Source organism: Cebidichthys violaceus, unplaced genomic scaffold, assembly GCF_023349555.1.
Source record: "Cebidichthys violaceus isolate CVI_PGR_0920_01 unplaced genomic scaffold, fCebVio1.0.p SCAF_1, whole genome shotgun sequence".
NCBI classification, from domain to species: domain Eukaryota; kingdom Metazoa; phylum Chordata; class Actinopteri; order Perciformes; family Stichaeidae; genus Cebidichthys; species Cebidichthys violaceus.
This window is the reverse complement of record NW_027176262.1, coordinates 15,646,859-15,718,947: the sequence shown is the minus strand read 5'-3', so window position 1 is coordinate 15,718,947 and position 72,089 is coordinate 15,646,859. Positions and strand designations below refer to the sequence as shown.

Here is a 72,089-nt window from a genome sequence, read left to right as displayed (position 1 = left end):
GCATTGGCAAGGTGTCAATGATGAACCCAGCGGTGACATCCGCAACTTTCCACGCTGTTCTTTAATGATGAATAGATGCAGATTATATTTCTTTTTGTGTTATTTATTCTCCGCTGTCACCCTCACCTAACCCTCCCACCACCACCACCCCCTATCAAGGTAAAAGAAGGAGCATGTTGAAATCCCTAACAGCTCAGAGCGGTGCCTAATCTTGAGTTAGTGGTTGTGTGGATGCAGAGACAGACGTCTCTCTCTCTCTCTCTCTCTCTCTCTCTGTCTCTCTCTCTCTCTCTCTCTCTCTCTCTCTCTCTCTCTCTCTCTATGTGTGTGTAGCTTTTGGCAGACTCCCCTCTTAGTCTCCGGGTTTAGCAGCAGGAAACGGCGAGATGCTTCAGCATACGTACCACTATAACAATCAGGGGGGTGGTGGGTGTGGGGGTAACGTTGCAGGAGGTTTTGCGGCTGAAAATACAGCATCCGCTGCCTTTGTTGGGCGATAAGGGAAAGGTGGAGGGTGGAGGTGCGGGGGGAGATACATGCACACAAGGAGCGATCTTGGGAGCTGAACAAATTTGAGAACGGCATTATGGGTTGGTAAACACGAATGCCATAAGAGGCTGCAGGATTTGCCGTTTTCCCATTTTCTTTTTTCCAGAGGGCTAGAGTGCGAGGCACAATGACAAGATGGAGGTGGTGTGAATGGAGAGATGGAATGAGACAGACAAAATAAAAGGCAGGAAAATAAAGAAAGGGAGAAAGGAGACAAGAAAGTGAAGGGGGTGGAATAGGACAGTGAAAGTAAAGTGTGAGGCAAAAGGCATGAGAGAGGAGTATACGAAGAAAGAGCAGAGAGGTTTCCAAGCTCATAATGAAAGTAGAATTCAGCGCTCCTCATTACCCTTTTGCTCACCTCCAGACCCACATGTCACTCCTCTGTGGATTTGAGTCGTCCTGCTCAAAGGTTTGGCTTCTGGTTGCAGCTAGTTGTCTCAAAGCTGTTTTAATAATCCTAAATTCACATCAAAAGGACGATGCCTACATACATGTTTACATTGATAAAATACACACATGCAGGATGTATCTAGGAGTGACTCTGAATAGTCGGCTATCGGACAATTCCTTCTAAATATCCTGATTCGATTGACAATCTCACAGTTGAATCATCTCAGTGTCGGGGAACTGACTGACGTGTCTGTATTGAGCTCACCCAACATGCTGTACACAAACCAAATTCTACAGACCTTCATTACTCTCTGGATGTACAGAGGTACTGAATGCCAGATTTTATGTAGAACCTCTACGGGTTTTTTGGTTATAAATAATGATATATAGTCTAGTTTGGTATAAATGTCAGCCTGTTATTAATACTGTTAATGAAAATTTGAAAACATTTAACTTGCTTTCAATCGATTTCCTCAGTGTGCATGAATAAATCACCTTGTTGACTAAGTTGGACGATCCAAATTTGAGTGAACATTGGATCTTTGCCACAGCCTCAGAAGGGCTAAATAACAACAACTTAAGGCTAATGTTTCAAAATCAAATAACACATTTATTAATCAGAGCACTCACATAAGAACATAGCACTATCAGAGCACGAGATCTTTTTGAATGTATGAAAGATTCTCTACAATCAGAGGTAGGCGTGTAGAAACAGCTGTTTGTGGCTTTCCTGTGTCCCATCGGTCTGTGAATTGCTACAATGGATGGACGGATGTCTCGAGAGCAATGGAGGAAATCACACACTTTGAAATATTGCTTTCAATGTTTTTTTCACTTCGACTCGGCACTGATCGACTGTGAACATGATTCCCTTCTCCTCCAGTTTATCACAAATAACTTTATGAATGCATATTCTGTATGTTCTCTTTGGCCCAGACCAAACAAAGGACTTCTGGGAAGTCCGTCCTCTCCCACTCTAGTTAATTTGTCTTTTACCTGTGTCCATCTTCACAAATGCCCGCACCGGCAGACTGTTTTGGTTAATACAATTGGGTTGGATTCTGTTCTCACTGCCATTGTAACGCAGTGGGGTCCTCTTGTCAGCGATCTCTGACTCGTTGTGTTGGTCTGCAACACAGTACTATTACTGCATTCACAATTTCCTAAATGAAACTCACTAGCGGTTTAACAAAGCCATAGTTTGATTATAATGGACTAAATGTTAGCTCGTGCCCTCAGACCTGGGCTAAGACAGACTCTTCTTTTCAGACGCACCATCAAGAGTTGTGCAGCCTGCATTCCTCCATCATGCAGCAGTAAAGGCCACATCATGTCTTTTTTACCTGTGGCACAGTGTTATTAGTCCAGGTGCAGTGTACACTGTTCAATGACTGAATGTTTACAACTGTTGGCTCATGTGTAATAGGTCAGAATGTATACAGGGTATATATAGTTTTAAATGTGATTTCATGAATCTTAGCAGTTGAATCCTCTGAATGCAACCTTTTATACTAAATACTCTTATTATTAGCTTGATGTTTAAAGGTACACAGGATGGATTTAAAGATAGAGGTAAATCTCTGTGCACCCAGAAGTCTTTAATCTGCAGCGCTTGTGTCTGTTGTTCCGGTCTCCGTCATGACTTGGCTCTCTTTTAAAGCTTGTCTTAGAATTGACTTGATATTCTTCTTGACAGATATACGTGCACAACAACTGACTGAGTTTAAAGCATTAATTTGGACTAGTAAGAAGAAGCACATAACAGCTGCATCCCTGCCAGTATTCTATGTTTTGGCTTGAGGGAAAGGAGAACTCTCACCCTGCCGTCGGCTGCACGGTGGAGATAAAAGATTTCGAGTGTTTTTACCTGTGTTTGTCTCTGCCGCTCTGTATCTGGGAATTACACCAGGGAGCTGGTCGATAACGCCACTACAATCAGGCTCGCCACAGTGAGTAGCATGTTCTCCTTTCAGGGCTGTCACAGAGGAAAGACAATGCAGCACACCTGTAGGTTCCGCTGAGAGCTTCCTGTGTTTTATTGTCAGCTCAGCGCACTGGGACTTACATTGCACAGAAAAGACTGTAGACAGTCCCTCTGTAAAACATGTGCTGCATGCTTGCTAGTGAGTTCGATGCAATCATGCAAGATGGAAATCCTACTGCTACATACAACTATGATACTCAGCTATGTAATAATGTTCAGTGTTACAGATCATTCTTCACCTGCTGGTCTTCCTCTGCAGATGGGTCAAGCAGATGGATCAGATAGATGAACTAAGTATGCAACTTTGTTCTCATGATAGCAAGTGAATCTGCTGAGAAAGACTGCATTAGTTCTATTTGCTTAATGAAGTGACAACTGAGTGCACACCCATTGAACATTGTTAATATAGCAGCAGACAACTATTAGCCATGTAAAGAATTGACAGAGTTGGCATAGCCAGGATGGCCACATATGTTTGTATTGCATGTTCGTGCAAGTGCATGTGAGCGTGCCCCACTGGTTAGCTCATAGCCACTGAACTGCTTTCATACGGCGGTCTCAGCTGATAACGGCGTCCCGACCGACAGCGTGGTCAGGAAAGCGAGCCACCACCCTCTGGTTCCCCCTCATGTAAACACTGTTAACTATTTTAGTTAAACCAACAAGATGTCGCTGCTGTCAAAACGTCAAATCTGTTCTCCTTTCTGTTGTTGTCAGTCATCTTTTAATTATGTTTTCAACCTTCCTCCACTTTCACTTTCAGTCACCATTCAGTGTCAATAAAACATTTTTTGTGTCGCCCAATATCACAAATTTGCCTCAGAGGGCTCTACAACCTGTAGAGCATACAAGATCCTCAGTCCTTGGATCCTCGCACTGGAAAAGAAAATACTCAGCCCCAAAAAAAACATTAACAGGGTAAAAAAAGGAAGAGACCTCAGGAAGAGCAACAGAGGAGGGATCCCTCCCCCAGGATGTACAAAAGTGCAATAGACAATATTTCTCTGGTTGAATAAAGAGTTAAAAATACCAAAAGAAGAAAAAATCTAGAAACTATAGTTTGAAATAGAAACTTTTCTGTTTAGTGACAGTAATGAACATAGTTCTAAACGGGGATGCAAACATGTTCACAATTTTATCACACCCCCACCTGCCCCCACTTTTGCTGTTTGATTTACTGTTGAAGTTTGATTTGCTGACTAAATTCTTTCTTAATATCAAAACTGTAATGAGAGGGGATAAGAGTTGATAAATATGTAGATCTGCTCAGTTGGGTCGCCTTCAGTTGGTACTTGGTGTTCACTGCAATAATATGTGCAGCAGCCAGTGCTTTGTGGACTTTGTTGTTCAGTTTCTCCTTTTATGCTTCAAACAACTGACTTGTAGACTCTACTCAGGGCCAAAAACCAAACACTACTTCCACCACATGCAACTTCTTGTTCCCCTAAAATAACATATTGGGCACCTGCTGTTCTTGTGTCACATCATTTGGCTTCGGTATTATTTATTTTACAAGTTAGTCTTTGTATTTGCTCTGATGGGATTCGTAAAGTTGTGTGGTGTCTCAGAGTATCATCCAAGTGAATAAATTATACCTCGCTGAAATTCTCCTTATCCCTTAAGAGCTGGTGAGAGAAAAAGAAAACTTTATTGTACTCAACAGATATACAGAGTCCAGAACATGGACAGTGAGAAACAGTATGGGATGTATTGTATTTTGTAATTGATGTATGATGTAACACATTATTTTCCAGAGGCAAGAGTAATGCAACTTCTGACTTTGCCATGACTTCACACCACGTTGTGTATAATAGCACGGCATACCAGCAAACAAAATGAAAAATAATTTTTCACTTCATTGTTGTTTCCAAACTTGTTGGTGATTGCAAGAAAAAGATAAAAGTTCTCTGCCTAAATGAGTTCCCGTTCATTTTGTCTCTCTGTGCTGTGTTCAAATCCTTCCTTTATTCACTCCTGCGCTGTCTTTTTATTCCACTTTAAATGGAATTCATCTTTTCTTTCCACCACTATAATCATCCCAAAAAAGCTTGCAACTTGTGAACTTGAGGAACACTAAATCCCCCCCACCCCATCCTCCATACACACACATTTGCACATACACACAAACAGTGGTTGAGATCTTAGGCATTCACAGGCTGATGATTCCGATAATCCCAGTTCAAATACAATTCCTGGATCACAGGATTTAAATGACATTATATAGAAATTAGATTTCACATCTAGAGCAACTGAACCTCCCCCGATCCCATCTCTTTCTAATTACACTACTTTCCCCTGAATCTGCACCAGACTCTTTCTTCTGCTTCCCTTTTTGTTCATTCTGCATGAATACAGGCTGGGATATTCTTTAGCGGCACAATGCATCTATTACAATACAAAGTAACCCAGGAGCTGCTATATATTCCCTGTGATGGCTCCCCTGTGAATTGGCTGTGTGTTTGATTCATGGTGGGCAGCAGTGTTACAGGAAGCAGCGTGTGTGTGTGTGTGTGGGGGGGGGGTATCCAGTCATCTACCTGTAACTGACACAGTGAATATTTACAGAAGGCCCAGTTCAACTGAATTCATTTGAGTCAGACCTGGAAAGTATTTGAAACTGGAGTCATAGAGGTGATGTCAGTGATATGACTTCCTCTGATTCCCCAGAGAGATACAGGTATAAATGAGTACGGAGGGCAACTTTCACTTATGGTGTTACATTTACACACATCAGGCTCCTGTTTGTCTGTGTGTCTGTTTATACAGTACAAACACTAGAAACTGAGACAAGACTGCACATTGGCCCAATTTATACTATAGTTAAAAATTGATTCGTCCACAATGTCACCCAGAATTCATTATATATATATATATATATATGTATATATATATATATATATATATATGTATATATATATATATATATATATATATATATATATATATATATATATATATATATATATCAGTGGTGGGCCGTCAGGGCCAGCTAAGCCTTCTCTACTGGCCTAAACAGAATCACAAAGTTATAGCTATTTTATAATTTAATAATTTTTCACAAATACACTGCAAGTATTATAATTTTTTTCCCATTAGCTTATTTTCTCTTTGCACAGCTCCTGTTTTCCTCAGTTGCTCTGCTTCCAGCCTGCAGCGCTTCTTCCAGTGCAGCTTGTTTTAAGTAGAGCTCTTATCCAATCAAATTCAGCCTCTATTTCTCTATGTAAGGAGAGAGGCCTGATGCCCTCTAGGTAGACCTTGCAGATTAAACTACATGGGGAAGATATTGTTGATTGTCATCGTCTTCAACCAATCAGATCTTTAGTTTGACATGTTGGGCGTATTCTTTGACGTGTCAGAGCTACCCAGGTAGCCTGCTAAGTATGTCAGCATTAAGGTGCGCCATGATTGGTCAGTGGGCCAGCGTGACTTTTGTAAAACAGAAAGCTAGCTAACAGATATTAGTGTTTAGTAAGAGTTCAAGTTGAAACATATGTAAGAAGTTATGACATTGACATGACATTTTTAGCGTTTTTAAATGGATTTCTGGAGAAGGACATTTCCTGAAAAACTGGACATCATATCAAACGGTCGGTCAAGCCCACAGCTAGCAGCCCTGACCCAGCATGGAAAAGGATTTGTAGGTATTTTCTGGCTGACAGCGGCGGAGAAGCGTTGCACATTTTATGGCTAAGAATGTGTTTCATTTGCAACTGAGCTCTTGGTGTTTGGAGCTGTTTGGAGCTACGCTACGCTAACCAAGACAGCTACACGACAGGACATGCACAAGCTACATGCTTTTGAAAACTTTTGGAGAGACCTGAGTGGACTTTTTAAGTGAAGAGCAGCTGTGGTAAGTTAACTGATTTTGCGTCTTTACATCTGCAGTAGCATTTCTACTGTGTTCATTTGTCTATCGTGTCGTTTTTATGAATAATATGAATGGCTCGTGCTCTAGCACTGCAATGTTACTGGATTGATTTGTTGCTTTGTTGTCATATAAATATATGTGACTGGTTCTTGTGAGTTTTTCTTGTCATTGTGTTAATTACATTGATTTGGACTAAATGCATTGTCCGTTAATTACGAAGCATCCCGTCATGCGCGGGGTTATTGTCCGGACAATTGAATCCGTTTGAGCTGTTGTTTCCCCGCTAAGCTAGTTAGCTTAGCCCCTCTGTAGACACGTGCGGTGCCGCAGCCTCAGCTGTTTTTTGTTATTGTTCCAGGTTCAGAGGTCACAAAGCCTGTTGTCTGTTACGTGAGCGCAGTCCACCGAAAACATTATATTTCCCACAATTTAAGCTTCTGCATCTTCCAAATGCACTAGTATTATTCAAATGTATTGTTTGGTTCTTAAGCCTCGTACCGAACGGTTTAATACAAATATGTGTATTATTACACCCCTAGAAACAAATAACCATAGCTGTGGTATCATAATGAGCTTATTAGGAGATGGCTCAAGTCTAGTCGGACAGCACAGAAGGCCCAGGTATGAAATGCATGGTCCGCCACTGATATATATATATATATATATATATATATATACCAGGTATACATTTTACATCATCAATAAATCAATAAATCTACATGTATTTTATATATGTATATATATACGTATATATATATATATATATACGTATATATATATATATATATATACATATATATATATATATATATATATATATATATATATATACGTATATATATGTTTGTCCGTTACTTTACTTAACGGACAAACCGGACAAAATACTACATTCGTTGTGGACTATTTTTAGCGGTGTGTTAATCCACATTTGGGGCTCTGGTGAGTATTTGGGGCAGCAAGATGGTGTATGTGGGATTGAGTCGTTAATGTGTTTTCTAATAGTTTCTGGACAAAAATGGAGCTCTATGGCACAGAGGAAGAACGTATAGCAGGCTTTGATAAACACAATATTTGTTAGTAGATACATCCCATGATGGTTTGGGTCTGAATATGGCATTTGTTAATTATAAATATAGAATATCAGTTGATGGATGCTTGGCTCCTTCCTGACCATAGAAAAACTGCGAAAGCTCAAATTAAAGTCATGATGTCTGAAACAACAGTTAAAAAAGTTTCCCTTCAATTTTTCAACAAACTTTGAGCAGTTTGGTTTTGTAAAAACATCTAGAAGCAGAAATGCATCTCCACAATTCCTTTTGGTTTGTGGTCAGCCATCACAAAAAGTAGGATTATTCTTGATTACAATGGAAGGTTTTACTGTCCGATGACAAATTATATGGTGTGTAAATGGTCAGATTTAAAGAATATCACCCTTAAAATATCAGCATCAGGCTTAAAACCCCATCCAGTTCCAAGCCATCATTGTCTATCAACCCATTGGTTGTCATAGGAGGAGCGTGAAACTGTGTACTGTATGTGACCAGGAAGAGATGGGCCTGGATAAAAGGACTCTGCCAAGTCCTGATTAGATCTGCTCCCATGTTTGTCTTCCAGTATCAGGGATACATGATTTATTAGAGTGTGTTGGGGATGTGTGTTGCAGGGTGCTAACTCTCCCACCTATGCCCCATAGGGGGTGCATTCCAGCAAACTCCATGCAAATGAAGTTTCCTCTCCCCTTTGTGATGTGCCCCTGTAGCTTGTTCAACTCTCTCCTCCCCAGCTGAAGCACCTCGGGGTGATCATTTTCTCCATTAATGAGCTCCATGATTGCAAATAAGCCACAAGAACCAGCAGATCGATGAACTGCCAAGCGTGAGATTGATTTGTTTAATATAGGCCACTTTACTATATATGGTGAGTTTTTGTGGAAAGTGGAGAGTACTGCACACTTTTTTAATCTGTTTGGCAACAAACAGATTTGTGTGTCCAATTCTCAGTATTTACAGATTGGTGTTAGGGTATTGTCACTCGACAAGATGAATTTAATGTTCCTAATATAGGCTGGCCCACACAACGCACTACTTAACAGAACGCTTCGTATGATTTTATTTTTCATACACTTCACTTTGAATGCCCTGCAAAAGGAGGCAATGAGTGTGCCTGTGCAAGCCCCTTCAGTATTTAGGCATCAAAACTATCTGGTTAGGTTGAGGAAAAGATCGTGTTTTGGGTTAAAATAACTACGGAAGTAGCGTTAGTATGGAAGTTACGTAACAAATAAATCAACGTTTGGGTTAAAATAATTACGGAAGTATTAAATGACATTACCCTAACAGCCTTTATGGTGCTAATATTGGAAACAATAAAGGGGAAACTGTATGTCAGTGGATTAAACACCATATTTCAGGATCATTATGAACTTTTAACCAGCATTATTATGTCAAAAAGCCAAAGGTTTTTAAAATAAACTGTCACTACGACTGTAACTTGAATGAGCGGGTAGTGACCACAAAATGAATTAAATGAAAATGTGTGTGTGTTTACCACATAAAGATAAAAGTGAGCCTACATGGGCCCATCTGACGTCCAATAGCTTGGAGTCGTCTTCCTCCTTTTCCTCCTCCTTCTCCTCCTCCTCCTCCCTCGGGGCTCAGCTGGATGTCCTAAGCGGGGGTCAAGGTGGGTGCTGTTGCTGCTGACCATCAGTCTGCCAAGCCGGCTAATTTACAGCCCACCCTCCTCCACCCTGCGATGTCCACCCTCCAACAAACACCCCCCACCCCCCAGCCATCACCGGCACTCTGTGCACACACTCTCTTTCTCTCTCTCTCTGTTTATCTCTATCTCTCTCTTTCTCTCTCGACGGGTGTGAAGATGCCAGCAGCACGCTCCAGAGGAGACAAATCAGACCTTCCCGGCCGTGTCATCGTAAAACATCCCCCAGGAAGGTTGCGACCTCCTCACCCTTTCAACTCATCTGCAGGCATAGCAAGTCAGGAGAGGAGGAGGGTCCTCCATGCAGCAGCATAACTACCTCATCCACATTATCATAAGAGAGGAATCGGGAAATAATAGGAATGGAGAGAGAGTTCAGTGAAATGCATGAACAGGGATGGAAATATGACTAAATACTCTCCAATAAATTCACTGCATGCAATGCGCAGCATGCTCCTGTGTACAGTATGGTGAAAAGATAACAGTGCTCCACATACACAGAGGACTGAGATCCAGGGACGTTCAAAGGATGTTAGAGGGGCAGGGGCCCAAATTCATTAAAGGCATTGTTTGCAAATAGTTAAATAAATACTTCCCTGGCATGACTACATGTACTGTTAAAAGGATATTAAAATGTATTTATGTGAACCAAACACATGACCAAAAGATTAGTTTTAATTTGGGAACACACACATATTGAGTCCTCAAACACTTAATTTCCTGTATTCTGATGAATTTGTAAGCACACATTTATGTGCATCAATTTATTTTGTAAATGTCTTTATTTATAGAAAGGAAAACACAAAATACAGGCGCCAGACATCAATTCAAATTATAAAAAATGTAACGTTTTATGAAAGAAGACTCTCTGGCATTCTGTATCACTTTCAAATATTAATGTTATCCATGCTTTTTGTATGTCTTGTTTGGGAAGTAACCTCTTTAAAATGTGCATGTGGCACCTGTTCACCTCAATGATACATTAATTAATTTTAATTTAATTTAACACCACTGGACTTTAATAGCTCATAGAATAGCTCATATGTGATTCAGCAACATTTCTGCTTACAGAGACAGCGACACAGAGCTGCCAATCTCATCATGATCCCAGAAAGCAAAGCAGCTGCGACACAACGAAACATTCTCTCCTGGTGGACGCAACAAGGACTACAAACCATTATGACATTGAGTAAAATACTACAAAACCCATGGTCAGCAGGGCACAATGGTTGCTGCCCGGCTGAACCACGTAATCTGTCATGCCTTAGAATCCAGGCATGTGAAAAAAAAAAAAATAAATAAATAAATAAATAAATATATATATATATATATATATATATATATATATATATATATATATATATATATATATATATATATATCCACATGCCTGGATTCTATTTATATATATATATATACATTATTATTACATCATTTTAAATAAATAAAAAATTGTTTCATTTCATTTTCATGATTGAAAGATTTTGAAGGTGGTGTGTGTATCTCAAGAGAGACATAGATAGGCTGGAGGCCTATGTTGAAAAAGACCAATTTGAGGAGCAGAGACATCAGCCTGTGTCTATTCCATCCCTGCCTCTAGAGTCCTAAAAGTCAACTTCTGAGCAAGTGCTGAGCAGTTGGGAGAGTCAAAGTTCATGCTCGCTGGACCACATTTGCGTTTGCGGAGCAGAAATATTGTTGTGTGCGCTCATTACACGTGCTCATTACAGTTTCATCTGCCCTGGTTTTGAGGCTAATTAAACGCCTATGAATAATTGGCTTAATATAATCAGTATAAAAGGTAGTGCTGCCTGGCTAACAATTTTAGGAGCATAATACACAAAAGCATTCATATTGAAGTCTATCTGTAGACTCTGTTCATACTGAACACATCTGCAAAAAACTTACTGCGACATTACAATGTTATCTCACATGTTTTTATGTATTCGCTCCCAGCAAATAAAGCATGGCTGAAAAATGTTTTAAAGTTCTAAATGTTAGGGGATACCCTAGTTTGCTTTCTTTACAAGAGTGATATGAGAGGATCATGACTTAGTGCAGCACTTAGCCTAGCTTAGCATAAAGACTGGAAGCAACTCTAAAACTAACTACTGACGACTTGTCAAATTTGTTAAACAGATAACCTGTTTAAAATAGTTGCACTGGTGTATTGGTGTATTGTTATACTTTGGACACAGCCAGACTAATCCTCACCATTTCTTTTATGTTGTTATCATTATGTTTAGACTCCTGAAAACACTATTGGTTTCAACTTGGACGCTGACTTGAAGCGCAAAATGGGATGTATCATGAAGGGTCGTGAAATAGTCAAGAAATGCATTCTATTGGTTTTGTGTTCATGAACACAAATTATCAAGTTTTCTTTTGTCGCTCAGGACTATGTAGTAAAACGAGTACCGTCACGTATTTTAGCATTGACTTGGTACTAAAGTATTTCTTCTCATGACATCATTTGTCAGTGCCTTCCAAAATCCATATGAGATATGAGATCAGGGAAATATCAGGCTTAACATTGTCAACAGGAGACAGAATACTCATTGTCAGGTACAGAAGGCTTAAGAAAGAAACGTATGCAAGCCCTCATGATATTAAGTGGATGCTCAAGTTTTCTTAGAGTTCTTTGTTTAGTTTGTCACCATCGTTTATGCCTGTGGCAGTTTTTTTATATTCTGTTTCCATCTTTGGTGCTAACGATTCAGTGATATTGCACTTTGCTGTCCAACAATCACTTTTCAAGCTGCTCTCCTCGGTTGTGCACAGCATCACTCTTGACTCCTGGAAGGATGAGCCCACCTCTCCTCAAACGCATAACACTCACCCACACATACATTCAACCTCGTCCAGCGTCAGACTCCCTGCTGCTCAACCCTGATGGAGCCATCAGCCAGAAGCCAGACAGGGAGCAGTTGTTCTCATGGTCTCATCCCCGCTGCAGAGCCTTGACACAGGGAGAGACAAACAATTTGGCCTCCCTCCCACAGTCACAGCTCTGGAAGCCAGCAGGGGTTGGTGTGTGTGTCTGACTGAGAGAGAGAGAGAGAGAGAGAGAGAGAGAGAGAGAGAGAGAGAGAGAGAGAGAGAGAGAGAGGAAGAAGAAGAAGAAGAAGAAGAAGAAGAAGAAGAGGTCACTTTGGGTAGATGTCTTTCCGTCAAAAGAGTGAGTGTGTGTTCCAATATGGCAAATGTGAGATACAGGCATAGGGGATCTACGTATTTTCAACCAAATAGTTTGTTCCATGAATGTTAAGGGGGTTTGCTTTCAACAAGTGGGATATATTTCCTCTGTATTCTTTGCATATAGACAGGCTCTCTTGTCCTTCCCAGGAATAGAGGTTGTGCGCATGCAGGTTGTTTGGTCAGCTTTGAATATTACCACAGGCACGGTGAGACGGCGAGACGGCTTTTGACATGGGGGCTAGGACAAAGGGAAATGGGGTCGTGTGGTGAAATGGTTAATGTGAATCTTAATAGAGGCGGCAATGTCATTATCTCCAAATCCGCTGAGCCCTCTCGACCGGGGGGTCGCGCCGTCGACGACCACTTTACATCCCGAGCGTGTCAGGCCGAGAGACTGGGGACATGACTGCCAATCCCATCCGGAGGATTTGTGTCCTCCTCTACCAAATTCAGTAAGCGCATGCAGGCTCATAAAGGTGTTGAGAATTGAGGAATTTGTCTGGGAGGCATGGCCAAAGTCAATGAGCTAGTTTTGCTTTTCAGCCACAGGACGAGGAAACGGGGTCGAGGCCTTTGCGAGGCACCTGAATCTCCCTCCCTCTGTCCACTGAAACAGGCCTGAGCAAAAGAGGGCTGACTGCCTATAAATGAGATGAACAGTGTCAGATTTACACACTGCCATGGTTTCAACCAACCCCTGATAATCCCTTCCCAGAAATAAATTGTCCCATTAAAATGAAATGTTGCCCATATAGGTTTAATAAATTGAAAACGCTTGTTTGAATCCTCTGTAATTTGGACGGAATCCCAAGCATGTAGCAAAGGCTCCAGCAAAATAAGATTATTTGCTGTGTATTATAATGTATGCAGCAGTTTTTATGCGACCAAACAGTGTCAGTGAACCCCCCGATGAAATGTGTGCTTATTTATATGCAGTTATTCAGGTATGCAGTAAATTCCAATTACTTCTTAAGATTTCTATTTAGCATGAGGGGAAAATATGACAGGGAAGCTCTGTGTTTTGAGCGGCATTGTAAATCTCGTTAACTCTTTGCAACGTGTGGTGAGGAATCTGCATTCATGTCAGGGAGTGAGCAGTGCATAAGATTTTAACAACTAGCTAATAGTTCTGCATGTGTTAGAGGAGTCTGAAGTAGATTCAGCTCATGTGAAGATTTCAAGGCTGATCCCAACAGATTTGTTGGTATGACGCTGCGTACATTTTGTAAGGCTATAACGTCTTTTAATTTGACTATTTGCATTAATAAATGAAATGTAAATGTTGGCAGAGGAAAGACTCTGACCTTTAGGCCATAATGGGCCACGAGAACTCCCCACTAATGCCGAGACTTTTGAACACGTCCCATGTTTAGCACACTGTAAACCCTCCACATGCATATATAAAAAGAAAATGTTAAGACTTTTAAATGGAAAATCCGGTTTGGAAAATTTATATTGAAACTGAACAAATTAACGTAATGTCATGTCATCATTTTTTCTAATGGTGGTCTATGATGAATTTATAGCTTAACCTATCGTAAAGCAAACTACGTGGCTACTTCATGAAATGTTGGCTGCCCTAAAAAAGTAAAAAAGTCTTTGTCTCAAATTAGGTATTCATTCAAATTATTTTGTGTGTTCTACTGTTTTACTAGATTTTCTTTGTCTGAATTAGATTCAGCTGTTGGTTGAAAGTTAATGAATAATTACATTTAGTCAATATGTGTAATGAATACAGCATAATATGCAACATACACACAACTGTTACTGGACTGAATTGTCTTTGTGTGTGTCTGTTCACTTGTTTTGTGTTACTGTTCAGCACATCCCATTCCTGTTCCCACAAATTTTACCTTGCACTCTGACCTATGATAATACAAAGAAAAATGGGGTGTGGTGACAGGAGGAGTGTGTGTCTGTGCTTTTGCCCCCATAAACACGGGGACCAGCCCTGGATTATGAGCAAGAAGCAAACCCTGGCAAACTCATACTGTAGCTCATAACACATCAGCACATATCAGTTAAACCAATGCATGAGTGGAGTCCCGCCCCCCCACCTGCCCAGTGTTCAGTCCCCCGTGTTGGGCCCCCAGGGGCCCTAAATCCCCGCTGCTCTTCCCTGCAGCCCCCCTCTGACGTGCATGCCGAGGCGAGCAGCGCTTTGCCTATGCATTAGCCATCCATTTCCCCCGGCTGACACCTCTCCAACATAAAACCGTAAGGCAGAGGTAAAATATCTCTCTCCTGGCGAAAATAAAGCTTTGTCTGCCTGCTGATCTATTGGATATAAAAATAAAGCCGCGGCTTTGATGCGGGCTTTACCTTATGCGCGCCTTTGCTTTTTGCGCACACAAAGCTCCAATGAAGATGGATGGTGCGGGACTGGCTGCGGTGCGTCCGGCACAGCAACATCACTCACTGCACTTCTTCCTCCTCCTCCTCCTCCTCCTCCTCCTCCTCCTCCTCTTTCCCTCTCTGGCAGCCTTTTTTTATCAGATGTTGTTGAGGACTGCGTTGTTGTTATGTTGTTATTGATCAGTGAATGTCGATAAGTATGCAGGGATTTCCAGCCTAACCGGCTTTGGGACAAGTTTTTTTTTTCCTCTCTTCTTTTCTATGTAACGCATTTCACATACATTTCCATGTTTATATAGCATATGTGCTTCTACAATAGTACAGTTTGGATGGCAGAATAGGGACTGCCCCCTGGCTTTGCTGTTGTAGCCTACTTTTACTGTACAGGCCCAGATGCATCAGTACGCGTTTTAATTCAAATGATAACTAGAGATTAGAAATATAGGTAGGCCGCGGGGTTTTCTTCCAGTTATATCTCCCTTCCAACAGTTTAAACCCAATAAATTATAAGGTATAACATCTATTAAAGCAACGGTAACTGCTGTAACAAAAATGCTTTCAAATAGGCTGAATTATTTGACTTTTTGACGCCATTTGAAAGATTTTTGTTTGAATAAATTTAGCAAACTCGCTGGAGGCCAATCAGTCCTGCAGCGCTTCACACAAATGGTTGGATCGTCAGAAAGTGGTGAAATGGCGAAGAAGCTTCAGCTTCAAAATGAAATCACATTGTAAGAATCACACTACACCTCGTATTGTATGTTCCTCTTATTTCATATTACAATTCACATGTTTTCGTTATAATTCCGGTTTTATATTCACCTGATCCTCAAACCAAAAGCTTTCAGACACTTTTCTCCTTGGATCAAATGAGCTCAGTGCTTTCCACAGGGCCTCTTTGGTGCTGTAAAAAAGCCGTGATAGAAAGCACTAAATGTTCCAGGTAGTAGACCTAGTAATTAAATCACTTGGTGGTCTTAACTATTAAAACCAGTCGGGTTTACCACTTTAAGGTGGAAATTAGATGGTAGATATTCCTGACTAAACATGCGCTGATAATTTAACCATAAAAAATCCCCATCGTTAATAAATAAATAAATAACCAGCAGATAAATGGTTAAGCAGCATTCATGTGCCGCTCTGCTCTATTTTAATGCAGGTATCAGCGGCGGCCAGCTCTCCCTCTCTCTCCATGCTTGCGGGCTTTTTATTTCACAGCGCAGAAATCCGCTGCGGTGGCGGCGGCAGCAGCAGCTATCTGCCGCTCTGCAGCCATGCAGCCCGTCCCCAGAGCATTGGCCATCGGGCGATAATATCTCAAAGGGAGTGGTTATCGCCACACATTATATTATAATCATTAGTGATCCTAGCCCTTTCACCCCGACTGCAGAATAAGCGCGGAGAACCATTAATCTGAACTAGGGGAACTGCTGTAGAGGCTGCTTCCCAGCGCCTTTATGTGTGCTCATTTCTCAGTGACTGTTTGGAGTGTGTTCAAATGAGGAAAAAAGGCACTTTTTAGTTGTGAACGGTTTTTGTTGACAAAACCCACCTGGCTCAGTCAGGCAGGCTTCTCAACCAGATATGTGTTGGATATGATGGAAATATGACGCCGTGTTTGTGATTCGCTCTATTTATCGAACAGGGGAATCTCCTGACCGATGACTTTTTTTGTATAAAACCATTACATTTAGCAGAAAACAGAAAACAGAAATGTACTTATTTTCTAGAGTACTTTACTTTTTCCCGTGTGTGTGTGTGTGTATATATATATATATATATTTATTTATTTTTTAAATATAAAGTGATTATAGGCTGCATCAATGTGGGCATATTACTTCAAACTTAATTTGAATATACAACACAGACACTCACAGATAATTCTTCAATAATTAAACCTTTATCTAGACGTTTTAGATTTATTTCTAAATATGGCATGTGTAGAATGTGCGCTGATCTCTTAAATCTATAATCTGACATAACACCAGCTATAATTTGGAATTAAGCACAACATAATATAACAGTAAAAGTAATAATAGTATCATTGCATGAGCCCTCACTTTACCCGGATTGAATTCGCCCCCTAGAGGAGTGAGCGGGACTCTAGTTGTAGTGGCCTTGTTTCTGGCTGACCTCGAAGTCTCATGCAGAGTTAATGTTGTGGACCCCAAAAGCCCAAATTCACCGAATCATGTGATCTCCTTGAGAAAACGCACAGACAGTGAAGAAAGTGGCGGTTGTAGTGGATGGTTCTGGAGGCCGGATCATAAGCCAAAGAATACTAGTGCGTGTTTGTGTGTGTGTGTGTGTGTGTGTGTGTGTGTGTGTGTGTGTGTGTGTGTGTGTGTGTGTGTGTGTGTGTGTGTGTGTGTATTTGTGTGTGTGTGTGTGGATGGAGTGGGGGTTGACTGGCTGAGAAGAGACAGCTGTAGGGAGATGATCTATAAATCCCATTGGATTTCTCTCAGCACAGGCCGGGACCGGAGTTGGAAAGTCTGGAAAATGTTTGCGTAGAGTTGGTGTTGGCTCAATAATCCTCGATGAGTTCACATCGGCATATGCTTGGCTGCTGATCTACTGGAGGAGGAGGGAGAGAGGGAGGGAGGGAAAGAGGGGAGGACACAGCTCAGTCAGTCGATCGTGGGACTCTGCGTGCTTTGCGTTAGGTGCCACAGCCTCCCGAGTCAGCACCGCGCACCGGGGTGGCTGGACGGAAGCATGGATGGATGGACGGAGGAAGAAGGGAGGGCCGGATTTCGTTCTTGGAAGTGTGTGATAATGCGGTGAACAATGATTGACAGACTGGACAGGGACTGGAAGGCGCATCCCACCCTCCCACTCCTTCACCCTCTACAAACTCACACAGTTTGTGAACATGATGGAAATCTTTGCGCCAAATTTGCGCGCTTTTTATGCACTTTGCGCAGCCAAGAGAAGATGTGACACGTGATCAATTTGAGTGGAAAGCACAGTTTACGCATTGTTAAACCAGCTTTCTGTGGATGTATGAGTTACGTATAAATAATACTTCTAAATAACACCGATGCATTCTGATGCTTCTTTTCCTTATTGGCAAAACAATATGTTTTTTTTAAATAACATTTTTTTTTAGGTTTTTCGTTTAAAAAAATCCCATTTGTTTATAATTTAATGTAAATGATGTCGCATTACATTAATTTAGCACACTGTTGTCCAAAGCATCTCACAATGAGAGCAATGACATGAAATTACATTTTCATTCATTTTAATTTCCTTTAATTTAGTTTCTTTCAAAATATACATCTTTGAATAATTTCCCCTATTCCACGTGTGAAGATTTGTAGGAATAGAGATTTAAAAAAATATATATCAGAATTTGACTTGTTTATTCCTAAAATAAACGCATTCACAAACTGTAATGATCTATGTGTCATATTATGAATTATGAAGATCAGCGCCTTTTTGCAATTCCTTTGTGAAAAGAGGGAAAAAAAATGTTGTGGAGAGACTGCAAAGAGCAGAGCGGAGCAGCGGACCGGTACCCCACCCTCCTCTTCCTCCTCCTCCCCGGTACACTCAGTTGATCAAAGCTCCAGTCGGGGGTGATATTTCTCTCTGTATTACCGGAGTCACGGCTTGTTCCCCCGGCAGCCTGCCTGGCCTCACTGGCCCGGCTGTAATGTCACACAGCCCGACTTTCACAGCCTGACCACCCCGGAAACTACACGTAGAAGAAGAAATCGCTCTTAGTATCCCTCTCTCTCATATTTCAACCCATCTCATCACCTGCAGTCCCCTTCTTTTAGCCGTGCCTCTCACACGTTGTTGTGGTGACATTGTGTCTCTTAACTGAGCCTGGAGGAGAGAGGGGAGACAAATAAACGTGTCATGATTAGAATTAATGATTGCATGCATCCTCGCAGCCTCATTCATTATCTCAGATTAATTATCTCGCAGTGTACCAGTTCACTTGTCTGCACTTCATAAACCCCAAATCTCCTGGGCTGCTTTACAACACTGTGGCCCTGATACAAGAATAGCCCTTATCGTATCTGTGGTTGCATGTACAGTAGCGTCCACAACTTTAGAGGAAGGAAGAAAATGCATATCATATAAAATGCCAATAAAATAAAAGCCTTCTTAGTGGACAACAATAAAAGGTACATTTCAGATTAATTTGGGATTTTAGATTTTCATTTTCAAACACAATTTACAGTCACAGTCTTCACAGTCTGCCTGAAGGCCTCCTGCCGTCAAATCTACCTTCTGAGATTCAAGCAGGACAAAAATAATAAGTTTTGTTTTCTTCAACTTGAGCACAGACACTGGTCCACACATTCCAATTTACAACTTCTGTCTGCATCAGAATGAAAATGAGTGAGAATAGAATCTATTGCTGGTAAGGGATTACAGTGGTAAGGTTAAAACCATTTTTTGCATTTAATAGTGTCTTTGCCTGGAGGGGAGTTGAGATATTTTTTAAGCCTATATTTTGATTTCCTTCTATTCATGGATTAATCTGCCTCTGTGAGCTGCCTTTTTTCCTTCTCTCTCTGGCTTATTCTAAATCAGGCAGAGATTATCCCCCCTGACAGACTATCGAGGCATCTTCCTCACATGGAAATAACAACAACTTTTGTTGTTTACATGCTGCACTTACAAGTTTGTTGGCAGTGGGGAGAGTGAGGCCTGCAGACCGCAGGCTTTCGGGGGTTATTTCCAGATTATTCTGCAGGTTTTAGTGCAGAAAAAAAGAAAAGGAAGTTTTGTAGTCCGCGATATTTCCACTGCTTATTGCCCCCTATATGTAGAACTATGGCCCGCCCAGTTGTCATGGCGCTCAATGACCTCTCTCTCCCCGTCTATCTGATGGAAACATAACCAGATGCTCAGCAGAATTCGCTTGGACGCACCGTTCACAAACAGACAGAGGAAAATAGGTGCAAGGGTGAAGAAGAAGAGAAGAGGGAGACTGGAAAAGAGGGGGAGGAGAATGTCGGGCTGAAGAGGTCGAAAGAGAGAGAAAAAAAGAGATGGAGTCAGTGTGTTTTGAAGCCTTATCTCTCTCTTTCTTCACGCCACTAACACATGTCCTGTTTAAGGGGCGCTCCCCAGACGCCGGGAGGCAGCTGGACTGGGACGGGCGGGCGTTTTGCATGAGAAGCAGTCCATATGCAAAAGGGGGCTGGCGGGCTATTGGTAGAGAATGAATGGGTTTCCTTGGTCGCTTATTTCTGCTAAAAGTGCGCAGCTATTCAGCTTGATTCCATGTTAAGATGCACAAATAAACTCGACATTTTGCTTCTGTTTAAAACAAAGACAAATACAACATTGTCTCACGGTAATTACATTCATTGTGACACGAGCCACAATAGAACAGTTTGGTTAAACGTTTCAAATAACGATTACTACGAACTCCTTTAATCTTGGTTAGACATAAACGAATGTATTCAACAAGCATGTAGACAATCTGTTCAATGAGCAAAACAAATCATTTAAAAAGAGTTAAAGAGTGCAGGCCTGTCAATCGTCAACACTAAACTTGACTGATCTCTTTGATGGTGAATGCCTGATAATCCAGAATGCTGTTAGGTTCATGGTGTTATTTACTTAAAGTGGACTTGAATTGGATAGGACCTCCCTAATGAATCGTCCGAGGTGTGTGGGCCGCGAACTCCTGACGGGTTGAGCTGCACGAGCTGTCAACTTTAGAGCCTTTCTGTTTTTCACTTCCAGGCTTCCTCACCATCACACCAAAGAGAAAACTGCTTAGGTGTGCTGCTTTGCGCAAAGAAAAAAAATGTTAATGAGCACAAGACATTCTGTAATGTAGCACCACACTGGGAGACGAGGAGAACGATAACATCATATTGACATTGTTCTGCCGTTTTCTGCTGTGTAATCAAACATTTAGCTGTATGGATGACGCGTCCAAGTGCAAAGCAGGTATTAAAGATTTCATATTTTAAAGGATAGATCGTTTGTTGAAGATAAAAAAAACTCCAGTTATTCTCAAACAACAAGACAAACATGCCCGACTTGTGCGTAAATTTCTGTCGCAAAGTAACTTAGCATGAGTAAACAGAGAGCACGCCATGCAATTTGCGCCTCCGGGTTCTTTATCCTGAAGACGCCTGTATCTACCTGCACAGATTCCTCCTTCATGCCCCCCTCATGCCCAGAAGACAATTTGCTCAGCAGCTGAGAAGTGGCGTCTCTCCCTCCGCGCTGCTCGCCCTCCGCCGCCGCGGCTGCTTCCTCCAAACACATTCACTAACATATGACAGTTTGCAGGGAAATTCTTGACAATTGGTGTCTTGAGTGTGTGGCATAAATAGCAGGCAGAGCCCTCGCTGGGTTATGATGGGGCGGCTTGATGGCTGCTGGCATGGCGCGGCGCTGATTGGTCCGGCCGCAGCCTGACGTCAGGAGGCTGGGAATAAGGCTGGGTTGGAGCTTTAGGAGCAAGACAGTTTACTGGAGACCCAGCGCATCCCAGCATACACACGGCACTGGAGACTGAGGGCATCCCAGCATACACACTGACTACTATCAGAGCCGCCGGCGCATCGCAGCATCCCCCGCCGCCACAAGCTGAACGACCAGGATCATCGGATCGAGCGAGAGGGAAAACACTCTTTTTAAAAAATCCTTTGGGTGTGTGATTTTGTTTCTCGCCGGCTTCTGTACAGTGGATACGCTGTCATGTCCAAGTACACTGAATTATCTATAGGCGTGCGTGTCTTGTTGTGTGACAGCTCTGCCCTAAAAGCATTTTATTAGACGCCTCTTCCAGCACTGACTGGCACACGACGCTCCTCCAACCGATGCGTCACTTCCAAGAGCGCCGGGACAATCAAACTGGCTCCGGTCTTCTCTGCCCGTGTTGAAATCTACATTCTGGTTGAATTGTGTGTTTTTCCCCGGATCCAGTAAAGGACTGATTTTTTTTTTCTTCTCTTTTTTGGCTTTTCCATCTGAGAGAGAGGACGTGTGTTTCTTTGGAGCATTTTACGCATGCAGGGAGAACACTGTGGTGACACCTGATCGACTGGCTTCTCCGCGCACATTGGCCCGGGAGCTTCAGGCGAATCAAGGAGGGAAACAGCAGATACTCGGTCAATGCTCGGCCTGTGCTGTTGATTTTGTTTGTGCGTGTGCGCGCTTCATTTGTGGGGTTGTAGTCCAACCAAAGCCATGGTCCACTGCGCAGGCTGCGAGAGGCCTATTCTGGACCGCTTTCTGCTCAACGTGCTGGATAGAGCCTGGCACGTCAAGTGCGTGCAGTGCTGCGAGTGCAAATGTAATTTGACAGAGAAATGTTTTTCTCGAGAAGGGAGACTGTACTGCAAAAACGATTTCTTTAGGTAAGATCGGTTAAGGAGACAGGAGAACTCTTCAGCTGTGTTTCTGTTTATTAATGTGTCTGATTTTATGTCACGAGCTGGACTGTGAAAGCAGAAAGAAGTTATAACCTAAATCAATTTAAATAGCAGAACAAATAGTGATGGGGCATCATTAAAACGATGGAAAACAGTCATCATTTAAGGCCAAAGATTATATTTTGTTGAAAATGATTTGAAGTCTTGAGAGTGCAGCTTATTAGTTGTGTCTTCTATATTATTTACAACTTTTAAATGAGTTGTAAAGTATTGCTATACAACTGACATGCCAGTAATTATTAAATTAAAAACCTCTCATGCTTTTTCAGACAAATAGTTCAAATAAAAAATGCACATCTGTTGACTGCACATACAGGATAACAAGTTATTAGAATGAACGTTTCTGCTTTATTTATTTATTCTCTAAATTAATGGATAAACCGACCTGTCCGTGCCTGTAGGCGTGAGTGAGGACTTGGAGGCGATAAACTTTGATTAGGAGCGCGTAATTAAAAGCTTGTTAATTTGGATTCTTATGCTAAACAACAACAAAAGAGGGGCAGCAACATTAAACGCGTGTGCTCTCGCTCTCAGCGGGGAAAGAGGGGAGGGGTGTGTGTGGGGGGGGGTGTTGTTAGGATATCGAGGAAATCACACTTGGGGTGTGTTTTTTTACAGCGTGCAGGCAGTCGGGGGAGCGCACAGGATCAAAACCCGGCCAGAGGAGCCTCTGCCCGGTGTGTTTGCTCAGTCCGACTGAGGAGGACGTGATAAGTGGATTTGAATAGTAAACTAGTTGAAAAGATCAAGTCCGCAGACAATGCAATCACAGACGTGCAGTCAACAAGCAGTGCACACCACTCAATACACATGGTTTAACCGTGAAGTCAATGGCAGGGCGATAATTTATTATTTCAAAGCAGCCTGCTGTGTTAGGCTATTAACTAGACCTCTGTATTTACTGAATTGCATCCTCCTACATAAGATATATGGTTTCATAAGGAATACAAAAAGGTTGGAAATATAGAGATTTAATACATTTACTAAAACAACTAACACCAGCAGGTCTATACATAGTTGAGCAATGGCTTCAGGTGGAAGGAAAGCACATGTTATTATTTTCAATATTTACAAAATTAAAAGATTTAGCTCATGCGCAATATCCCTACATTTTATTTGATAATTATGTATTTATAGAGCGTCAATGCTCAACATGTGCTTATGTATATATTTAAACTTAGCATACAATACGAAAACAACATTTTAAATATGTTATTATTATTAATATTATTTGTATCATTACTATTTATTAAGTCTTAATACTGGAAGTCCCAAAAAGCGTTTTTAAACTTTCAATCTGCATATAATACAATACAAATCTGGAGTTTATCTAAAGATTATATTTTTTCATGTTAGAAAAATAAAATATATACACACACGTGATCAAATGATCATTACAGCTTTAATTCATATCTACACCTTATAATAAACCTTGTAAAGATGTTGTTCAGAGACATTGTGAATCTATATTTTGCGTCCCCATCATCTCCGCCTGACCACCTGACTAGGCGTTGATGTTGTTATTTATAGTTTGTGTATAATACGTCTTTGATAACAAAAATAACCATCTCCTTCCTCCCGCAGACGGTTCGGCACAAAGTGTGGCGGCTGTTCGCAAGGCATCTCTCCAAACGACTTGGTCCGGAGGGCCCGAAGCAAAGTGTTTCACCTCAACTGCTTCACCTGCATGATGTGCAATAAGCAGCTCTCCACCGGCGAGGAGCTCTACATCATAGACGAGAACAAATTCGTTTGCAAAGACGATTACCAAAACAATGCCAGTGTAAAAGACACCAACCTCCTCTCAGGTGCGTGTGTGTTCGCAGTGTGTGTGTGTGTGTGTGTGTGTGTGTGTGTGTGTGTGTGTGTGTGTGTGTGTGTGTGTGTGTGCGCGCGCGCGCGAGGCAAGGCCGGGTAAATTGTGATGGATGTGATGTGTTCAGCCCCGCAGTGGCTTCATCATTTCCATGACCAGGACTTAGACGGCATTCAGAGGATACAATTCAACACCACTGTCCATTGTCTATTGCTCATTCGGTTCACAAATATATATTTTCCACTTCAAGCCTTTTATTTTCTCACCAAGATAGTTGGGCATTTATTGTAAATGTGTGTTCCAAAATCTGTCATGTAGGGATTTTTATTACGTTGCTTTGTATGTTTTCCTGAATATTAAAGTATATTTAATAGAGGAGAAAAAAACACATCAGCTGATTTTTAAAAGTGAAAAGAATGTTCCCGTTTGTCCCGTTAAAAACATGAACCTTATTTATTTTGTATTAATGTTGGTGGTAGTTTGAATCACCGACTTGAGGTCATAATTCAGCCACCTTTAATGAACCACTGCACCACTGCGGACATATCGTTTTGTTCTTTATGACTGTAGCCTAATATTTCCCATGTTTTGGAAAATCGCTCTGCTTATTCTAATTCCCATATGTCGTTTCTTTAGTAACGGCGTGCAGCGACCCCAGTTTATCACCGGACTCTCAAGACCAGCTACAGGACGACGTGGTCCTAAAGGACACGGAGTCAGCCGCCCTGTCCGACAAAGAAACGGTTAATAACGAGAACGACGACCAGAACCTCGGAGGGAAGCGGCGCGGCCCGCGGACCACCATCAAGGCCAAACAGCTGGAGACGCTGAAGGCGGCGTTCGCTGCCACCCCCAAACCCACCAGACACATCAGGGAGCAGCTGGCCCAGGAGACCGGCCTCAACATGAGGGTCATCCAGGTAAAGAAACTGAGTTCTGATAATTCTCTGCTGGATTCTCCCTCTTATGTCACTATGACTTCATTCATTAACCACCAAATACAGATGTAGTCCATATTTGCTAGAACGTGTGGGTGATTCTCCGCATGGCCAGAAACAACAACCACTATTGTAATTATAGCTCTCACTATCCTCAGTAATTTATATACGGTTCAATAGTAAATCATCAAAACGGGGATCTTCTGATTCTGTCTGAAATATCATAGAAATTATATTCAGGGGACACCCAAGGGTCGAGGAGGTGGGCTCGCGCCTTTTCGGTTTTATATGGTGTTACGCACCCATTAAAAGGTGTGATGTAACAGCTTATATTTTATGGAAAATATGTCCCTGCCAAGCTGCCAGACTGCCATGACCGTGCAGGCCTCAACTCATCAGAAGCTCCACCTCCCCCACCATCACCCTCACATCCTTCACCCCTCTTTAAAGGAGGCCTCTTGCCTTCAAACTGCGCGGTCACAATGAATTCATTAGGCCAAAGATTGGCCGACGCACGAGGGTTGATTTGGAAACGGGTAATTTATATGGGTATTTTTGATTCTTGGCGCTGGTGACGGGGCGAAGTCGCCAACTGGCGCCGGGCTGCTGGGAGCGCTGGGAGTCCTGGCACAGCGCTGCCATCACGTTTTGCGACCACGTTTAGCCATGCTGTGAGCATTTCCAGCCAAGCGGAAAGACAGAAATCTGTTTCAAGGGTCTTCAGATTGTCTCCTCGGAACTCTGAATTACAGTAGGGCCACACTAAGTTAAACAAAGAGCAAGCATTATTATTATTATTATTATTATTATTATTATTATTATTATTATTATTATTATCGATTTAGTGTGGGGAACTATTTTATTTTGTTCTTTCGTTGTTCTTTCGTTGCCCCCGACCCCCCCAAAAAAGTCATTGGCGCATCAAAGTATTGATAGGGAACTATTAGGAATTCTAAATTCATGAGCCTAAAATAATAACAGACCTACTCCCGGAAAAAGTAGAACTAATTGGAAAGCAGATCTTTTAGTTTTCAAACAGGTTTTTATTTTCTTTCCTCCTAATGTGGATACGGCTGCGGGGCAGATGACAGGTAAAAAAAGGCCCAGCAGGTTAATGGCGATAAAGTGAAAGTGGCAAAGTAAGAGTATCTAATATGTATGAGCATGAGGGGTAGAGGGAAGCGCGTAATTAAAGGAAGCCGGCCTATAGATTAGGAAATGATAACCTCCAAGAGCCCGGTAATATATTGGTAACAACCCTCCTATTAAGTATTAATTGGAGATTTTAAGCCCCCGCTGCTGCAGCCTTCGGTCGGAGTAAATGGAGGGTTAAAAGATCATTAGGGAGGTTAGATGTGACTCTCGCTCCTGTAACGATAATTGGGCGCCGTTCTCTCCGCCGCAGAGCCGCGCGGATTTAACGCACCGGCTCATCACGCACGCCGCAAAAGAACACAGACAGCCCGGTTATTTACTCTAATACGAAGCCAACGTGGTGCAACTGCCAAGGTAAACATGACACCTAATTACACTTTGCTTTGTATGGCGGAGAATTTACACAGTGAGGTGTATTTGCAGATTCCAAAACAAATTCACGACGTGCATTAAAAAACAACAACATATTTATTCATACATTCCTGCATCCAAAAATTCACACCAATGCAGCCCTCACCTCGCCATCACCTCCATTTCTCACTCTCCTCCCATCTCCTACACAATATTGACGTGCAATCAAAATGGCGTCAGAAGCCTCTTATATGATTACTGAGTGACATGAGTTTTGTGTGTGTGTGTGTGTGTGTGTGTGTGTGTGTGTGTGTGTGTGTGTGTGTGTGTGTGTGTCCAGGTCTGGTTCCAGAACCGACGCTCCAAAGAGAGGCGCATGAAGCAGCTGAGCGCGCTGGGCGCCCGGAGGCACGCGTTTTTCCGGAGCCCACGGCGGATGAGGACGCTGGTGGACCGGCTGGAGCCCGGGGAGCTGATCCCCAACGGGCCCTTCTCCTACTATGGAGGTATGCGTACGTTCTACTTTTTCATGAGAGAAAAACATGTTTTTTAACATCCTGGAAAGTGTATTTTTCTCATGAAACCTTTTTTGAAAATGACATTTGGTGTAATTTTCTTGTCTTCAGGCACATTTTATTTAACATATTGGTCAAAATATAATTTGTGTGTTTCCTTATTTCCTTATTTTCTATTTTCCTGCCATATCCTGATTCTGAACAAGGCCCCATCTTATATGTACATAATCAGCTTTTTTTCTTTGTTAACCTTATTAAGACGCTGCCACTTAAAGCACCATGTTAGGCCTGTAAAGGTTCAGCTGCCTGAGCTCTGCCTGAACAAAAATCTTAATGTTGATTTAGTACACAAAATTAAAACAAAAATGTAAAAAATATGCAGTGATTTTCTGCTCTTGCCATTATGGCACATTTGTATATACAGCAGTGAGGCTCTTATTTCTTAAAACAAATGAACTTGTGAAATATTCAGTTTGGGTGATCAGTGGACAGTGACTTAAGTTGACATGAAGTTAGTTTACGTCTCAGTGATTTGATGCCACACTCTTCCTTCAAATGCATGGAAATATCTGATCATTTTCAGAGAATTGCATTTGCGCTCGGGCCTTTGTCCTTTCTGCTGAAGCAAAAAGTCTAATAATATTCTGCTGAACTGAAGAAAAAAAAATCGGTCTCAGTAGTCGAATCGCTGATGAAATGGCCCTCATTTTAATTAATTTTGTGGCCACGTTGTTCTCCCCACCCAATTGCAGTTTTGATTTAAGTGTAACGTGCTCTGTGACTAATGTAGTACGGCGAGGGTCTCTCTTGCTCTCTAATACAAATCAAGCTATGTATATTCAATGAATTCCTCAATGTCTCCGGAATAATTTCTGCTAACCCATTGTTCTTATAACTAACGTTGATTTTTTCTTGGATCTGCAGATTATCAAAGCGAGTACTACGGCCCAGGAGGGAACTATGACTTCTTCCCTCAGGGGCCTCCGTCATCGCAGGCCCAGACCCCAGTCGATCTCCCATTTGTGCCCTCCTCAGGCCCTACGGGCACCCCCCTCGGAGGTATGGACCACCCCTTGCCGGGCCACCACCCCTCCAGCGAGGTGCAGCGCTTCTCTGATATAATGTCCCACCACCCGGGGGACTCTCCCAGCCCAGAGCCCGGCATCCCAGGACCCCTGCACAGCATCTCCTCCGAGGTGTTCGGCCCGAGTCCGCCCTTTACCTCACTGTCGCTGAACGGCGGCGGATACAGCAACCACCTGTCCCATCCGCCCTCGGAAATGAACGAGGGCACTGTGTGGTAGCTTTTAGAGAGAGTGGACTCTACCGATGAGAGATTCTCTAACAGAGGGTGGTGAGGTTTGGTGGTGTTGGGGGATGGGTCGAGAAGGGAAATGGATACCGACAGGGTTAGGGCAACGCCATTAATAATTTTTTTTTTTCATACTTATTTATCTATTTTTCCAGTTGATTTGTTGATCTTTTTTGTGGGGAAAACGTATCTGGCATAATGCTCAAAAACATTGTCTTCAGTATTGTGTTTGGGTGTTTAAATTGCCTCTTTCGACCCCCCTCCCTGCATCTAAAACTGGACTCACAAAAAAATGGGCGAGACTGCTGAACTGCCCCCCATTCCCCCCCCCCCTCCCCTTCTTTGGGCCCCTGGGGCACCCTGTCACCCCTCCTGACTCCTGTCAGTGGCCCGGCATAGCGACCAAACCACCTAACACTCACCGGTGGGGTAAAAAACAACCCGTTGGAAATCTCCAATAGTATGTCCCAAACACGAAAACATCATTAGCTACTGTCAAAGACTTCAATAGCTTTACAGAGAGAATAAAGGGGCAGAGGGTTGATCGTGTGCTGACCTGGGACTGTAGGAAGGCTGAGCATTCAGACTGTGTTCGAGGTACGAGCCTTGTCCCTTGTATTTATTCAGAAGCTCCTCAGACCTCTTTGCCTCTTAAGGCTCTGCCATATTGACACTTAACCTTTTTGACACCATGTTTCGGAAGGCCAGAGGAAATGACAATTTTCCCTTCGTCTGGACTATTTGTTTCTTTTTTTTCCTTTTTTCTTCGCGATTTCAGAATTTCCACCAAATCTGAAGAAGGTCGCCTTGAAAAGGCAAACTGTAAAAACCCTCTACGGATTGCAAACCCTTTATTTAAAATGGAAGTGAACTTGAAATGTTGAAATGAAGTCTACCTTCTAAAATTCTTTTACCGGGGTTCTAAATGGGACTTAGAGCAGTCAACTGTTTACGTAATCTATTTAATTCAGGAGTCCAGAAGTCTCGAAAACCATGTTTTAGAACCTCTCGATCCATATAAAAATGTTCCAAGCAACCAACCAAACTTTTGTATTGATTTCATTTATATTGTATGGAGATAAAAACACATTTGCTGGGGTTGTGGTTCATTGTGCTAGTTTGTACAAGATGTTGTTTACAAAAAAGGTTAAAAAAACAATAAAAACATAAGTAAAGTAGACATTTGCCAAATAAAAAAAATAGCACAAATACTGTTAAAGTGCTTTGCACCTTCATCTGCAGAACGTGTTGAGACAAAATGTAAGTGTTAAAAGGAGTAATTGACTTCCTAATTTTTTAGTCTGCTGACGATACATTCATAAAATTGTTAATATAACATACTTAGACAGGTTTTATTTTTGTGTCTTCAAAGGAGAAAAATCCAAACTATTATAAATTGATGGTCAAATATGCAGCTAGTAGCTGCTACATCTCTTTGAATATCAAGCCCCCATGGTATGTCTTTTATTGTTCCAATAAACCTAAGCTTATGTGACCTCCAGTGCATATTAGACCATTCACTGTATAAATACAACATGTTGACAAAAATGTGTTTCTAATAAAACTAGAAAATATACTTATGAATTTTTTAACATATTTTCTGTGGAGCAACTATCTTACAGTATATCCTTTCATTTCAGTGTATTATGTGTCACACGGTGTCAGTGCAGCCGTGTATCACAGGGTTCCTGTGAGGTACTTATCAGGACAGTGTCACTCATTTCATAATGAACGCTTTTTGTCTTCATGTCTAAATTTCATTCGCGTGGAGTGTAAAATAATTGCCATTTGCAGACATGTTGACAGGTTAACAATTCTGATTAATGCTAGTCAAAAACATTGAGTGAAATTGAGACGGCAGTTGGTGGAAAGTCATGAAAAAAAACAAAGAAAAAAAGGAGTCCAAATGAAAAAGTAGAAGCAGCGTCTACAGAGTCATGCTTTGAAGCATGACTTGTGTAATGCTAATCCTAAAATGTCAACAAACAGTTTTCTTTTTTCCTTGCACCAGATCCTGATGGGAGGAAGAACGATTCATAGAAAAACAGAACCAGGGTTTGAACAAAAAAAGAAAACTTTTCTGCTGATTTCCCTCCCAGCAGTGGAGGCATTTGGTGGACTGGCTTGCTGACACAAGGGGGAGCGCATTCACAATATATATCGTTGCCACTTCTTTCCTCAACTGCTTTGGCTGCGGCCTCAGAGTCTTCTGTTCAGTTACTCGAGGTCGTCGACTAATCATAAGCAGTTAGCTGTGCAACTGTGAAGGACAATGATGAAATTGCTGTGACCGCAGCTCTCCTGCTTGTTATGCTTTTATTAGCCTGCTTCTACATTATTATTCCCTGCAGCTTGCTGTTCTCGCCGTGCGGTCTGACAGCTGGGAGGGACTTTTCCGAACTTATTTCGGTGAACACAGCCGTAATAACAATCAAGAAGCCCAAACACTGAGGCATGATCTTTTGCAGGAAGGATGAAAAAATTATTCACACTTGTAGGGAAACGAGTCGGGCGGTGGGATTGTGGCATGAATCTGAGGGAACCTTTATCTCCCAAACCCGGCATGTGCACTTAGGACCATATATGCAATCCTAGTTTTCTCCCCTGCCTCCAGACTGTAATCCACCATGAATTAATCATGGTCTTGAGAGTTAACCAAGCTTGGGGATGTGGGGTGGAAGGTGGGGGTGGAGGGTCTGTGGAAGGATATAGGTCTCTGTTGAGCCCCTGGGCTTAGCCCCCCCTGTGGTAACACCATGCACCGGCGACTGACCGCCCCCGGGGCCACGGCTCTTTAAATTCAAATTCCTATTGATCGCTCATCAGCTGTTGGTGCAAACTGACCTTGTAGTCCAACGCTGGAGAAATAAAGCAAGCCTTAACAGCATTGAATGGGTTTTAAATGAGATTTTAAATCTCTGAGTCAGGACGTTTGAATAGCCCACACACCCACTGGGATTCCAAGTAAGTGTACTGTATGTGCATGTGTGTGTGATGATGAGAGGGGTGACAGGGGGGATACATGCTTAGAGGGGGGTACAAAATGGTACTTTAGGGTACAACAGGGGCCAAAATATTGAGCCAATAGGAAGATCATGCCCAGCAGGCGAGCACTGAGATACTTTCGTTCAAACCGAGAAGCTTTTTTTTTGAACGCCTCTCCATATGAGGAGCATTTGGCTGCTAGTTTTAAATGCAAGTGGCTCAGTTGGAAGTGTACCCTCACGTAAGCACACAAACACATGGCACCGGTCCTCGTCTCTCCTCAAACAAACAACACATGTTGGGGGAAGCCAATCTCTTGGCCAAGAATGAGAAAACGCTGTTAATCAATGGAGCAGGTTGGTTGATCGCTGAGCCACATTTCCCTGGCTCAACACTCAGCGAGTGGGTGATACACAGTCATGTAGCAGCCTGATAAGCAGGCCTCTGCTGACGAGCTGTTTGTTTTGCCACCTCACTTTCTTTACACTTCCTCCTCCTAGAGTAAAGATAGAGTAAAGAGTAAAGATATAAGGAGATGTTTAACTGATAGGACCAATTCTTTTACTATTAAGGTCATGTTCAGGGGTAGTTTTTTTTTTACAAATAATGCTTGATTTCCTCACAGGCTACATCCACACTACTACGTTTCCATTTTAAAACACATATCTTTTGCTACATTTACACCTAGAGTCCACAATACTACTTTTAAAATCAGAGGGGTTTGGAAATGCTACCTACTCCGTGTAAGTTTGAAAACTCTGGGGTTGCGTGGTGGTGTAGACAGATGCAGAGCCGGAGACCTAGACACCCATGTTCGCTACTTGATTGGGTCTTCACAGTCATGACGTGGCCTTCCCTGATTTGTCACGAGTGTGAGAACAGAAACCGGCGTGTTGGTATGATGGAAATCATTTTGAAAACGATGATGAAATAGCAGAGTGAACGTAGATCATATTCGTTTTAAATCCCTGGTTTTAACCGGTAACGAATTAGTGTGGATGTAGCTTTAGAGGTCTAATTTAAGAGGGATTCAACTTATAGCCAGAACAAAAAAAAATATTTTCCTTCTCTGAATATCCAAACTCTAATTTCAAAACAAAATAATTTGCTGGACAGACTTTGTTTTTTGTTGAATACACAGAAATGTAAATATGATCAGCCACCATCACTGAAGAAGAGTGCCACCTAGAGAAAGTCAAAACATAATCACCAGAAAATACAGGGAAAAGACTAGAAACAGAATAAAAATAATATTCTTATGCAGATAATAAGTGATTCCTGCATGAATAGAATTTAGCTTTCAGTCTACTAAAAATCACCTGTCCAGGTAATTAAAGAAATGAAGGGAAATATGTGGTCCTGTTTTCTACAGTTTGGGAAATTGTATTGTAACCATTTTAGAAATAATGACTTCTGATCAGATGACTAAGAGATGGTTGTTCCTAGTATTTCAATTTGTCATATTTTATTATTCAGCTAACTGTTTCAATGAAAAATATATATATTTTTTAAATGCTGGCTTCTCCACAATGCTGGGAATAAACTAGTCCCATAAACTGCCCTAAACATAATGATGTATTGAGTCTAAAAATGCCGGATTCAGCTTAGAAAATACCCACCAGGAAAATGACCCATGATCTGATTGTGCCCTGATTGAGGATACATTCAACAATTCTACAGCTGGTAAAGAGTGTGTAAACAAATAAATGCCAGCAGTGACAAAGACCAAGGTTTAGAGTATTTCTCAATCAGTCAAAGCCAGACTTAAATCAGCTATTGTAACCAGGTTACAGAATCTGGAGTTGCTCCATTACATTAAAGTAAGATGTAATTTTTGGATTAGGGTTAGTTTGGCTGATTTGGTGTTTTTTCAAAGTTGACCCTTACCCAGGGTCATGTCAATCACAATCCTTAACCCACATTCCTCTGTGTTGGGTCCGCAGTTCAGATCAAAAGCCCTGTTATGTGTGCACTACTGTAGTATAATGATACAGCAGCTTGCCTGCTGGAATATATGCATTGGATCATGCAGTGCTTTAGCTACATTATAGAGAAATAGCTTTTATTTGTACTTCAACTAAATTTCAACTTACATTTCAATTAAGGCTCTAGAGACAGTTCTATTTTTTTACTTTTTGGAGTTAAAACTCAGCAGGGGGTGACCAAATTAAATAAATGCTGCATGAAAGGAGCACGAACTAAATGTGAGTGACCAAGTATACAATTACAGCACAAAGATCAGATTTTGTGAATGTATCGTTAGCAGACTAAAGAACACCTTTTTGACCTCTTTGTCAGCAAGTTGTCTGTGTAGTTGCAAAATTCTGGAGACTTTTTCCATTCCAATATGAAAAATTCCACAATTTTGCTGTCATCCTTTTTATACTTATTAAGGTCTTTACACAACGGGGTCATGACAAATAAACAACACAAAAATGCAAAATACCTGCCTGTGAATATTTCACACCAAAACTATTCATACCGACAGCGATGCCAATTTGCGACCTCAAGCATGTAAAGGCCTTTAGTTGTAATTTTGCCAGATCTCTGCCATAGCTGATACATCCTATAAATTGAACCACAACACAAAATGACCAACCTTTGTAACATGTTTGGTAGTTACCATGTTTTTACTCCAGATGGCCTTTCCACTCTGTGTTTTGAGCTGTTAATGTTAACCCTATCCTCATGCAGTGAAAACGTAAGAGGGTGAGATATCAATACAGATTTTGATATTAACTCTGCAATCTAGATATACATACAGTTATTTCTGACCTTCAAAGTACACTGGTGTAGATATTACATTTAGTTAACAGCTGACATCTTGAAACTGACATTGATTCTTTGACACAAGTTTACCAGGTAGATAACTAAAAACACAGTTTTACCTTTAACTGGTGAATAAATAACGGTACATATTGAGCTTATGTCTGCCTTTAGCATAGCTTGCTCCTGTGAACGTGCATAAATGCCTCTAATTTGCTTTCTAGAATCAGTAGAAAACGGAATGTTTTACTTATAATTGGTATGTAACCCATTGTAGTACAATTTACATAAAGAAATTGCCCATGTAACAAACAATGCGTTCACCCAGGGAGGAAAGTATAGTCGTTTAGCAAAGTGGAAAGTACTAATTTCCCCCTGGAGGATGTCCTGATGGTATGTGAGGTCTGTAGGTTGGCCTGATTAGCAGAGAGCATGGAGTGTGTCTACACCATCTGACCCACTGAGTGATATTCATTTGTCATTCACATATTGGAGACCAACTGCTGTGTTTTTTGCTCAGGGCAAGGGTTTTCTCAATGAGTCGTTTGTGTATGATTGCACTGGCAATTTCCCACCGTGATATTACATGGAATACATACTTAAGTGCAAAATCTGTTTAGAATTTGCTTGGCTGGTGTATTTCCTTAAATGAACAGGTTGTGGGAAATGCTCTTTGTCTGAAATAGCTCTTTGAAGGTTTTTTATATGATATTCAGAGCATTAATACAGCATCCATTATCTGTAACCGCATATCCTATTTAGGGTCGGGGGGGGGGGGCTAGAGCTGATCCAAGGTGACATTGGGCGAAGGCAGGGTTCACCCTGGACAGGTCACCAGACTATCACAGGACTGACACATAGAGACTGACAACCATTCACGCTCACATCCACGCCTACAGGTATTTAGAGTCATTAGCTAACCGCATGTCTTTGGACTGTGGGAGGAAGCCGCTCTATGGCGGTTGCAGCCAATATGACAGCTTCGCCACGGATTCGCAGCACCCACTCTCCGGTTCTCCCTCAGGTAAACGTTAGCCCCTTTCACACAGAGATCCTGCATTAGGCCAGCTTTGTTTTTTCACATCGAACCAATCCCAGGGTGTAATTTCAGATAGCACAACAGCATCATGGGAGCAAAAGAGACTTGACGTTTAACACAACAGTGTTGGCTTCTAGTTTTTCAAATAATATGCTTAAGGCAGCAATTTGCTTCTTATACAATAATGGCGGGTGAGCTGAGTGTCAAGGTTCTCTGCTTGGAGGGTAAAGAGCAGTTTATACTTGTCTTAGTGAAGCCGGCGCATCGTGCGTGAAAGCCTAGCAAGTGGTCGAGGAGCTTGGTCATGCACTTCTGAATTTGTGTAACTTGGTACTAGAGTTGTGCACGAATCAGTGGCTGTCACAAATAGTTCACTGATAAAAGCCCTATTTACATGTCTAGGAATTATACAAAGAAGGCCAATTCATTTTGAGATACTTTAGAAACAAGAAATCTTAAAAATCTTCATTTGATTATATATTTTGCAGTCAAATCAAATTCTTTACAGAATATTCAACCTTCGTTTCTTTCTCATGCATGTAATACTTTACCTGTTTCTTTACAGGGATTGTATAAAAGCAATAAAGTAGTTCATGAATATGAGATATGAGTTAATAGTTATTACAATCCCTCCTCTCTATAGTGGAGGTTGGTTTATAGCTTTTTGCTGGTTACATTTGTTGTCTTTTTGAACAGTTCATTTAGTTTGTATGCCCGCTGGCGTTTTGGAGAATAAAGCAATGAATAGCGCATATAAACGTCTTTGTTTGCTCTCTGAGCTCACACGTTGTTTGCGGAGACTCGCGCTATGGTGCCAAATGCAAGTGAACAAAGCTTAAGGAGCTCCTGGAATTCGTTGCCCCTCCAATTCCCTTTACCAAGCAACTTTAATGCTGCCAACGGTGCAACAGTCCTGCCTTGAACAGGCTGTGTGAAAGGGCTCCTTTTTGCTCTGTCAGCACTGTTGCCTTTGTTTGCAGTGTTACCGCTGTAAGCACCGTTAGCTGCAACCATACACTTTCAGACTATATAGGGACTTACTAACTTGAGCTTGTCTTTTGGTTTTTCAGTCGGCTCCTGACTCTTCCAAGTCACCTGATCCCAACCTGCCCATTTTCCTCATTAGCTTCCTCGTATATATACCTGGTTTACAACACTACCAGATCATATTTTGTGCCAACATAGGTTGTTCTTGTTTGCTCAAATGATCATGAATTATTCACACCTTTTTTTGATCTGTTTGATTTTTGTGAATTTCGATTAGCAAACCTTTAACTTTTTCGAATCTTATTTCCTCTGCTCCTGGGCCTTGCTATTGAGTCCAAACATCCTGTACCATATACTTTATGCTGAGGGGCCATGTCCATCAAAGAGTTTTGTTTTTTTTTACCTGACGCCAGTATCTTTTTAATTATTTTCAATGGGAGCACAAAATAATATGTCTCAAACACTATCAGTGTGGCGAGGCACTGGCCATCTATTCACACTGCAACCTATGGCTCAGGAACCTGACACACATAAGTACAAATATGAATATTTCAAAAGACAATATATACCAATTTTGTGTTATTGTGGTTGTATTAATGTAACGTATGGCGCTGTTAGATTGCTTCTATACCACTCTGGAGCAATTGGAAAAACACAAGTTGGAAACAATCCACAGCCACCACTGTAATTCTACAAAATAATACTGATAGACCTTTTATTAGTATAGCCTAATCTTTATCAATTTCCAATGTCAACGTTTTGAGTGAAGCTTTGAACTAGCCATGGCCTAAACTATTTATTTTTCTAAATACTACCAAGTCTGTTAATAAGGCTGAAACACAGTCATACACATCATAAAAATACATCTGCAACACATTAGTTTAACAGAATGTAATTATGTTGTGGGGCAGTGATATTATGATTTTTTGACAGTCGCCCTTTTGACTTTCTGTCCTTTTAAACTGTGTTGCTATTAGTCTGGATAGTGGCCTGGTTTGTGTAACATCTCACAATCTGTGCATCGCTTTGATTGGTCAGTAGGCAGAGCTTTACGAGTTGATCTCTTAATTTGGTCAGGTGTGCAGTATAAATTACCATGGCAATCTAACCCAGTAAGAAGTGAACCACCATAATAGGACTGATAACCCAGGGTTAAACCTAAATTTACCTTGCTAACTCCAAAGCCTGCTTTGTAGTGCAGGCCTCTGGAAGCTACATTGAGTAAAATCTACTGAGCAGGACCCAAATTTAGTTCCAGGTATTCCCTCTAAAGGTGGACAAAAAATAATCCATAATTTCATGACACATTGTGTTTGGGAATCTACAATAAAAAGCTGCATTTCTTACTTTTAGACTGTTATAGCCTCAAGGCTGGCCCTATCGTGTCCTTGTTGTTGGCTGTGTTCAGAAATCAGACCTGTCCTCTCACTCTCTTCCTCTGGCCCGCCAACTGATGTTATTTGGTTGTTCCTTGTGTTTCCCACTCATACATACACTCCTCACCAATCACTCAAACATACATTACATACAGACTGACATACTGACAGAAACACTATTTTGTATCGTTCACCCCATTTACTTAAAAAAAATAATTTTCCTTATTAATAGACTATGTGTGGCCTATTTTGTCACACACATACTTTTAGGGCACGTTGTGACAGACACAGCAAATATAATCAGGAAACCTCAAAGTCAAAACACCAAATCTTAACATTCTCATTTTAAGAATTGTTCACTGTTATAGCTCCTTCTGGGCAAATGTATTTTTGTTATTTTCTGCCAGCTTAGCATTTTCTTCTGTGGCATTATCTGAGTGTGTTTGAGGAAGTGGCTAAATGCACCGCCGTGGAAAGCTCTTATCAACTAAGCACATTGTAACTTCAGCTCCAGGTGTTTGCTGCCATGTTACTGTACCCAACGCACATGGCCATGTTGCTAATTAAAGCAATCCCATGCTTATCCTGAGAGGGAAATACCTGGATTAGAGGGAGATTTGCAACTCAAACCTGAGACATGCCTAATCAATTCAAAGCCATTAGACAATTAATTCACTTTGGTGGAGGGTGGATATTGCATAGCACTAATCTGGCCCCTAAGTTGTCACTGTGTGTACTGATGAGTATTGAGTGCTCTGTGTACATACAGTGATGCGAGTTTACAACCAACCTGAGCAAAGGAAGGAATAAACAATGATGTTTCCTGTGTGAGCATCAGGTCAACAGCTTCAGTATATTACGTAATTATGAAACACACCCTGATTTGCTGTTTTGTGAAGTTATGCTACATCCTGACTAATTAATACATTTTAGACATGTTTCACCATTGACTGCTACTCAATGACCTCTGACCTCTTTTGACAGCTGATGTTGTCTGTTTCCACTGTTCATTCAGTCTCTTCTGCAGAGTCCTTGCTGTTTCACTGAAGTAATGCTCCATACAAGTCGCATTTGATATCATGATGATGTCATTCACCACTAAAGACTTCACTCTCCAGGAGGGTCCTGTCTTTAGGGTGGACCAGCAGAGATCTTAAAGCTTCATTTATAACTTTGATTTTAGGGGTTGTGAGGTACCTATGATGCAAGTGAATATGATCCCTAGCAACATATCCTCAAACGGTTCGTATATATGATTTGTTGCAAAAAAAATTTTTTGTCCATTTTCTTTAAATGTCCAGCAACAGCAGCGATCAGTGGACCTGTGTAAGCCCCTGTAGTGTTAAGGTGCGTTCACACCGCCCCTAATTCAGCCCACAGTGATTGGCCGAGAATGGTACTGGAATTTTTCCCTAACTCAGCAATGATAGGGATGAGTGTATCTTTGGGTGAAGTGATGAATAAGATCATTTAGAAACAATATTTGAGCATGACAATGATGATGAAATCAGCAGGACCATAAAATAAAGGATGGCTACACGTGAACAAAATATAAAAGGCTTTGTTTAAAGATATCAGTAAACTTTGAAAATATGTTTTGGGGGAATGTATAGGAGATTGGAAAAACAAAACAAAAAACCTGAATGAAGAGCAAAAGTGTATTTTTGTTAGTCTATCATTTATACTAAACAAAACTAAATGGAACTGGAGTTTACATGCAATATTATTTTATTTTCAATCTTTTGTAGATAAGTAAAAGGTCTCTAAAGACCTGAATTATATAGGAATATTTGGCTAAATATCTTTATAATATGGTTCATGTTTGCTCCAACAAAAACAAAACCAGTGCTTATTTATGATTTAAAATGTGTTTTTGTAGTGATCAGAAGCAAAGAACCTGGACATCACCTGAGCCGTGTTGAGAGGATAAGAGAACAATAATAATACAAAAACAATACAAAAGGTGAATTGTGAATAATAATAATACTGAACTAGTAATGTCAGTTCAAGGACAGGTTTGTGTGGCAGCAGAGTCCTAAGTCTACCATCGACATGAGATAGTATTGTGTCTTTATGGAATTCTTAACATTCATGGCTTTGTTAAGAGGACGTGATTCATCTGGGACTAATACAAATATTCCATGTAGGAGTAAAAGTATAAAAAGGACTAACTAACAAAAATCTATTTTTTTAGATACTAAATAAAATGTACTTAATTTAAGTGAAGGGAAGTGAAGTAATCCTGTCATGTAGAACAAATCAGTTCATTATTTTGTGAAAAATCAAACCTGATCAAGACATACAAACAGAAATTAACTCCAGGTGATGTGGACTGTCCAATCCAGAATGCATAGAACCATTATTACACATGTGGCATAATTTAAACAAAATGTATTACTTTAAGTTGCATACACAAATTGTCAAGATATTTGTTGATGTATGTCTTTTTTTTATAGTTTACATAGCTACAGAGGGGGAGAAACTGACTAAAATTTGAGCCACACATTGTCTTTAAGATGAGAAAAATTGGCCTGCATATTTTTGTAAAAAAAAAAAAAAAAAACATTCATTCCAATTAAAGCAGGCCTGTGCAAGTGCAGCCAAGCAGCTCTGTTATTCAATTCCATTAGAATGAACGATGCAGCGGCATGCAACCATGCAGTTAACAGGAATTAAAACCATAGGCAAGATGACGGATTACACAAGAATAGAGGTGTGCGTCTCTGAGTGTGTATGTGTGTATGCATCCATGCGCATGTACTTTTTTTTCTTGCTTTCTATTTTGCCAAAATTGTACGTATTGAATAATTTCCAACACATGTACTTGAATATTAAATCAAAACAGCTTGAACATTGAAACGTGCTATTAGGTCTATGCTGTGGCATGGCTTCAGTGTACTTGTCAGTATTTGCCAGCTGTAGTTATTGCATGATGTATGGCTCCGTTCTTGATGCATGCATGACAGTTGGCAGTCATTAATCATAGTTAGAAGATGGGACATGGTTTAGGGTCCCTTTTTTTTGCTTGTGGTAAGTCTCATATAAGTATACAATGGTGTTCTCCCGGTCTAAGCAGCTGCAGGGACGGAGACATGCACAAACAAATTTCATATCATTCAACTTTACAAGAACGCTGCTTTGCAAAAAACAAACAAACGGCTTGTAAACAGACACAATCTGGCAAACACTAGGCCTCCATTCCTTCACTTCATTGGACAACTGTGTGTGTTGATTTCACTGCAGAAGAACTTTCCTTGACTTTTCCTTTCCAAACTTTCTTCTGCTCCACTGCTCAGCATCATGTTTCTTGTAGGTGTGTGGGTGTGACAGTCAGAACCAGGCTCACTGAGTGTCTCTGCGCTGGTAAAACAGCAGTGTTGCGACACACCCACCTTAACAGAGTAGACTAACCATGCATTTAATGAGAAACAAAAGCTGGAAATAATTAATTAGACGGCAATTCCCTTTTTTACCCTTGCCAAAGTTTCTAATGGAGTAGATAGGCAGCAGGAATTTCACAGAAAATAATTCATTCAAATTAAAAGCCCGGGGAGGCCACAAAGACAAATAGTCACTGTTCCACTTCAGTGTCCCGCTGTCTTGCTTGAAAATGTTTTGACGTTCTATCATATATTGATATGGTACGGTTCAATTGACCCTTTGCTAAGTCCCGCCAATTATAGCGTAGCTTAGGCCAGCTCTGACCAGGGTCTGACTACGGCTCTGTTCCATAGACTCTCATGTAATGGTTTCAGATTTCCATCATTTTCAGGCTGGTTGTGTGGATGTCATAAAACGTTTTTGTTTCTATGTAAACACGAGTGGAGTTAACATTAGCAAACTACGATAGCACAGCATTAACTAGCGTTATCAATTGCTATGTGCTGCTTGTGTTTCTTTAATAATTTTACGAGTGAATAAATACCTGCACGGCTTTACAGGAACAGTGTTTATATTTTCAACCTGTTTTCACTGAAGAATCCTTTTGACATCCTGGACATATCCTTCAAACACATAATGTGAATCTTCCTTCGACTGCTCACCTCCACCCGCGGAGGGTCTATGAACACATCACCCCGGTCCTTCTCAACCTCCACTGGCTCCCGGTCAAATACAGAATAGACTTTAAAGTGCTACTCACCGCCTACAAAGCCCTAAACAACCTGGCCCCTCCCTACCTTTTAGACCTCCTCCCCCTTCACGCCCCAACCCGTTGCCTCAGGTCCGCCGGTGCAAACACTCTGAAGACCATCAGGACCAAACGCCGGACCTGGGGTGACAGGGCCATCTCAGCTGCTGCAACCCCCCTCTGGAACGCCCTCCCCATCCACATCGGTGAGGCTCTCTCCCTATCATCATTCAAACAAGCCCTCAAAACCCACCTCTTCGAACTCGCCTTCACCTGCTAACCCCTGCACCCTACCCTCCACTACATGACTCATTCCGCACAGCTTCTCCAGTTTTCTTTTTTTTCTTTACCAAAATGTATTGTTTTGTTTTGTTTTGTTTGTTCCGTTTGTCTCTGCCCTATGTAAAGCGTCTTATTATTCCGTCAGCTCTGAAATCACGTTTTTTTTTTAAAATTTAAAATATTTTCAGGGAGTGCAGTTAGTGACAGTGTGGGCTCCATGGTTGCTCTGATGGCTTGACGGAGAGGGTGGGGTACATTTTCTTATTTTTTTACCACAAACTATTGGATTTGAAATGCACTGCCTAAAAATGAGTATACTAATGTTTTAAAGCACAACTTTATAACTAAATTACCTCATCTAAGACATTAAAGTCAATACTGTAACAGTGTGGATGAAGCGTATAAGGTCACCTTCTTATTCAGACTGGGACGTGAATAATTTAATGGAAACTCCTCACTTGAATAAAGATTACATTTGATAGAAGGAAGATCCATTTTGCAAGATCGTGGTTGGTCATTGTTTATTTCAATTACAGCCATCATTCATAGAGCACTTTTGTGTGATCACAGTGAATCAGTGGCTGCTGCTGCATCTCCCTTTCATTCTGTGGTTCAGGAGACAATCAGGTGGAGGTGTTGTAAGTAGGAGTAACACCACTATTTGTGATTTACTCTCTTTTATGTCTTTTGTTATTGGTGTAAGTAACCTCTTTAAATGTGCACGTGGCACCTATTCAGGTCAATGATACGTAATGTAATTTTTTGTCATGTGTTCAATTGCGATTTCTGCTCATGTTAAAAAAATTCTACATATTCAATCCAGTAAAGCTGTGTTTGCTGAGAAGTGGAGAATAAAGTAGAAATATTTTTGACAAATAAGTTGGAATATAAAGAGAGTAAAGATTTAACAGTGGCGGACCGTGCATTTCATACCTGGGCCTTCTGTGCTGTCCGACTAGACTTGAGCCATCTCCTAATAAGCTCATTGTGATGCCACAGCTATGGTTATTTGTTTCTAGGGGTGTAATAATACACATATTCGTATTAAACCGTTCGGTACGAGGCTTAAGAACCAAACAATACGTTTGAATAATACTAGTGCATTTGGAAGATGCAGAAGCTTAAATTGAGGGAAATATAATGTTTTCGGTGGACTGCGCTCACGTAACAGACAACAGGCTTTGTGACCTCTGAACCTGGAACAATAACAAAAAACAGCTGAGGCACCACATGCGTCTTCAGGGGGGCTAAGCTAACTAGTTTAGCGGGGAAACAGCCCGAACAATTGTCCAGACAATAACCCCGCGCATGACGGGATGCTTCGTAATTAACGAACAATGCATATAGTCTAAATCAATGTAATTAACAGAATGACAAGAAAAAACTCACAAGAACCAGTCACATATATTTATATGACAACAAAGCAACAAATCAATCCAGCAACACTGCGGCGCTAGAGCACGAGCCATTCATATTATTTATAAAAACGACACAATAGACAAATGAACACAGTAGAAACGCTACTGCAGATGTAAAGACGCAAAATCAGTTAACTTACCACAGCTGCTCTTCACTTAAAAAGTCCACTCAGGTCTCTCCAAAAGTTTTCAAAAGCATGTAGCTTGTGCATGTCCTGTCGTGTAGCTGCCTTGGTTAGCGTAGCGTAGCTCCAAACAGCTCCAAACACCAAGAGCTCAGTTGCAAATCAAACGCATTCTTAGCCATAAAATGTGCAACGCTTCTCCGCCGCTGTCAGCCAGAAATACCGTTCGTACAAATCCTTTTCCATGCTGGGTCAGGGCTGCTAGCTGTGGGCTTGACCAACCCTTTGATATGATGTCCAGTTTTTCTGGAAATGTCCTTCTCCAGAAATCCATTTAAAAACGCTAAAAATGTCATGTCAATGTCATAACTTCTTACATATGTTTCAACTTGAACTCTTACTAAACACTAAGATCTGCTAGCTAGCTTTCTGTTTTACAAAAGTCACGCTGGCCCACTGACCAATCACGGCGCACCTTAATGCTGACATACTTAGCAGGCTACCTGGGTAGCTCTGACACGTCAAAGAATACGCCAAACATGTCAAACTAAAGATCTGATTGGTTGAAGACGATGACAATCAACAATATCTTCCCCATATAGTTTAATATGCAAAGTCTACCTAGAGGACCTCGGGCCTCTCTCCTTACATAGAGAAATAGAGGCTGAATTTGATTGGATAAGAGCTCTACTTAAAACAAGCTGCACTGGAAGAAGCGCTGCAGGCTGGAAGCAGAGCAACTGAGGAAGACAGGAGCTGTGCAATGAGAAAATAAGCTAATGGGAAAAAAATACTTGTAGTGTATTTGTGAAAAATTATTAAATTATAAAATAGCTATAACTTTGTGATTCTGTTTAGGCCAGCAGAGAAGGCTTAGCTGGCCCTGATGGCCCACCACTGCAATTTAATAGGAATAAGGTCATTATTGTTCAAGAAAAACATTTACTTGCCTATCAAACCGAAACCAGCAGAAACTACTTCTGATCAGGTATTAATCTTATATAATCCAACTAAAATCTCAAATCACATTCCTCTCAATATTTCAGCAGCGTTGTCTCAGAGGGTCAATAGTTTGCTGTCTGTTCATTCTAATGATAATGCAAATGAGTTCACTCAACTACTGGTAGGGACAATTCTATTTTCCCAAAATATTGGTTGGTCCTATACTATCTATATGCAAACTGTCAGATTGGTTGTTCCAGAAAGTTACAGTTGACTGGTGTCCCCCAATTATGCTATCTGTAATGGGGTTCACTTATAGATGATCCAACAACTTAGTTTGAAATTTAGACTTGTTATTTTTTTGCTGGTGAGAGCAGGACAGGGGAAGCCATTTTGATTTAGGTTTACTGTCTGGAGGACTGTTGAGCCTACATGCCACAATTTGGTTTTAAATAGGACAATGTAATTATGTATCTTGTTAAAAATAAAAAGAGTTATTTCATAGTTTTGATTGTTGTCATTATCAGTGTTTTGGTTTTCTTGACTTGTTGCCTCTTTATTAAAATGTACTTTACACTTCAAAATGAGATTAATGGGTGATCTGACACAAGCTCATTTCAGTAACAAGATAAGAACAAATAAAGCAGATGCAAGAGAAAGGACACGTTTACACTCTAATTAGTGCTTTTAAAGGCTGGTGTTGTATCAAATGCAGAAAACAGCCCGTAGCCTCCACCATAATGAGTCATTGAACCATGGCTTCCAATGGGCCTCCTTCGTCACTGTCACGTCCACTGAGTGCTTCAGTCACATTCAAATTGGCCCCAGGGCCTCAGACATTGATAAAGGGTCTGTGTGTGGTGGGAAGCATGCGGGCTAATTTCAGCAGGCTTGGTTGAGGCAGTCCAGTCGCTGTCCATCACTTTCCTGTTATTTGCATCGGCCACAATCAGTCCAGAGTGTTGATCAATGCGGAGTCAAAGTGAGCTTTCTTTCAGCATTAGGAGCTGCCTTCCATTACACTGTTAGGTACAGCTCAGCAATGTGTTAGTGCTGTTTAGAGTACTACCTTTATCCATGTGGTAAAGCTGCGTAAAGATTCACAAGAAAGTAGACACAGCTGTAGCTGCATCTGTGTTTTATGAAATCATTCCCACAAAGAGCACAGAGAACTTAATAAAAAGAGTTACCCGGTAGAAAAAAATTAACATGGCTTTTGCTGCAACACGTGACGCCATCCGCCAACACAATGAAATGGCCAACGCACATTCCTCGATGATACTGTGAAACGCCAACAGCGTATTTTACATCTCCAGATCAATGACACAGATGACACTTAGCACCATAACTTTTAAGAGTTGCACAGTGAATCCTCATTGTATTCTAAACTGCTATGCAGTTGTTCTGTATCTTATAAGGACTCAAGGATCATTTATTGTCAATTTGCAACACAGGTATGCACAACGAAATGAGGTTGCAGCCCATTTGCGGCACAAAAAAAAGACAAACAAAACCAAAACAGTAGTGTATTCCTGTAGTGCATTTTTTTTATTTGCATATAAAGGAATGTAAACAGCACAGACAAAAACTATTCTCTGCGCAGATAATATGGCCGACATCTTAACATAAAAAAATCGACATCAGGAAAACTTTATCCATCGACTTTGACACAGACAGCAGTACGCTGGGTAGTGGAGTAGCCTTTGGTCCTAGCTGGGTTAGCTTAGCTTCCATGTAGGCTCTCCTCCCTGAGGCAGCGTGGTGGCATTTGGTCCGGCAGGTCTGGCTGGTTGGTCAACCGTGGGCACTGATCGTCTCAAAGACCGCTGCACTTAATCCAATATCCTTTTGCCATGTTGATGAATGTATTTTGTCATATGCCATTTGTGCTCCAGTAACCAACATGAAAAAGCAACAAACTAAGACAAAGAAATGTGGTGAAAATTATGGGAGCTAACAACATTCAAATTCATAAATGTCATGCTCAAACTATCCTTTCAGGATTCATACTACAGTGAGGATGTCGCACTTTCATTTTGTCACAAATTCCCCTTCATATTAGTTTGTTTTCATCCTGCCTGTTTAATTAACTCTCTTGTCATTTCAGGTCCTGCCATTCACACCCTATCATCACTCATTCTCTTCAGCTGGTCTTCCATGCCCATCTCACCTGCAGCCCTCTCCCTCATTAAGTCACTCACTATTTAGATCCACTCACTTGCACTTGTTCCCGGCCAGATTGTCTTGTGTGTCATTGCCAAGCTCTCCAGCGTATCATCGTATAAATATTGTCCCTGATCTGCCTGTTCCGACCCTGTCTGCCTGTTGTTTCGACCTTTGATTTTTGCCTGTCCTTTATTGGATTTGTTTGCCTTCTTGACTGACCTCCCGGTTTTGACCCTGCCTGATCACTAGTAAAAAAAAAAAACTATACTTGTTTTTTGTCTCAGAGTTGTGCTTTTGAGTTGAAGTACCTGTAATCTTTACAAGAAGGGAAGGACACAAGACACTGTAACACGCATTCTAATAAACATATCGGTATGAAGACCTTTGAACACATTCATTTCTGTATGAATTTAATTTATCTCAAGTGACAAGCATTTTACAGTGATTTATGTAAAACTGAAGTTTACTTTGAAAGCTTTCGGTGAACCCTGCTGCTTTTTCCCAAATGTATGAATTGTTTTGCCGAGGGGATGAGTGCAAAGTTGGCAAGATTTGGCCACAATTATAAGAATATGACTCAAAAATATCAGTTTTTCTAAAAAAAAAGAAAGACAAAAAAAACCCTGTTTTTTTTTATAAGTAACATGAAATGGCAGTATTTGTCTTGGTTATGCATATTTTATGAAATACTAACACATTTAAAGACTGCTGGGATTCAGAATAAGGTGAGAGTGTAAAATATATTTGACAGTATAATTGTTATATTTTGTATTTATTTATATGATTATTGATTTGCCTTATGTATTAAATATTAAACACTTTATATCTCCATATATAGCGGGTTGGATTTACAATTTGGATTTACGATACTGCAATTAGATTAATAATGAAATGGTAAATATTGTATTTCTAATTTGTATTTATTTCTTCTCTCTTTCATTGATTGCCTCTCTCTCTCTCTCTCTCTCTCTCTCTCTCTCTCTCTCTCTCTCTCTCTCTCTCTCTCTCTCTCATCACTCCGCTTACCACGTTGTCCTGTTCCCTAAAGTAGCCACTTGTGGTTGATGATTTACAGTAAAATTGCTTATAAATTGGAGTGCAAAATGTTTTGCAGACCTGGCAGCTTTCAAGTCCTATGCTCATTTGTCACTCGACATTTCCTTTTGTGTAGCTGCACGAGAATTAATTAGGCTGCGTAGCGGCAAAAGTTTATGGCTATAATTTATGGGGAGATGAGATTTCTTGGACACCATCTCAGACCCGTGTCGATTTATTATTATTGTGGTATGTGTGTGTGTGTATGTATACAGTATATGTTCGACTTGTGAATGAGGTTGCCCTGCGTTAATAGCAGTAAAGCAAGATTCATTTGCACGACTTGGGGTGTGTGGCAGGGCAAACTTATTCACTGTGGAGTACAGGCAGGCTAACAAGCAGGCATAAACACAAATTCAAGACACCATAGTAATACATTCAAAAGCACATAATGCATAAATATATGTACACATAGCATGCATATTGCATGCACATTCTTTTTTATTTTGACCAACCACACACACAGTGGAGCTAGATGGCTGACGGGCTGCAATTGTGCTTGTGTGTATGTAGGTGGGGACATAACTCACTTTCATTTCTATTTTTAATGTAACTTCCATATTTATTTTTCGACCTCTTTTATTTACAGAATTTAAACCTGCCTCTCACAGTCATCACTCATTCAGTTCCCCTTAACCCCATTTTATCCACAATCCTGATGCTTTAATCTCTACATGTTTACCTTGAGGAGAAAACAAAAGATGAATGAACAAGTGAAACAGACATCAGCTGTCTGTGAACACCAAATCAAAGCCAGACACAGCATCCACTGGTTTAGCGTTAACAATCATGTGTCAGTGGCCAATTGGAGAAAGATCAAGGAGGCTACCTACACACAATGTCCAAGACCACTTGGTCCACCACTTTGGTCAACAGTGAAATATATCGACAGCTACTGGGTGAATTGCCATGAAATGTTGTACTGACACTTATGGTCTCCAGAGGATGAAACGACTTTCGAATCAAAAAGTCGTATGACTTTGTAAAAAAGTATTTCAATCCTCAGGAAAAAAAGTTATTTTTGGGGATTTTTATACTTTTTTTTTGGCTGTGCAGGGCTCAACTGTAAAGGTTGCCAGGTTGCTTTTGGCAACCATTTTAAGACATTTTTACCAACCACTTTTTAACAAATAAAACAATTCTCTTTTTTTGTGTGTGTGTGTGATATTTTTATATATTGCTGGTACAGTCACAACCGGGACCAGACAGCGCTGCACATGACAGTGCTGCACGTACGTTAGTGTGTTTACTTGTCTGTGCACAGGCCTCTTTTAGAGACAATGGTGAAGCAAATGAAGTTGCTTGACGGTGGGGTAAAAAGTTAAAGTAACCCGTCAACATCACAAGCAACTGTGCTAATTGACTCAACAGACAAAGAAGCAGATGAACCTGAACGAAAAACCAAACGCCTTGGGAGGCAAAGTAACCCAGCATCTTTTAGCTGGTCTGTAAATTTTACTGTAGTTTATGTTATGAAAACAAAGAATTTGGTTCGGTTACTATAATAAAGCTTTTATTATTTAATGGCACAATTTCATTATCAAACTGACATAACTACATAGGTTTTGATTATTCAAATTATAATGTGACTTAAAATATTTTCTGTTTCGGCAACAAAAAGCTAATGCCTGGTTGCCAACCTGTCAACCACGTTTAGTGTTGTAAAGTTAGTGTTGAGCCCAGCTGTGTGTTTGTGTTTGAGAAAGCAGGACCAACCTGGATCTTTATAAAGCCCTTCAAAGAAGTGAGGGCATTTTCAACCCAATCAGTCGTCATGCTGGTGGAATCTGAGGAAATAAAGCCCAGCTTGAAAATAACTCATATGATCCTTTAACCTTGATGGAACTGTTCCTCCAGTGTCTCCCCGCTGCATTTGCATGCATGTCCATGTGGGTTCTCCCTTATAGAAGTGCTGTGCAACAACAAACCACACACACACACGCATTCACTCTCAGAGCAGTAGTAGGAGGAGTTTGGGATCAATTGTGGATAATTGGGTCTCCACGCGACATAATCTTTACATTAGTACAGCCAGCTGTGCAGCAGGCATGCACACTACCTGTTTACTGTGGGTTAGGGAGGTGTTTTGCGGTTGCATGTATGTGTGCCTTTCCAATAGAATACAATCTAAAGATAATAAAAACAGCAAATACTTTATACCAGGTTTCTGCCACTGTGTGTGTGTGTGTGTGTGTGTGTGTGTGTGTGTGTGTGTGTGTGTGTGACAAAAGCTGACCTACATCACAATCTGATGTATCTCTACTGATGATAAACACAAGGGTTGTGTGCATGTGACATCACCAACCCTATCTTTGTCACTCCCCATTTTCCACTTCAACCCACACACACACACACACACACACACCATACAACCAGCCGTAACTTAAAAAAAGAAGCCGCTCACACCAGTTTTGTAATCAATGTCCACAGAAAATGGGATTCCTCCGGCCGCCGGCAATTAATACATTTGTGTCCTTTTTTAACACTAGTGAACCGAGCTTGAAATTACCAATGACTGGCTGCTGCTCATTTCCATATTTATTGCAGCAGAGGACGAGGTGGCGGCAGCGGCAATGGGTGGGGGGGGGGAACTGGGGCGAATGATTGATGTGGAGCTCGCCTCCCGCATTACAAACAGCCCATTATTGGGCAGACAGAGGAAGAGAGAGAGAAAGACGGAGAGAGAAGGAGAGAGAGGGGCTGAGAGAGAGAGAAAGAGAGAGAGATAGAGAGGAACTGAGAGAGACAGAGAGAGAAAGAGATAGAGGGAGGATGAAGAGCGGTCTAGCATTCAGATGATTAAAGTTGAAGACAGTGGGATCAGTCTGCGCCGGAGGTTTTTGTCCCCCCCCCCCCCCCCTTTGCCTGTTTCTCTTCTCCCCTTTTTTGTTTCTACCGTCACTCCATTTTTTGCAGGGAAGATGGCCGGGGCGGGAGCATTAAAGGCCTGTTTTAATGGATGTTGACAAGGAGTGGACCAACAAAAGCCCAAGCCTGAGGATTTGCTTGAAAAGATTCAATCAGACATGTTTTCACTGCGATTAATTGGCAGACTCCGAGGGGGAGGGATGCGGGGATGAAGAGATTGGCGACGGAGGTGTGAATGAGTGTGATTGTTCCGAGTCCCCCCCACTCTCCACCATCAACCCCCTCCCCCTACTTCCTTGCACACCCCCATGCTTCCCTCTGTCAATTTGAGCGATAGTTTGGAAATGTCCTTTGAATGATGCTAAAGAGCAAACTCGTCCGCCCTCCCACTTCCCTCCTCCCCGTGAATTATGAGTATTATTTCAGGGAGGTGGGATGTGGTGAGCCAAAGAACAGGACTACACCACTTTGATTGGATCTGACCTGACTCCACTTGTGTCAGATACAAGCACACACACTAATAGCATTGCTGGTAGAAATGTGTGTGTGTCTGCATGTGTGTGTGTATGTAGTGAGATTAGCTTAGACAGCCGTGCCCTAATCATGACACAACTCAAGAGGTAAAAATAGTATTGTTGACCTAACTCTGAACCTTATACATGTAGTCACCTCTCACACATTGACACACACAGTGACACACACACACACACACACACACACACACACACACACACACACACACATGCTGATATGCAATGGCTAACCTAATGTTGGTCACACAGTGGGCTAACCTCACAAATCTAGGGTCCAATTAGTTTCTGTATTATGTAGGTAACATTTTTTTTGACAAAAATGGAACATGGCAACATGGACAATTTGCACTCGACCGGGTCTGCATGGATGTTATTCCCATACCGCATTTTTGCATCCAACTGGTGAGAAACAGCTTAACAAATTTCCCAGTGAAACTAATTTATTCCAATGGCATCGTCACAATTTGTGGAATAACTTGCAGGGGTAAAGTCAACCTGCACTCATGTTTTGCATCAAGTTGAACTTAAAGGGAGTGCCCTGGAACCCTAGATGTTAAGGCTCCGACAAGAACTGCAATGTCCCAGGTTCACTTAACTTTTGTAATATGTCATTCCAAATCTCTGTATCCTTCCCTCATTTCTTGTCATCTCTACTGTTGTCTGTTGACCAAAGGCTGTTTGCAACAGTGACGTGCGGTGAAGTTCGTGGCTGGTGAGGCACTGACACTACTTAAATCAGATTTACAAATATATGAACCCAATAGAGTAGCTTAAATCACCATTCAAATGGCAGCTTGCACATTGACTACTGGTTGTTTTTCATATCAGCATTATTTACACACACATAGGTAAGGTACATATTTGATTACACCGGAAGCGTGTGCGCCGCGATCTGCCCCCACCGTCCTGCCCCACCGGTAGCGTTTCAGAAGTGGAGCGCTCGCGGGCACCCCCCGCGGAAATCGGGAGATTCTGCGATAATCTGTGTAAAAATGGATTTTAAAGGATGTATAAAGAGAACAACAAACACATAAAATGTTACTTTACCTGTCCGACGTTGAATTGCTGTTTATTTGGTCATATTTCCTTGTTTTTTTAAGCTTGGTTATATCATTTTACATTTTTGTGGTCAAAGCAAAATATAAGAAGAAGAAAAGTGTAGAAGAGCAACGACAGAACAAGCATAAACCCGACCCGTGGGCTCTCGCTCGTCCTCTTCTTTGAGGCAGAGTAGTATTTGCCTCTCTGTGCTTTTTCACTGCAGTTTAATGTCAGATCAGCAAAACACTAAATATGTTCTACACAGACGTGAAATACAGTACCTATTCTATGTAAAGAAAGGACATATAATAAAAGTGTCTACAGATATTACAGTGGTGACAAACAATGAGAAAGCAAAAGGCACGCGCTCAACCCAGTTTGTGAGGGATTGCGCAATCTGAGGTGAGGCACAGCTCGTCGCTGCCTCACCTCACTGTTTGAACAGGACATGCGCTAATTCAGCGATTTTGATTATACAAATGCTTGAAATGATTGGCATCATACAGAAATTACATTTATAGCACAGATCAGTAGAAAAATATTAATATTTATTTTATGTTAGCATTATTTGTTTTGATGGCAGGTGAGGCCACCTACCTCCCCTGACCGCACGTCCCTGGAGAGAGTAAAGGGCCCAGTACAGATAATTTAGAAATACGCTAAGAAATAGAGTCATGGTAACTGGCTAGTATTAGCCCATTTGTCTGTGTTATTGGACCGCAGTGTACCAGCTGCAGTAGTTTACCAACTTCCCACTGATGTCAGGACAGCAGTCGCTGCCCATCTTTTGGCGCAGGCTGAAAACCCACCTCTTCAGGAAGTGCTACCCTGAGCCTTCCACTTAGCACTTATTGTATTCATACTAGCTTGTTGCACTTATTGTATTCATATTACTGTTTTTGTTTGTTTCTGCACTGTACTTTGGCTCTGAGTTATGATCTGCTTCATGCTCTTAGATGCTTGTTTGGAAAAGGAGATGTACTTATGACTTCTGGTGACTAGTAGTTCTTTTGATTACCAATGTTGAATGCACTTATTGTAAGTCGCTTTGGATAAAAGCGTCTGCTAAATGACTGTAATGTAATGTAATGTAACTAGCCCTGTGAGTCAGCATGCAAGTTTGCATGTTTCTAGGGGATGTGCAGATGTATTATGCTCTTTCTTCTGGTGAGACCAGACCTTTAGACTGACATTAAAATCCTCTTTTCTACTTGTTGACCTACATCAGGTTTGAATGAACATATGTTTGTTGAGCCAAGATACAACTTTCAAAGTTTTCAGGTTGCTGTACTCTTCATTCTACACAACTTGCTGTCTTGTAATGAGGAGTCTTGAAGTCGTTGCAGTTTTCACACTACATGACTGACCGGCAACAGGAGGTCACACTGTGAAGAATCCCCAATAAGGTCTACAAACAACGCCTTGTCACAAAAACACACGCGAGAAGTGACACGGGCGTAGCATAGCAATGCTTGTGACGTTGACGTTGGCACACGTGGTCAGAATATAGCCTGTTTCCACGTCTTTACTATTTCCCCTACATAGATCAGTCACTGTGTTATGAGTTATGTTTATTCAGACAAACATCCATCACCCTATAACAGGGGTCAGCAACCTTTACTATCCAAAGAGTCATTTTGCCCTATTTTCCACCAAATCAATTTCGTCTGGAGCCGCAAAAGCTATTTGATATTACAGCTTATAAAGTTTTAAATATAGTTATATTTTAAATACAAAAAATATAGTTCGTTGTATTTATGAAAATAGACAAAAAAGACAATTATTGACATTGTATTGCTATTTTACCTGTTATAACTATCAAACTCTTATGAAGAGAGTTTTTTCACTCATCTCCAGCGTGATACTTTTCAGCAAATGCGGTGTGTTTGTTCTGGGAGTGTCTTTCTACATTAAATTTTTTGCACATAAAAAGCATAGCATACAGGTAAGCCGCCATTGTTTGCAGTGAAAGCAAATGAATACGTCCACGCAGAATTAAACTCTCTATTTTTCTCGATGACTTTTCTTTTTTTAGATTTATCCATTGATAGTTTACCGAGGGTGGGGGTCTGCAAATCATGATTAGTCACCTGCAGGTACAGTAGACGTAGACACCCGCGTTCGCTACTTGATTGGTTCTTAGCAGTCACGACATGTCCTTCCCTGATTCGTCACACCCCTATTACGTGACCCTTACCCGGAAATTCACAAACAACAGCCTTGGTTATCTATCGACTACCGGATTAATTTAACATGGACAACTGATTACAAGCGTTTCTGACCTTGTTGTCTTTACTAGCAGCTGTTGTCCAGTTATAGTATGCATTTCTGAGGAGGAAACAGCTGTTATTGTAGCGATTAGCGAGCGGCGTGTCCAGCGGCGGTACAGACCTACGGAGCGGACAACTGAAGTCAGGTTAGCGGCTTTGAGCAACCAATCTACTTCCTGTTTACACCGGCCCCACCCGCGTGCCCAGTGTACGTGAATAGTCACGTGATATTCATTTTCAGGCGTTGTAGTCTGGACGGAGATCGTCTCGAAAATGATGCTGAAACGCCGCGTGGACGGAGATCGTTTTTGTTTGTTAAAACTTTTTTTTTTTATTAGTGTGGATGTAGACTCAGGGAGCCGCAACAGAGGGGCTGAAGAGCCGCATGCGGCTCCGGAGCCGCGGGTTGCCGACCCGTGCCCTAGAACAACTAACAACTTTAGCCCAACAAGGGTGTATGAAACACTATGATCCCAGGCCTTTGGATTACCCAAGCAACTACAGAATAGGGCGTGTAGCTGCATCAGTCGTACAAATCTGTCTTTATATGCTGTAGGAATCAACACATGTATGTTTCTCCCCTTTGCCTGAAAAAAACACATGAATAGTTGCTAGCTCATTTTGAGGAATTAATTAAGCAGGGGAGTCTCTTAAGTTACTAAATCCAACAAAGTTGGCACCATGGTTCCAAAACAGACTGAGGTAAAACTTAAAGTTTGTGATGGTGGAAGAAGTAACCAACTAGCTCCAATCAGAAACAAAACCTCTTAGTTACCAAATTGATCCACAATGTCAAAGTGAATTAATTCAAACTGTTGGATGTATCTAATGACTGAATATTGCATGAAAAGTCCTCTAACATAATGGCAGTGCAACATAATTGTAATTGGATATATGCTATCGCAATGCTCGCTGGGACTCTTATTTAACTTCTCAGTTGGGCATGCAGTACATTTTGACTTTTAATGAACCTTAAACTTTTTAAACACATGTTTGTATGTAGCCATTGTTTTGAGTGCCATTGAAGGTGTCTTGGATCTAAATGGGCAACTCTCAGGAGGTGATGCTAAAGGAAGGTTCCAGATACTTTCAGGGGTTGCCGGCAGTATTTTTGATAATTTTTGGTCGGTACTGTTGGACCAGAATGTAGCTTCCTCGTTATATATTTAAACTTCATTCCAATATATAAAACCTTGATAACCTTGTAAATTTGTAATTGATGTCATCTATCATCTTCGTGTGCAGATAGTAGGCTGGTAGATCATTTTTGGTAAATCTGCATTTTGGAAAGTCCTTATTCCGGCTAAACAACATGTTTGCATTGTCATTGTTACCATTCCATCATGCATGACGTTACGTTGAGTTCAAAGTATGGCTGTATTTTTAGTTATTTACATTGTTTATAAACCAATTATAAAGAACATTTATTATCAACAGACATCTGGAATCACTATCATAGAGTCCAAGGGTCCAAGGGCAAAGGATGTTGTATTGTAAAGCCCTCTAAGGCAAACTGTGATTTATGATATTAGACTATATGAATAAATTTAATTGAAAGGTTCTCCTGATCTTTTTGTTTTTGTTTATGGTAATTACAGTGATGACAAATTACAGTGAAGATGTTGAAATGCTACAAGAAGCACCTTTTAAGGTGACCCAATAATAACAAACTTTCCACCAGGTTTCAGTTTTTTGTACATGCACCTGTAGTACCTTTGATTCAGAGAGTATATTATGCAAATCCTGACGTGACATAAATTCTGCAATGACATTAGCACTATGATCTTAAGCTTGGGGGAGGTAGGGATTCCTGGCAGCATCTGTGGCTGTTCCCTCCTCCTAACACGTATCTCCGCCTCTCCAAACTTCAGATGCTCCTCAGAAGTGTTGCAGCAAAGTCGGCTTTGGTTCGGGGGGGGGGAATAAGAAGTGGAGCAGAGAGAGTGCGCATACAGCAAATTGGCAGCTCCATCAAATTATACTGGCATTAAGGGGGTTTGGCAGGGCGTAATCCACCCGCCAAAGCCAGAACGCTCCTCCCTCCCTACAACGTTTAACTTTTGTCGACGTAAACGCCACATTTCATGCTCTGCCATTAATCTGTCGGATTACAGGATGCAAGCAGTTTGAGCAGGGTTTGGGTGGGGGCATAGGGAATGGGGTGAGGGGTTGATTTTTAATGAATTCTCTCGATCTTTGCTTTATGTTGGGTGGCGGGTGGGAGAGGTAGCTGGAAGAAGACGGCTCCTTACAACTTTCTGGTTAGAGCCGTGTGTGATCTTTGTTCTTTCTAATAACCTACAACTGGACAGAGTGTCAGGCTGAAGCATCTCTGCAAGCAACTATAATTAAAGGTGTGGAATGTGTCCCTGTCGCCCACTGTGATGGGATCTTCTCCTGTATGAAGGGGAGGTGGAGTGAAGTCTTGGACATGATTTTAAAATAGCAGCCACTCGATTTGGTCTGTAATTGATGTAATGAAATCAACAGTTATTGTAACTTAGTGATCATTGGTTTCTGTTCCTGTCCCATCATGCACATATTGCTTCAAACTATATTCTACTCTACAAAAAATGCACATATTTTCATATTTTAACATTGGCTTTTTTAATAAAGAATAGGTATGTATGTTTTGCTGACAAATGACCTTATGTAGCTATGCAGCCATAGAGGGTTAGGATTGAATATCCTTTCAGAAGCAAATGTGAAGTTAGCACAATGCTAAGTTTCTGTAAAAACCTGATAGGGAAGAGGTCCGGTTAGATGGTTAAGAGTAAAAAGTGCATGACTTTGACACTGTAGACCACAATCCCATCTCCTACAGTCACCGTTGGTTTCTTTTAACCATGTCAACAATCATTCCCAAATCTAAAACAAGGAGTTTCAGTTCACATTTTGGAAGGCACTGGCAACAAACAACAACATGTTTTGATGTTACCACATGTTGAACTCCAAATAGGTCAAAGTTTGATACTGAAATAATGCAAGGTAAGAAGGAATAGAGATTGGGCAGATATATTCTAAAAAGACTAAGAGTCTTCAGCAGGTCTTCAAGAGTCTTCACGCTAGCAGGGTTGCTAGCGTGGTTAAAAGTGACATGGACCTGCAAACTGCTGTCGTGTGCCTATAGATCTTCTTGTAATTCATGTGGACATGCACTACCAACAACAGAGTTTGAGTTACAATGGGATTTTGAAGGCAACTTTAATAAAGGTTTCTTGGATATACTGTCGAAGCCATGGACAGGATGATGGTTTATGTGGAATCAGGCTTCCTCTGAGGGGCTTGTACAGCAGAGGTGAAAGTGGCATCTTTCTCCCTATAGTGCTGATGGCCACTCATACCCACACTCCACCATTGTCACTGCTCTGCCCTCTCTTGGGTATAAATTGAAAGTCTGTGATCACGCCATAGATCAAGACAAATAATAAATCACCCACTTGCTTCTAACCCCTTCTTTGCTCTCCCTACCTCCTCTGTGGATATGCATTCTGTTGGCTCCCCCTCTCTCTACATTATACTGTCTCTATCGGCCTTTTCAGCCGTCTCTGTTGTTCACTATCTGTGTTTCTGTTGCAGCCTCAGCCCTCATACTCAACTCTATCTCTGTGCTTTCCTGCCAGCTTGCACTGCAAAGAACAGAGTCTTCTTCTAAAAGTGAGGCAGTGCAGATGTGTAATCTTCTGCCACCTCTTGCTTCTAAGGTAGGCTTCTCACACATCTTTCTTATACTTACAGATGTACAGTCTACAATATATGGTGTACAGTATTGTGAAATGAGTATATTATGTCTGTGTTCTCTCTACTACATGTACTTGCAGTGTATCTATTGAAAAGCTCATGTTTGGGTCCATTAAACCTTTGGTGCATATAATATTTTCCTCTTCCTTTAGATTAGTCAACAAATATATTAGATCATGTTCAGATATTTTTTGCATAACTACAATGCAGTGGTATGAATAATAAGTAGACATGTTCTAACTTCTCACCAACTTCTCGCATTTTGCATAGCATGCAAAATGCAACACCCTGTTTAATGTCTTGATTTCTGATGTCTGTAATTTAAAAAGAGGGAAGGTGTTTTTTTCTCTTCCTTTTCACTTACTTCAGCTAACTTTCTTTGCATTTCAAAACTAGCGAGCCAATCAAAGTAAAAAAATGTTAACTAAAAATCAGTGCCGCAGCTTCTATGTTGACTAAAATTACCTTAGCAGGACTGTAGCGTAACTAACAAATGTTTGGTTGGGGCAAAACAATATAACCCCCTCTCCCAAACTAAAATTGGCCAACAAGAATACCAACCCAGTTGCCAGAATAAAATAAAATGTTGACATTATACATTTCTGGGGCAAAAATACATTCCATATCAACATTTCTACATACATTACAAGTACATTATAGTGTGTATATTATAGTGGTATAGTGTTTTAACCTCGTGGTGCTTTTGTTATTTTGAAACTGCATTCTCAATTAATTTATGGTTTACGAAATTAAAATACTTTATTACAGACTTCAATTATAATGCATAAAGCTGAATGATGCCCCCACAGCCCCCCAGAACCCCCTATAGGTCCGGGCTGAGCCTTGAATGCTTACAACATCCGGCTCCACCTCTGAGTCAAACCTATTAAGAATACTTAACTAATGCTTTGATTTTTTTACCAAACTACTAAAGGCCTTAAACATTAAAGGCAGCGTGATATACACATTATCAAAATTTATTCCCAGTGCTTCAGTCATGACAAGCGATCTACACAAGCCTTGCTACTCCTCAGGAACACTGGAGTCTCTCCATCAAATTTTGCCAAGACTCAATTCCGGAGCTTTGTCACCCCTTCCTAATTGATCTCGACACGGAGAGGAAAAATATGGCTATGGGGTCAAGACTGCTGGTTGGAACCGCATAGAACAAGTCCTGACTACTTAAATCCGCATTGATCTGTGTTTCCTGGAGAGGGGATTGTCTGCTCGGTCCTGTGGTAACCCTTTTGTACCAGCCTGTGCTCTTCGCATCATCTCTCCCTGTGTGAAGAAGTCTTGCTTTGCCTTTCTCCCCCTCCTTTCTTTTTTTTGCTCCATCTCACATGGGCATGTGCGCAAATATGCATGCAAACACACGTTCGCAAATCCACATGCACACATTTTTCTGTCAAACACACTCTCTTTCTGTCACATTCTCTTCCTGTCTTTCTCAGTCCCCCCTTACTCTTTTTCTCTCCCTCAATTTTTCCTTTGACTTCCACAGACACTAATTCCTTTTCTTCAAGGACAAGCATCTCACTGAACATCATCTGAATAAGACTTTGAGTCGCCGTGGCCTCCCAGGGCTTAAGTCCGCAGAGCCCTTCTTCCCGATCCCCTTTTTAATGTTCTAACACCAGCCTAGTGCCGTCAATAAATATTAACATCCAGAGAAATGAGATATGCTTTGGCTAGGCAGTGTGTTCACCACATGGGTCTCAGGGTGGCTGTCTCTCAGCTGATACTAAAGGAGGATTGTTGAGCTAGTGACCCAGACTGAAAGACCAAAAGGCTTTGGGACTGGGCAGCTCTTTTTGATGCTATTCAGGAAATGTCTTGAACAATCGCCATTAATTCAGATGGTGTCAAACTGTTGTTTCTGTATGGGTGGGATAATAGGAATTAGGAGTCCTTAAGACAAAGACTTGCTTCAGGCTTCAGTTCTAATATCCAGAGTTGAATAGATTTGAGAAGTTGTTCCTCACATTGATAGTTACAGTAGACTTAAAATAAATAGCTTTGTCAATTCATATACTAATACCACTGCTGCCTAAGAAAAAGGGTCAAGAAAGTTTGAATTTGACATCCCAGTGTGTATATTTCTGCAGTTTGGAAGAGGAAAGAGGGCAAGAGGGTATTTTTCATGTGAATACATCAAATTCAGCCTCCAGTTATCTGCAATACTGAATGTGTGTGTGTGTGTGTGTGTGTGTGTGTGTGTGTGTGTGTGTGTGTGTGTGTGTGTGTGTGTGTGTATTCAATAGGCTATTTCCTACATTTAACTTAAGATAAATATTGCAAATTAAAAAATAACAAATTGTCTTGGACTCATTAAACACAAATGTTATCCGAGGTGCTCTCATGTAATGAAATCACTATCTGATGTGCATCAAGACAAACCTGAAAGTACAAGTTTCCTCACCCATATAGTACCAGACCTTGGCCTGATGACTCTAGCATCCACTGCCATAGGATACTGTCACACTCAGTCCTCTTCTCTTGTCCCTGACTCCCAGCTCCCACCACTGAGCCCAGATTCATTACAAGCTGTGGCCAGGGTATTAAGATACGGCTGCATTAACAAAGTTGTCTCTGTATCTTAATTGAATCTACCCCCGCCAGAGCCGAATCTGGATTATGTTTACCTGAAATATAAGCGGCTCGGCAGACGGAACACGGCCCCACTGATAAAACACTGGGTTGTCCCCCCTCCCCAATCCTAATCCCCAACTGTAATTTGTTCCTCGATGGATGTAGCCGCGGCGATGGGAACCCGATTGGGATTCATTCCAAAAACAGGGAAAGCATCTGCAGGTAAGTTCATCTATTAAATAGTGAAGGTGTATATTTCTGTGTGTGCAGGGCCTTCACATACTGTGCATGGATCTGCCTCTACCAGCCAACTTCAAACAATATCCAACCCTCTCTGCTCCTTTCATTGTTTAACACCTTAATTTGCAGAATTCATTGTCATTGCCTTGCAAAATGTTCCAAATTGAACATGTCTAAACGACAAAAAAGTTGTTAGCACATTCTAAAACAAACCAGGTTAGGGAGAGATCGTGTTCAAGGTTGAAATAAATCAAAGTTTTGGTGTCCCCTTGACTTAGTGGTCTAAGACTATGAATTTGCAACGTTACAACGCTGGTGGGCCCCTGTGTCCCTACAAAATGATGTTCCCATACAACTAAACTGCATTTTCCTCCCAGAATATGATCACACGGGAGACGAACAGCGGACTCCTGGGTTAGCCCTGTGTTTGTTTGACCCACTCAATTCTCCTCCCTAGGCAGACTTCCGCAAACTCTGATTAGAAACATATTTGTGATAGATCAAAAACAAATGATATACGAGAAGAAAATCTGTTTCCCTGGAAACATAATGACAATGCCGTTTCATTGTAAGGGAACGTAATTGAAGGAGTACAGGCTGGTTGGTGAGAAAATTAAATACAATCCAGGAAGTCTGCAAGTTCATGTGTCAAGTTCATGGATTTGAAGGTTTATCAGATGTGCTACTCTGGAAACTGCAGTACTCACCTTTTAAACAATAATACTCCAGATTACTTTGTATTGCACTGTGGCAAAAGTTGAGCAGGTTTACCAATGCATTTGCAAAATCGTATAATATTAGTTTGAACACTTTATTAGTCAGAACAACCATCTCATGAGGCCAATACTCACACTACCGTTCAATTTGAGTGACTAATTTTAGTCTTTGCTTTGGAAAAATCTGACATTGTAACTGTAAATAAACCCATGTTTGATATTTTTATTTTGAAATATAACAAAGGCACTTTCTTTAACACTCATGTATGAAGCTAATAGCAAAACTCATAATTAGCCAAGCTAACAAGGAGAGAGCCAAAGCGTAAACCCACCCTGCTCAAGGGTATACCCCACCCTGGGATTGAAACTCCACATCCCCCAACCCGACACACACACACACTATCAGACCACCTCATACACAGTCTGGCTGGAGACCAGAGACCTACAATGGCATGGTTCATATGTGTGTGCGGACGATAGACAAGCCACCGTTGGGGGGGTCCTCCATGAAGGATGGCTCTGGATGGTGACAGTAGGTCTGGGCCAAGTCCTTCGCCTCTTTGTCCCTCACAGGGCACCATTGCCACACAACCCGTTTCCTTAACCCCCCTAACCACTATCTCCACCTCAACCTTTTCCCCCTGCTCAGCTCCCACACCTCCACTTGATTCTTCCTGTCTCAGGTGAAGGGTAGGGCACTGTTGCACTGTTAGTCTTTTTCATCACCACAACTATGATCACCCCCACCAACAACCCTATGGTGTGCATCAACAGGAGCAGCATGTGCTTTATGTTGCATATTGTTTGCATGGAAGTAGCAAGACGATGATGAGGGGTTGACCTTGATTCATGGAGCTTTACTTTCTAAGCATTTTATTGTGGTCCTGTAAAATCACATTAAGAGACTGCTTCCCAATGTGCTCCAATGCAAGTTGGACAAAACCCTCAGTTTTCATTCGTTGCATTTTATCTGAAGCGAGTATGTTCAAACTCTGCAGGTCTTCCAAAGTTACAGTCTTATAGTACAAACGTAACCTCCTTTTCCTGGCTGAGCTGGAGCAGAAGGATGGTAACAGAAAATGGGACTTTTGCACTTAAAAAGACTTTAATTGTGAACGATACCCACTTGATTTGTCTAAGTCAAACAGCAGAGGCCTCATATTAACTTAAGCTGATCTTTTAAAGATAGCTTTGCCAGAATTAATGATTGATTTTGTTCCCCATTACTTACATCAAAATCACATTCAAACGGAATTTCCTACTAACAGTAATTGAAAACTGTTCCAATGTTCATACAGTATGGACAACCGACTGCTGTTTTAAGACAGACATGAACTTGAATGTGAACCTACCCTTTAATTGAGCTCCTAAAAATTTACTACATTTGCATGTTGCCTATACTGCAATCTATATATATATATATATTTTTTTTTAAGTATGTATAATGTTCCAGTACAAGTCTATGTGTAGAAGTTATCAATACATCTATATACTATATATCTTGATATTTCCCAATTCATTCTTTTCTTTTTACATTCATTTCTGTTTTTATTTATTCCTGTATTTCTTCACCCGTTTGAGAATCAGAAGCGGTTTATGTTTGCACATACAAGGAATTTGACTAAGTGATTGGGGCTGTGCCTCATGTGACACTATGTCACACTATGTAAACAAGGGCATGGCACCTGACAGTGTTATATAATGATATGATATTAAAGTGGATCATTATTACTGATACATCAATATAGCCTAATTTTAATATTTGATCTGGTTGGTAACAATTTTTGAATCTGAATTCCAGTGGTCCTGTTTTAGCATTTCTTTCTCAACTGAGTGGACATTTAAAGTAAATCTCTCTATCATAAATCTGATCAGAAATCTTGACTATAGTAAAACAATAAGTTTGAAACATGTTTGTGGACATTTTAACATTTAACACATTAACACACTACAATTGACTCATTAATATTACCATGACACTAGGTCACATTACAACTGCTGTGAACTGAACCAACCTGACTACAACTGCTATTCTCTGAGAGGGTGCAAAAAAACACTGTTAATATAGATTTTCAATGTAGTTTAAAACGGGCTGGGCATCGGTACTCGATATCTCTAAGGTATCGACCAAAATAACCCAGCACCAAGTAGTATCAAAACTTCTCCAGTCAAATGATACCTGGAGTTGCTACTTTTTGTGCCCAGATCTGTTTTGTTCGCAGACAATCACCAGTGTTCTTCAATAAAACCCATACAACCAGGATTGCTTGTTGGCAAACAGCTCCGTCTGTAACACAGACAGTGGTGGGCCATCAGGACCTGCAAAGCCTTATCTGCTGGCCTAAACAGAATCTCAAAGTTATGGCTATTTTATAATTTAATATTTTTTTATAATTACACTACATGTATTCTAATTATTTTTCCCTTTAGCTTTTTTTCTCATTGCACAGCTACTGTCTTCCTCTGTTGCCCTGCTTCCAGCACTGCTTGTTTTAAGTAGAGCTTTTATCCAATCAGATTTCGCCCCTATGTCTCTAGGTAAGAAGAGAGGCCCGAGGCCTGCTAGAAAGCCTTTTCAGTTTAAGTAAATGGGGACGATATTGTTGATTGTCATAGTCTTCAACCAATCATATTTTTAGTTTGACATGTTGGGCATATTCTTTGACATGCCAGAGCTTTTAAGGTAGCCTACAAGTATGTCAGCGTTAACGTGCTGCTCAGCATTAACGTGCGGCGTGATTGGTCAGTGGGCTAGTGTGACTGTTGTGAAGCTGAAGCAGCTAGCAGAAGTTAGTAGTAGTAAGAGTTCAAGTTGAAAGATATGTAAGAAGTTATGACATTGACATGACATTTTTAGCATTTTGCTAGGTGTAGTTTCAGGATTTGGGAGTTACTGGCAACGCCTTTCTTGAGAAGGACATTTCCAGAAAAACTGGACATCGTAAGAAAAGGTCAGCCAACCCCACCGCTAGCAGCTCTGACCCAGCCAGGAAAAGGATTTGTACGGACGGTATTTCTGGCTAACAGCGTCGGAGAAGCGCTACACATTTTTTGGCTTTAATGTGTTTTATTTGCGACTGAACGTCTTAGTGATTGGAGCTGAGCTGGATTTGCTAACCTGAGTTGGCGAACCAAGGCAGCAACACAACGTCATAGCACGGCAGGACACTTACAAACTACGGTGCTTTTGAAAACTTTTGCTGAAACCCGAGTGGATCTTCAACTCAACGAACACGTTCGCAGGAGGACCTCTTACTGGAACTGAACCACACCAATGTTCTGTACAACCGCGGTATTACATTCTTTATTAACAAAGAAAGGAGGATGGACTTTGTGTTTAAGTGAACAGCAGCTTTGGTAAGTGAAGTACTTTTCTTGTTTAACATCTAGCGTTACTACTGTATTTCTTTGTCTATCGTGTCATTTTTATATGGTTCATATTGTTCCCTCTGAAGTAAATAATATTTGAATGGCTCATGCTCTTCAGTGTGCGGTGGAATACGTGTTTTAGCGCCGCAGTGTTGCTGGATTGATTTGACATGCTTTGTTGTAATATAAATATATGTGACTGGTTCTTGTGAGTTTGCTCTTGTCATTGTGTTAATTACGTTGATTTTGACTATATGCATTGTCCTTAGTGCTGGACGGTATGACCAAAAATGTGCATCACGTTATTTTTTAAGATTATACCGGCTTCACGGTATATATTTTTTTGATGTTAACGCATTCATTAATTAATGCCGAAAATTATTTTAGCGAGCGTTTAATTATCAAGCAGACATTTTTAACACAAGAACCGGCCGACCAGCCGAGCGGTGAACAGCGGTTTGTGTGGCTTGTCTTCCGTCACTTCCTGTTTCCTTCACCTACATTTCCCTAGGTCCTAAGCCCCTCCATGTACAGCTTCTTATCACCCTCTATCTACCAACGTACATTTATAACAAATACCGCACATATTACACGGTACTCAGTGTTGCATATGTGTCTAACCAAAATATATTTTAAAAAAAAAAGGAAAAGTCTTTGTTCCTCCTGCATCGCTCTTTTCTGTTCTTAATGTAGCGACGGAGCCTCTCCCAGCTGTTAGTAGACTTGTACTACCAGAGTAGCTAGCGAGTTGTACCCAGCATGCCGTTGGCAGTGGTGATGTAATTATAAATGTACAATTATTAGTGTTACAAATTATTTCAGTGTCTCACAAACTGTTGTGTTGTTTTGTCCTGTTAAAGAGCGTCAGTTGTGGGTTATTAATTGTTGTTATAAAGTTATAACCATGATTAAGTGTCCCTCTCAATACAGTTAAGACAAATAGCTCTGATTGTAGCGCTAGTCGCAGCCATCAATATATTTTGCTGCCTGTTGAAGAGCGACAGCAGTTGTTTCGGCTATGCACTGTATGACGGTATACGAAAAATGAATATCCTACGGGAAATTAAAACCGGTATACCGCCCAACACTAATTGTCCGTTACTGACGAAGCATCCTGTCATGCACGTATTCATGTATCTGCACTCTGCAGTTAGTGTATTTGTAGGTGTTGAGCTTCATTTTTACACAAAACAAATAATAACCTGTAGGGGTTCTGACGTGTAATTCTCTGTTTGGGGTTTTGTTTTCTTTAACAAAGCAAGAATTATGGTCTGGAGAAATGGGGAATGTGAAGCGATTGCTTTAGCCCTGTTTGAATCGGCAGGGAACAGCTAAACGCTGCGTGGAGAGTTTGTAGCTTGTGTACTGCTGTTGGTTTTCCTGCTAAGCTAGTTTAGCGTAGCGCGCCTCCCAGAACACACAAGCCTCACCAGAGTACAATGTTGTTCTTCCATGGTGGCCTTGTCAAACAGCACGTTGTTCGTGGTTGTTCGTAATGCGTGCTGAACCGTGAGCTCGTACCGAACAGTTCATTACGAATACGTACACGTACTATTGTTACACTCCTAGAAACAATTAATTACCCCTAGCTGTGGCGTCATAATGAGATTATTAGGAGGTGGTTCAGCTGTAGTAGGACAGTACTGAAGGCCTGGGTATAAAATGCACGCCGAGGGGTCATGGGGCGGCAATATCAGTGGTGACTCTTGTAAGAGCACTCTGCAGAGTGGCGGCGATCAGCCAGCCAGTGGAATTCACAGCTTCTGTTCACCTGATGGGTATTGAATAAAGTACTATATTTGCTTTGGTATCACTTTATTATTTAGTATTACTACTGGCATCATCATTTTTGAAACAAAGTATACTTTAAACAGCTGCTGCCTCAATAGCGGTCCATACTGTACAGGAGTTTTAGTGTCACACTGTGCTTGTAGACTTAAACTGTTGTCACTTCGAAGCTTTAATTGTACAAATACTCCTCAGGCATGGAGAAAGGCTAAACAAAGATACTTCAGCACGTGTACACACTCAATAGTCTCAGCTCTGAGCTGGAGGGGCCACTTTGACAGCTTCCTTACTCTAGACCTTCCACAGGCAAGAGAACAGGTGCTGGAGGACATACACACTCCGCACTGTATCCACACACTCTTATCTCCAGCAGGAGGGCTTAAGATAGAAAGCACGCTGTACAGTAATTACCACCTCCCTCCTTCTCCTCATCTCACTCCACCCCCCTCCCTCATCCTCTACTACTTCTCCACTCTCTCATCTTACCAACTTTCCCCTCTTTCCTGTGACCCCCCCCCCCTGTGGGATATCTTCATCCTCCTCTCCCATGCTTGGGCTCATCCCTCTACCTACCTCCCCCACCTCCCGCTGGCCAAGACTAAGCCATGTGTAGCCTCGCCGCTGGAACGTTGTAGACAGAGAGACATAAGGCCCCCCGGGGCTTCATGGCAAGCCAGGCGCAGTTGGTGTGCACTCGACGTGATGCTGCCTCTCCTCGGGTGACAACACTGTGTCCTCGGCGGTCGTGCAAACCCAGCCTCCCCTCCGGTTCCCCGCTCTGACTCCCATTCCCCCCACCCAAAACAGATGCTCGGGACGAGGGCGGGCGCCAGTCAGGGGGGACGTGGGTTAATTGGGGTAGTAGTGGGGGTTAATTTCAATTAAAACTTCAACTAATGGAGGTCAGGGAAGCGTCTGCAAACACCTGATTAAAACAAATGGTCCTGCCAGTCAAAACTTTATCTTGGTCAGCCTCCGGCAAAGTGTCCTAGAGTGAGAAAGAACAAAAAAGGGGGAGCAGGCAAAGAGAGAGAAAATTACTAATTGGGGGACACTTGTTAGCGCAACATCTGCAGGGAGATCAGTGAGTTAAGGCTAGTGTTTGACTAAAGATGTTTATAAGGGTTCAATTTTTTTTTTTTTACGAGATTATGTTATTTTTGCAATTAAAGCAATTGATATCACAGCTGATTTTCTTTGTAAATAATACTTTTTTACTGTTTCCTTGCTGATCAAATTTTTTTGAGCAACTTTAAGACCACTAAAACTTCATGATTTACTGTTCTTCATCACAACCCAGTATGGAAATGTGTTGAAGGAAAGATGTTGCTATTGTTAGAGTCCTACCATGGATGGAAGAACAAGTAGTTGACCTGAAGGTGGCAGTTGAAGAAAGGTCATGGGGTAATTCAGATCAAAAGATTTTGGCCAATGTGGAGGATGAATGTATAATGCAACTTTCATGGCAATTAGTCTGTCTTTTGTAAACTTGACATTTTGGCTTGAGGCTGAACCCTGTCCGAAATGTTAGACAAGTTTTGTGAGGAAATGTTGGCCTAACCCATGGTTCTAGAATAAAAGCCAATAGGGCACCAGAAACATCCTAAGGGAATTATGAATATCGTTACAAATTTCATGGCAAGATGTCATGCTGTAATCTACACCATAGTGCTGGAAACAAACATGGCGGTAGGAAAGGAACTGTCAGCCACTTTAAATGACAGTAAATGAAAACTTACAAGTCTGTCAGTAGAATAAGCAATTCCCCAAATCACCGAAAAACTATTCAGTCGATGGGAAGCTTGGCACATTGTCAATAAATTAATTCATCCTACAAGAAGCAGAAATGTGCTCAATAAATATCATGGCAATATGATATTTTGTTCTGTTCTAATGGAAATGTTGGCCTGATGGGGTGCCAGATGAAAGGTCAGGACATCATCAGATATTTTGAAGCAAATATTTTGCCTCACTTTATTTGTGCAGTTGCCACAAATTACCACTATTTGAAATGTGCTGTGTCAAAATGTAGATATACTTCCAGTAGTACACTGTGTATGTACTTATATAAATTACTTTTCAAAATGTAAATAAAATGCCAATAGTGTCCCTCTACTGATCGTTCCAAACTGCAGTGAGCATTCCTGCTTATGAGCGAATGAAAGTCAGTTAGCGGGTGGTTGGTGTTTCTCCTGTATCCAGCCTTGCTGCACCACCCTGCTGCCAACCTGATCTGCCAGGCGTGCCGCAGCAGCTTTCGACATCTGGCTCTGGGCCTCGGGGAGATGGCAGGGGACGGGGCGCCCCGCCGCGGCTAAATATGGCGCAGGGTTACGCCACACATCCCTAATCACTTAGCTGCTGTCTGGCAGCTCACACCACCACTTTCCCCGATCCCTCATACATCACCACTGCTAGACATCTGTGCAGCCGTTAGGCATCTTGTTTTACGGCCCCTCACCACCGTCTTGTCCCCGTTACTATCCCATGACAAGTTGGGTTTACATCAACTTCTCATCCCATTTGTTTTTCAGTAATGTACATCACTGTGTCTGTGATGTGCAACTCTAACATGGGAGATAAAATCTTATTATTTCTAAGTTTTTCCCCATATATGGACAAAAAGATATTTCACTATCAAACTTCATTATGATGTTGTGAAAACCAGTCTCTCTCTCTCTCTCTCTCTCTCTCTCTATATATATATATATATATATATATATATTTATAGACTGGTTTTCACAACTATCTATAGTCCGCATTCATATGTAGGCAACAAGACAATATTTTGATATCAGAAGCGTTCTGGTTTCCATTTGTAGTCCAAGTTGTATTGACCAAACATGTTCGAGCAGGCTTTGGTTGTGAAGAGCAAAAGAGGTGGAACACATTGCCCAAAACGTATTCTTGTAACCCACCTGCTGTCATGTGACGATGATTTAGCCTTTATTGGTTTAAAATGAGCTTGGATACTTGTGGAACAATCCAGTCGGAAACGTTGTCTCTTAAGTCCCACTCCAATCTCGCATCTTAAGTTGCTAATCGGACCGTAAACAACGAACACCAGACGGAAAAGGAAGTCCTGTCCAGGATATTTGCTGACTACACCTGAACCCCAGATATATAGACCCTTGTCCCCACAGGCTTATTACTGTCGGACCATTAATCGTTGGGTTGCAAGATTACATTATATATAAAATCTTTAAAGTCATATAGTTACAGATGTAGGATGTGAGGACCTCTTAAGCATTATGCTGCATAACCATCTTTCTTTTGTTTGAAACAAGTCAAAACAAGTTGTCCTTACCCTTCTCTAACCTTGTTTTGTCTCTCTGCTTTTTCTCCTCTCTTCATTTATTTTCTGTCTTCAATCATCATCTATTCTCTGCTTGCTTCCCATGTCCTCCATCTCCTGCTTTTTCTCTTGATCTGTTTCACATGTGCTTCCAATGTAGCTTCCATTTTTTGGGGTTGTGCATTCACTCTTTTTCATCAGCTTCATGGCGGTCTTTTTCTTAGTGTGAATATTCAAGATATGCTTTTTTTTTCTTTTCTGACGAGCAATGTAATGAATCATTTAACTCATCTACTAATTGTACTTTGTGGTTTCTTGACATGGTCAAGCAGCTCAAAGAATGTCCTTCAAATGTCTTGTTTGAACCGCTATCGTCTCACCCTTTCTACAGTTTTTTGTTTTGACAAAGAGCTGATTATCTATTAGTTTTGACAAAAAAAAGCTGCGTTTTGTAGAAAATCTTAATTTTCTGTATGTATTTAATGCTAGATTGTATGCTTTCAGTCTCGTGTCATGCTATGCAGGTTTCATCAGTTAACAAACATATCTTCTTTGCTTGATAAGAATAATAAAGGTTATTTATATAGCCCTCATCAAAACGAGCAGCAATAACAAAGTGCTTTACAAGGCAGACATACAAATAATAGAGTAAAGAATTTAATGCCATACACACACATGGCATTCATTTTTTTCTTTCTTTCTTCCTGTATATTCTCCGTAGGCTGTTGGAAAATTACATACACAAACAGTAAAAGTACATAGGCCTAGCAATGCCTTACAAAGAGACAGCTGTACCAATGTCGCCACAGCTAGGATTACAATACAATACATTTTATGAATATTTGTGATTTGTAGAGTCCATCCCTGCTCGTATACATGCATTGCAGGCATGACTTTCATGTGTGGACAGCAGTGTTTAGCCACCAGAGGTGATGGTGATGTAATAGCAGTGATAAAGTGGTGGATCATCCGGCAGAAACATTTTGGAGGGGTGGGGGAGGAGGGGGTTGACACGGTGGGTTAGACAAACACAGCCACGAAGGGAGTTGGCTGGTGTTCGGCTGATAATGAACTTGTAGTTGTCTCTTGCTTATATTAAACCCCGGTGCTGGGGAAATGCAGGGAGACAGAAACAAGGTGGGAGAAAACAGGAGGGGAACAGGTGACAGAATGAGAAAAGGAGTGAAGAGAAAAAAAGGGGGATATCAGATTGTAAGAATCCAAATCCGGTTTACATATAAGCAATTTGCTTTTTGTGTATTGGTGCATAACATAAACAAAACACGCATGAGAAAATGAAATAAAAAATAAATGCAAGTGTTGCAAAAATCAAGAAACATAAATATACAATAGAAGAAAATTACAATAAAAGAATGAAAAAATGCAATAAAAGCATGAACAATATATCTAACATGTATACAGAGGTTGGAGAGAGAGGAGAACAGCAGCTCTTTCCTGTGTGATTCTGGGGTAGAGGAGCTGTCACTGTGAGTAGTTTTAACTGATGGGATCCCAGATCTGTGGCTCACCAATCATTACCCCTTGTCACAACTGGAAAGCGTTAGCACAAACATACAGGGGCAAAGAGATGGAGAGACAAGGCACTCCTCTGATGTCAGCATGATATACTGTACCGAGGCAGTGCTGTAGGCTGTGTGTTGGTCAGTGGGAAGATTATGACCCTGCAGACGCATATAAGGAGCTATTTATCATCTTTCCATCTCAGATGCTGTTGCACTGATAAAGAAAT

The 72,089-nt window shown here is 41.2% G+C and overlaps 1 protein-coding gene across 1 annotated transcript; it reads left to right on the top strand.

Annotated features, from left to right (window-relative positions):
- The first annotated feature begins 21,549 nt into the window (after positions 1-21,549).
- On the top strand, positions 21,550-30,113 carry lhx1a (LIM homeobox 1a). The gene is made up of 5 exons (XM_068712421.1): positions 21,550-22,414; positions 24,074-24,297; positions 24,942-25,225; positions 27,090-27,255; positions 28,189-30,113. Exons 1-5 carry the CDS (start codon positions 22,245-22,247, stop codon positions 28,566-28,568), a joined length of 1,224 nt encoding a protein of 407 aa, XP_068568522.1. The 5' UTR covers positions 21,550-22,244; the 3' UTR covers positions 28,569-30,113.
- Positions 30,114-72,089: the final 41,976 nt, after the last annotated feature.

What these genes read in the sequence shown, in the direction of transcription:
- lhx1a (XM_068712421.1), top strand. Translation starts at nt 22,245, where the DNA reads ATGGTCCACTGCGCAGGCTGCGAGAGGCCTATTCTGGACCGCTTTCTG. An exon ending in TCAACATGAGGGTCATCCAG is followed by an intron (nt 25,226 to 27,089) that starts GTAAAGAAACTG and finishes GTGTGTGTCCAG; the next exon opens with GTCTGGTTCCAGAACCGACG. An exon ending in GCCCTTCTCCTACTATGGAG is followed by an intron (nt 27,256 to 28,188) that starts GTATGCGTACGT and finishes TTGGATCTGCAG; the next exon opens with ATTATCAAAGCGAGTACTAC.